This window comes from Siniperca chuatsi, linkage group LG24 (assembly GCF_020085105.1).
Source record: "Siniperca chuatsi isolate FFG_IHB_CAS linkage group LG24, ASM2008510v1, whole genome shotgun sequence".
Taxonomy (NCBI): Eukaryota; Metazoa; Chordata; class Actinopteri; order Centrarchiformes; family Sinipercidae; genus Siniperca; species Siniperca chuatsi.
Window position 1 is genome coordinate 6,486,433 of NC_058065.1, and position 60,948 is coordinate 6,547,380.

The 60,948-nt window shown below is 40.7% G+C and overlaps 3 protein-coding genes across 6 annotated transcripts; 2 read left to right on the forward strand and 1 right to left on the reverse strand.

Annotated features, from left to right (window-relative positions):
• Window positions 1-36,112: 36,112 nt before the first annotated feature.
• LOC122871865 (cyclic AMP-responsive element-binding protein 1) lies at window positions 36,113-43,402 on the forward strand. 4 transcript variants are annotated; one of them, XM_044187370.1, is made up of 8 exons: window positions 36,113-36,510; window positions 37,386-37,479; window positions 37,588-37,758; window positions 38,161-38,261; window positions 38,597-38,736; window positions 40,015-40,197; window positions 40,401-40,554; window positions 41,248-43,402. In XM_044187370.1, the coding sequence occupies exons 2-8, from the start codon at window positions 37,393-37,395 to the stop codon at window positions 41,390-41,392; spliced, it is 981 nt and encodes a 326-aa protein (XP_044043305.1). In that variant the 5' UTR covers window positions 36,113-36,510; window positions 37,386-37,392; the 3' UTR covers window positions 41,393-43,402. The 4 variants fall into 4 exon arrangements, with proteins under 4 accessions (XP_044043305.1, XP_044043304.1, XP_044043306.1 ...); XM_044187369.1 differs by having other exon boundaries at window positions 36,113-36,335; XM_044187371.1 differs by having other exon boundaries at window positions 36,116-36,510; window positions 37,612-37,758.
• Window positions 43,403-43,404: 2 nt separating this feature from the next.
• On the reverse strand, window positions 43,405-44,764 carry mettl21a (methyltransferase 21A, HSPA lysine). The gene is made up of 3 exons (XM_044187373.1): window positions 44,300-44,764; window positions 44,103-44,214; window positions 43,405-43,906 (listed from the first exon to the last, which is right to left on the reverse strand). The coding sequence occupies exons 1-3, from the start codon at window positions 44,474-44,476 to the stop codon at window positions 43,509-43,511; spliced, it is 687 nt and encodes a 228-aa protein (XP_044043308.1). The 5' UTR covers window positions 44,477-44,764; the 3' UTR covers window positions 43,405-43,508.
• A 1,050-nt stretch (window positions 44,765-45,814) lies between these two features.
• LOC122871864 (cyclin-Y-like protein 1) lies at window positions 45,815-50,674 on the forward strand. Its single transcript, XM_044187368.1, has 10 exons — window positions 45,815-46,796; window positions 47,089-47,154; window positions 47,240-47,274; window positions 47,536-47,639; window positions 48,055-48,090; window positions 48,884-48,935; window positions 49,025-49,144; window positions 49,256-49,422; window positions 49,547-49,709; window positions 49,904-50,674. The coding sequence occupies exons 1-10, from the start codon at window positions 46,637-46,639 to the stop codon at window positions 50,018-50,020; spliced, it is 1,020 nt and encodes a 339-aa protein (XP_044043303.1). The 5' UTR covers window positions 45,815-46,636; the 3' UTR covers window positions 50,021-50,674.
• The last annotated feature ends 10,274 nt before the right edge of the window (window positions 50,675-60,948 follow it).

Sequence of the window (60,948 nt, forward strand, 5' to 3'; positions counted from 1 at the left end):
TGGGTCCTTTGGCTGTAGATCTTGAAAGCAAACGGGAGCCAGACTCCTTATGGCTATTGATTCAGCAACACCCCCCTCTGCACGTCCCAACGAGGGCTACGAGGGACTCCAAATTATTCATGCCAAGATCCGTGCATTTGTTAATGACTGATTGGGGGACAGTGTGTGTCCTGCACTGTTTGAAAAGTACAAACCACATTTGTTACAACACTGCTAACAGCTGTAACATCCTATTGGTGTGATCACACTGAGGGTAAAATAACCAATAAGAGCAAACTACAACTATTACTGTGGAAAAGTAGAATTTACCTTCATTAATACAAATATTGATCTCTGCATTATTTACACAGGTATTACCATTTGGTTTTCAACTTATCCAGTGGTTTCCAACCTTTTTGACTCAAGACCCCTTAAAATGAAACAATGTCTACAAACCATGTTGCTTATGACTATGAGTTTCACCAGATCAGATCAGATTGTTGATTGGCCTGAAATGGTGAAACTGTTGTTATAAGTCTTTTAGTCTGGTAGATTAGGGCAAGTACACTGGTCTAATACATTTTTCACTGATGCAACACATCTGGTGGATGCTAGGAGAGCAACAGATTGAATTGTTGAATTTGTTTTTTGGACTGTCTAGCAATTTGGGAACTTTGCCATCCACGCTTTTACCCATAAAATAAAACCAGATCTTCCTACATCAAGACAAGAGAGGGCTGGCCTGAAGAGGCCTACCTGCCAGAATGGCTACTGTCAGCAACAGCCTCATAAGAGGGTGTCATGAGGGTCCAGTCCTGCAGCTGCAGGTGAGTCAACAGAACACACTTGAGGAGGCATATGTTAGCTATGGTGTAGCTACGGCAGCTACATGCTTAGGCTCGATGGCTACGTTGTAACCCCTTTACTCCCATCTAGAAATTTAGCTGATCCAGCTGATTCAACTATCCAGTATTTCACAAGAAAAAAGCAAGATAAGAAAAAAGTCAGGAAAAAAGATGATAATTTTCTGCACTCATCTTGCTACTTTTCACAATTATCTTGCAACACTTTGGAGGGGTCCCAACCCTCATGTTGAGAACCAACGAACTACTGTTGCAGCTGTAGCTACTGTTTTATTTCCTGCATCTACATTTGACTCTCAACAGTTCTTGGACCTTTAGTCCAAATTAGCTGGCATGGAAAGCCCCACCAGTAGCAGACTGGACAATAAGCCCAATGTTGAGGTTATTTGCATGGGAGAGGGAGGGGGCTAATGCTTTTGTTGGAATACCAAACGGAAGTGGTGTATGTAAATTTGGATTAAGCGGATAAGGCCCCTGTCAGCTTCAATAAGTATTGTTGCCATTTTGTGTGAGTGTGTGTATCTGTTTGTGTGCAGGTGTGTTTGCGTGTGTGTCAGCCAGTGGCTTTAGGCAGAAGAAATGCATATAAATTAGCTCTTTACCTGCAACTACCACTTCAATTAAAATCTGCACAAGCTCATAACTGTGTGTGTTTTCACGGGGATACTGAAGTGTGTGTTTGTGCAAGTGTGTACTCTATGAACATATGTCTGTCTATACATGCCTGAGGGAAAGACCAATCCGCACTTTCAAATCACACCTTGAACTGCTTGATGACTGCAGGCCGAAGGGCTCCTTGTCCGATGATGATAGTGCCACTCTATGACTCAACCTATATCTGACGTTATGTTTCCAGCATCACGTTCTACACTGCGCCAGGGGAGAAACACCGAGGCACCAAGGAAAGCACTGATAAGGCGTGGAGCTAGTCATGTAGAGGTTCAGTGCGGCAGAGAGATAGGGTAGCTACATGGCAAAAGGAAGCCAAGCGTGACCACTTTCTTACTCTTTTACTCATCCGCCTTTCCTTTCCATCCCTCCACCCCTCCGGTCATCCTCAATATGGTCTTGTTATCTCACGCAGCACTGATGGCTGCTGCGTGTGTGACTGTGTGCGTATCTTTGCTTGCATTTGTGCTCCTATTTGTGTATGAATGCGTGCACGCCGCCCTGCCATTTTGTCATCCCTGTGTTCAGTTCCACTAAACATAATTTCAGCCACTATTGAGGTCTGCAACAGTGAGCACAGAGCCGTCTTTTCAGCATGAACAAAAAGTAAGGATGAGACGAGGTAAAGCCCCTGCATCGATTTTATACCCACTCCTTGGCTGCAGCTGTCCTTGAATATAAATGACGGTGTCTCAACCCACTCCTCTCTGCAAGACTCCCAGAATTCTTTATGGCTATCATAGTGAGGATCTCCCTCATTTTCTAAGCTTACCCAAACCTGCTCCTCTCATATCTCCACAGCAACCGGAGGACAGACCTCGACATCTGCCTCATCACTGAAACTCATTTTGACGCCCAAGAGGGAGGCAAACTAAGAGAGAATTTGATCTCCGTGAGTCTCTGGGAGCGAGTTCTCTAATCTCTCCCCCACCAATCCAGTGGGGCAGGAACACTTACTGTACAACTCACTCATCTCCAGTGGCGGCTTTGATTCTCTCACTCCTCTCTGCTGATTTCGCATAATCACACGGTAATGAGGTTGGCTGCGGTGCGCTGGCGTGGCCCCAGTGCACGGCTAGCTAGTGCTCGCATGTTAAGGGGCTGCAAGGAGGTTTTACTTAAGAGGAGGGAGGAGGAGGAGTTGGAAGGAGTGGAGGGAGAAACGGTCTGGAGCTCCCTACTTTGTGAGCACATTTGTTGGAAACACAATTACACAGGCGCACAGAAGCATACCGGGCTCCACAATGATTTCTCCATTCTCCAGCTGGTGGAGCGGCTAATTTCCTTAGCAGCTAAGTACTTATAGATTGCTCAGTAACAGAAGCTTGCAACAATGGAGCCGAGCCCAACGGACGAGGCCAATGTATCGCATGATTGTTTCTGGCTCGTATCTGCCATATAGTGGAGCTTGTTGTCATATAGACATTCAGTACAAACACCTATTCTGAAGGTGTTTGTGCTGTTTTCACTGCTACCTGAGCAGAAATACAGGGGGTGGATGAGATGACAGGAACACCTCACAATATAATGTGATCCAATACAACTACAGGGCTATTACAAGTTTCTTTGGCATTGACAACAGTGGAAAAACTGGTTTCAGTTCAAAAAGCCAGTGGTGGAAAGAAACTAATTATGGTTGCTCATGTACGTAATTGAGGTGCTTTTCATGTACATATATGAAGCATTGTTATAGATTAAATTACAACAGTATAAAAAGTAGTTAAAATTAGCTCAGCTTTGACCAGCAACAACATTGAAACACTTCTTACAAGACAATGCTTCTCAAATAATTATTAATGATGATGTAAGGAGAAGTAAAAAAATATATTTTTTAAAACAATAATGTGTTTGTTGATTTCTCATTACTCAAGCCCATTCATTCCTACTAAAGATGTAAACCTTTAAAAACAGTGATTTGCTAAAACAGCTGGGCACTGTAGTTTTTAGCAAATGTTACTCAAACAGGAGTAAATTGTGCATTTGTAGGGGTCTATTTTCAGATGTGGATTAATAGATAATTAATGCTCTGATGAGTATTAACAGCAGCAGATAATGCAATTTGAATGAGACTGTGTCCCATACATGTAGAAAATCCATTTAGAGGGCTTTATTCCAAAAAGCATTTTAGGATGACTGGTTTTGAGGATGATTGATTAAAGCGACAGACTGCACATGATATTATATCCCTACAATGTTATTGTATTATAGTAAGTCTCGAGGTAGCTTATAAATAAGTATTACCTTTACGCCAGCATTTATTTAGTCAGTGTCCTACTTTCCAGATGGTGGCTCTCTTATTTCATCAACTTCACTTCAGATGCACCCAGATCAGTGGGATTAGCCATGTAGGAGTCTGCGCAGGCTTGTGGGGTTTTTTTGTGCATATCCCATAACATCACAAGTGCCAGGCATCACACTGAGAGTGGACATGAGGTGACGGACCGCTGCGAGCTACTGTCAAACTCTGCGGGTGGTGTGTTTTACCCATCATGCAGTGTTGTGGAAAGCGAGGCATCACCAGTCGTGTCATTAAGCCTTTACGTGTGGCTGTGCCTCAACAAGCCCACTTCGAGCTGCATATAATTTTGGCCTCTATAAAAGTCACCACTGTAGTGTACCACTTTATTGCAATTCAATATGTTTGACACTTGTTCTGTTGCCACAAAGATAAAACTGGTGAGTAGTTGATTCACTTAAAGTATCAGAATTGGAGTCAGGGTCATTTAAAGTCCCTCTCGACTCCCCCAAAATGTGATTTTGGGGGAGTCGGGAGTTATTGTTGAGTTGTATTTGTATATATTTGTTGTATTTCTTATTATTTATAGTTGTTATTGTGATAAAATACATTTGTTTCTGTGTGCACTTATATTTTAATTTAGCTTTCAACTGTAAAATGTCCCGCTCAGTTCAAATCTTTAAAATCCAAATTTAAGGGATCCTTAACAAAAATGTTTATGTTATGTCCAATGTATTGTTATTTGATTTTTTTAACTTTCAAACATCAATATCGGTATCTGCCTCAGATACCCAGTATCAGTTGGGATCTAATAAGAATGGCACTTTTAGGTAATTAGCAGAGATTAATCAATTTTCATCATGGATTTTGTTCAGCCTTCATTACTGTCACAATCCACCAAGTGTTTCCAAGCATCATTACCTTCTCACAAATAAGCTTTAACTGACAATTTCAATTGCTGATTATCCATCTGTTTTGTGCAGTTTCTTGGCTGTTTTGTGAAACATATTGTGATGATTTCTGAATGAAACTTGCTATTTGCAATAAAAAATTAAAACTTCTAACTTGACTGCTCTAAGAGGATTTATACAAGCCTCCCACCCAACTACACACACACACACACACACACACACACACACACACACACACACACAGTCCAACCTACCCCACTGTCCTGCTTTCTCAACACAGCAGATGCACATCATGTTCTCTCTCCCTCTTTCTTTCGCTTTCCCTTCTTTTCTCTCTACACACTCACACACACAGATGAGGGGGTGAAGAGCAGAGAGGTCTTGTGGGTGCTCATCACACACACTTGACAGAAGCAGTGCTCTTGGCAAGGAGGAGCTACATGATATATGAAGATGGCCACTTTGAGCCCGCCATCACACACACACACACACACACACACACACACACACACACACACACACACACACACACACACACACACACACACACACACATACACACACACTGCTCATCAGCCCCCTGCCCTCCAACCAGCTCTTGAGACACTGATGGTGACATATATGGAACACATGCAGACTGAAGCCTCTAAATATTCATGTCTCGTCTGTGTGCCTGTACATCGCTGTGTGCATCACAGACAGCGTGTGCATGTTTGTGTGTGTGTGTGTGTGTGTGTGCATCTATACATTTGCAGACAGATGTCAGTCTGGGCTCGTGGGTGTGTGCGTTGGCTGCATATCGGTACATGATTGTGTACTTACTGTGCAGCTGTGAATATCTATCGTCCCACATTTCAGCTGTAAGCTGTAAAACCATGCAGTCTATTCTTTACACCATCTCAACAGCAGACAAATCAAATCTGAATTTGCAAACTCTGAATCTTATTCCCATAGCAGCCATTTTGAACACACATCACATGTACTGAAAATCCTCACAGAAGATCATATTAGAAACGAAATAATCTCAACAGTATAAAAAGACAGACTGTAACTTCAGTTATAAAGTATTTGGTGCTTTTGCATGATTTTGTGATCATGATTTGACACCAAAGTCACACATAATATACATATTTTGTTATATGACCTTAATTTTAACCAGTCTCTTTTTTTCCAAGAGAGACCTGACCAATATGGAAAACTGAAGAAAAAAAAAGTCAACATTATTAAATATTTTTTGTCTACTACTGAGTCCTAATTGTTTTCTTTTACATGTTTAAAAAAAACCTTTGTATTCTTAAAACCTCATGTCTGACATTGGAATCTGGGTTGGGGTCCAGCAATTCTGTAACTTTCCAAAACAAACAATTCACCAATCACACCCACTATACACAGAAACTGGCCAGGTAGACAGCGATATGAAAGTAAGGCAGGGTTTGCATCTTTTGTCATTCTTCACACAACTACCTCTGTTACTTTTTGCATACACTTTTGCCTTTAGATGTGGTTAGATGACATGTCCATATCTAGTTCATTTTAAGCATACTAAACCGTTTAAGCATTCTGTATCTCTCAGAAAGAAACTGCCATACATTAAAGCAATTGCACTTTTCAGTCGGTCCTAAGTATATTCACTCAATGTTCAGTCCTCATGAGGAAAACACAGGGTGTTGTTGTGGTCCACACCACTATCACAGTGACCCCTCTCTGTTTTAAGAGTATCCTACAGGCGCGCAGTAATTTAATACATTGTTGTGACTCAAAGCGGCTATGGCAAAACAGCTGATGGCTTTGGATATGAATACCCCCATGAAAACTTGCACTCTTTTCAAAAAGACCTTTGGGTCCGTATGGGTCTTTATGAAACACCGTTTTAATGAAAGCCCTCGCCTCAAGGTCTATCTCAATGCTGTAATGTATGGTAGAGTGTCTGGGCCTATTTGCCGTTATAACACTTGAATCTAATCAGAGGATAGGCCACTTTTAGAGTGTTTGGAGAAACCACTTGTGCCCACAGGCAATCAACACCTCATCAGAGGCCCCCTCTCATGTGGAGAGAAGGGGGCATGAGACCCAGCAGTGAAGAGCACAATTTTACCTCCCTGTCTTTTTTCCACTTTCTTCTTTTTCTGTACCCTTTGTTGTGTTACTCTTCTCTTTATTGTGTTTCTCAATGATTTACTCTCATTTTTGTGAGATAGGTGCAAAAGAAACCCTTTAAGTGGTGTAAAATGCATGAAACAGGTGCACACACTAATTGAAAGTTTATTCATTTTTGCTGATTTTAACCACCATCATCATTTCCTAACTGTAGTTGTCATGAAGCCAAAATGAGTTATCTGCAGCCTGTACAGTGCATATCAGGAGCCAGTGAAATGCTGCAACTTGTCATCATTTGCAGAAAAATATTCCTTTTTGGTTTGCATTTAAGTGGGATCACAACACAAGAAATTGGGTTTTCCATTTGTTTCTGCTTTTATTAAGGAGTGGTTTGAAAAGAAAAAATGATAGCAACATGGCACACGGTAGCATCCAAAAGATTAGATATGTATGGCTGACATGTAAATTGTTGTCGTGTGTGCAGCCAGTAATTGGGAAGGTTCAAATTGGCCATATAGCATGTAACATGACAATAAGAGGCCTGAATGTAAGCGACATAGACTGTTCACTGTTGGAGGATGAACACTTAGTTTGAGCTCTACTGGGAGACATACTGTACAGCCTGGGCCCAGACTTAGATTCACTTCATGTCTGCAGAGGGAATTATACGCTTTCCCCATTGTCAGCCAGTTGCAGTGCATATCTCCACCCCTGCACATTGATGTGCTTCTGCGACATAACTGAGGGAATGTATGATGTCTGCTCCCTGTGAATATTCTTCTACCTGTTTCCCCACGATTCCCGTCAAGAGAGACAGACAAAAAGAAAGCGGGGGAGAGGGTGAAAGAGGTAAGATAAAGAAGAAAGGAGATGTAATACACACAGACACAGACACACTAAAGATGTTGTCAGACAGCCTTCTAGTCTTTGAACACACCCCCAGTTGTGTTTATGGGTGCGCCTCTGCGTGCACACTTGTGGACTAACACATCATTGTATTAGACAGGCACTCCATCACTGTCAAGTGGCAAATTTGGAGGGAGATGCAGCTTCCTGCAGTTGCAACAAATCTCAAAAAACCCTTTTGTGTCTGTCAGTCTAGGAGTCTTTCATTTTGACGGCAGAGAGAACCAACAACATCAGACTTAACAGCATTCTTTTCATCTTGCCAGGGATAAAGGAAGACAAACAAACCAGTTATGTTCTCCTCTGTCACATGGCCCAATTTGTTATAGGAGCCACGTAGAGATGCAATATTAGACTGGAGATACCTGCTATTTGGATCAAGTGGGATTATCTAGCTGGTTTTAGCATCTAAAGTGGCATTTAGTGGTCATTATATAATATCTAGTGTCATATTGCCACTGTTGTGTGTTTCAATCACACATGTTATACTGACTGTAGAAGATTAGGATTTTTAGCATTAAAATACATGCTGCATAAACAGCATTTTTCTATTATACTTACACTGTTTCGATAAGCACCACTGCTTTTTGAGCAAAACTTTGCACTTACATGCTCTCAGTAATGTTATTCATGGGCTCTCTGACTGACACATTAATCAAAAGCACAATCTACTGTTATCCGACATGATCAAGTGTGTGGCTCCTTGTGTCAAGTGCCCCGACCACTTAATGTGGATTTTATAGTTTAATAGTTGCACTGAAGACGGGGACAAGTAAAGGCAAAGTCAGTTACAATGATGGCATACAGCTCGTGCCGTCATTGGCACGGTGGTGGTGATTAGAGGATGAGCGTCAGGTGAGTGGGAGCACTGGAGTCGAGAGCCAGTGGAGGTAGATGGGAGGAGCAGCCACACCCACACACACACACACAGAGAGAGAGACAGACAGGCGGGGGAAGAGACAGGAGACACAGGGCAGGGGAATAATGGCTGGAAACACTTAGGGAATGCAGACAAACTGTCATGGCCGTAACAGTTTATTTGTAATGTAATGTGCTTAGTAAAATTTGCCTTGTCTTTCCTTACTACTACTATTGCTACAAATTTGATAATACTACATAGTTGGTACCACCGCTACTGCTACTACTTTCACTACTACTTTCGCTAAAGCTAGTACAACCACTGCAAAGCTTCAGTTTCTGCTGCTGTCTTTGCAGCCACTATTGCTGCCATTAGCTTAACCACAATAATAACAGAGGTTACTTCTACTCCACTATATTTCAGAGGAAAATACTCTACTTTTGACTCCACTACATTTATCTGACAGCAGTTACTAGCTTTTTTTTGCAAGTACAGATTTTATACGCTGTACAAAACACATTATAAGTTCATGAAAAATTATACATTGCTACCCATATAAACTACCAACAATAGATAAAGTAGATAAACTTGGCATTATCTGGACCAGCTTCAACATTAAAACACTGTTTACACTTTAAAGTTAAAAGGTGTCATTCTCTTTAATTAATACTTTTAGTTTAGACTTTTAAGTAGATTTTGCTTTGTGGTAATGCTACTTTTACTTTAGTATAAGATATGAATGTGTCTTCCTTCACTGACTAATAATACAACTCCTGCTAGTACCACCACTACTTTTTACTAATTTAAGCACCAACACTGCTGCTGCTGCTACCTTTACGACTCTGATAATGATTACTGTAGGGTAAAATGGGAATAAAATAGACAGGAGGTAACACATTATGTAAAAATATGCTTTACGCAGTGATTCAGAGGACGATGCCACATTGTTAAATTAGCCTTCAGTAATGCAGGAGATCCGTTAGCTAACCAAATGTGCTACAGACATGTTAGTGCAACAGAACAAAGACAACAAAATGCCAAGATTGCGATACAAATCTGTCGTGTTGTGTCTTTGTGGATGAATTGTTTGACACCCCCCCTCCTCATCCTCCTTATCCAACTTGAGAGACAATTCCTCTGTTCCTTAATGATGTCTGTGTGGGAGGGGCTTTTTTTTACAGCATCAAACACATAACACTCAAAGGCAAGTATAAGAAATGACTTAATCATTGCACCAGCGCACAATCTCTATGTCTCTCTCTCCCTCTCTCTCTTTCCCTTTTACTGACACACACACACATTCACACACTTCTCTCCTTCTGTGTAACTTTGCTAGAGGCAGCGGCATGGCACCTTCTCTCTTTCTTTAGAACATTCTCGCACTAATCAGTGGAACCCTGTCCTCGCCCACAAGGGGAGTGTGTGGGGCATGAATAAGGCACCGTCAGCCATGTTCTCTTTTTCTATCTATCACCCTCTCCCAAAAAAAAACCCAAACCCAACCCCTCCCATATGAGCCCTGGGTGAGTCTTTCTGGAGACAGCACCCTTCTTTTTGATGTTTGACAACTGAGAGAGAGGAGAGAGGGGGGTAGGGGTGGGGGGGTGCACCTTTCATCCAGCGGATGCTATCCTAAAGGGGGAAAGGAGTGATGTGTGTTTGAGCCTGCGTGTGCATATTTTGGGTTTGTGTCTGTGCGGGGGAAAAGGTCATCTAAAAAATTTGATTTTAATTTATGCATGTAAACTACAAAAGACACAACATTAAATTTTTGTAAGCGTCATTTCATCCAAATCACAAAAAAAAACAATTTTCCCTAATGGTATCTACTCATTTCTACCACCACAGCAGTATAATGGAGGTGAGTAATTTTGTAATTAGAGCATTCTTGATCTTTAAATTTGATCTGGAAACAGTACAGCTTTTAACTGCATTTAACTGTTTGCATGTCACGGTCTCCTGTGCTTGACTTTTGAACAGTATAGCAATGCTGTTATGCATTGCTATCTGGCAACCAGCTCTCAATACTGTGGTTCTCAGACGCTAGAACTTCTCACAGCATTCACATGCACCAAAAGTAAATGATCTCAACAGCATTGCCACATGACAATAACAAAACTTTGTCCAACATAATGAAGGCACGGTAATGTTCACTGTGATAAAGTTCCACTTCAAGCTGGTTTCAAGTATGACTGACATGAAGATTGAAGATGTAGTTACCTGGAAAGTAACAGGTAAGTAAGTAACACAGTAAGAAACAGCATCAATCAATTTACCCAACGTGGTAATTGAGCTAAAAACCTGTAGAATGGTCCTTTAAGACATCATGCTCATTGCACATTTTATGAATCCAGGCTTATATATGTGTTTTCATGTGCATATACTGTATATGTACCACCATGCATACCCACGTGTCATGCTTTGAGATGAGAATGTGAAGTAATGAACCTCAAATCCCTGTTCCTCTATGTTCTTCGCACAGTAGGGGTGAGGACACGCAGGCCGTGTCCCTTCACTCGCAGAAAGCAGGAAAAAAATAGAAGTCACATGTGTCCTTGTCCCCGCGTGGAGGCTCTTGTCATTGTTTAGCAATAGGCCTATGATCTCCCTTGCTCTCTCACTCAGTAACATAAAGCCCCCTCAGGCTCCTCTCTCGCCCACCTAAGGTTTCAAGGTTGCTGCTCTGCTGTCACATTCTGACTATTCGTTTCTCTTTTTTTCTTTCCTCTGCTGTGAATAGAATTATCACCTCCCCCTCACTGACTTCTCCATGAGCTTATCATTATGCCCAGATCAGGCTTTGGTAATGGAGTCTTGAAGTCAATTTATACATACAGTACCGCCTTCTACTGTATATTTCCCCGACAGCACCCACTTCTTAGCTGTAAGCAGCAATCACACTCATGTTGTCTTGCATTTGTCTTCCTATTATTATACTTCAATGTCTTTTCTTTGCTCACCTGTAACTCTAAACGCATTTTTGCTACAGATGTTCATATATCAATCTAGACCTAAATTTGTGTGGATTTATTCTTTGTCATGACATTTACATACATTTGCATAAATGTACATTTTATTTTGATTTTCCTTCAAAACATACTTAAAACTTAAATACATTTGATTTGTATCTCCTCCTACAACTTTTGTGCTACCAAGACGATTCATGTGTCTTTTTTGTCATTTGTCTATAACTCTCTTTATTCTCATTTCTTATTATTTTGTATTTTTTAAAACAATCCAATAAACAATCATTGTATCTATATCAAATTTTTTGTATTTAGTACAAACTCCATCTATATTTAAAAATGCTCAACTATGATGATATACTGCATGAGTTATTATGAGTTAGACATCAACTGTATTAATAGCTCAGCACCTGTATACACTACAAATGCCATTCAGATCAGTTATGAATGAGACCATTATAATGACATATATAAGTTTATAAGTTGTTATGAGTTATTTAATGCATTAAATTATATGGAGTCCAATCCACCCCCATTGTATATATATTGTATCTTAGTCATTGAATGCAGTACAGTATGCCAATCAAATTTTAAAATGCTGTGTTGTACACCAATCAAACAAACCTACTGAAAGCTCATTATGATGATAAACACAGTATGAATTATGATTTAACTCATGCATTAAAATCTAAGTGCATGTGATGTATTTTAGAGCTAATACTGCCATTACAGTAAATACATTAAAGGTGCCCTGTGGAGATTCCTTGTAAACAACGTTTCTGTTAATTTCCACTATGACTGACCCAAATGTCTTGTTTGTATCTTTGAGGTGCTTTTCCTTCATCATAAAACTTTTGCAAAGCTGGGTGCCTTTAACACATAAGAGTAATTTGTTTTCATTTAACTATAATGTCAATCATTTTCATATACTGGCTGTATGGTCATGCCAATCAACATTAGTGCTTTCAGCAATCACACACATTTCCTTCAGTTGCTTCCATTGTTCATAGGACTATTGTTGCATATCGGTGAACCTTGATTTCAATGGAAAACTCTGCCCTAAAATGCTTCACTGCAATCCGCCTTGCAGTTCGAGGTACATTTTGTCTGTGTGTGTGTGTTTCTGTTTCTCCTGTGAATAGATTATGTGGCATCATGTTGAGATGGCTTGAAAACCTTTTCATGTCTAAAATATAATTTGTCAAAATGTCACAATTTGGTCATTGTCTGAATCAAAGAGCAAGGGTTTTTTGTAAACTCATTTTACACCAATGTTCAACACTTTCTCACAAATTCTTTGCAGAGAAAGAAATTGGATACATCAAAGAATGAGGCTGTGACATTTAATCACAAAATAACTCCTGCATGCCTTGAAGTTCACAGATTCATGATTTATTGCTGTACAAGAGTATCTGAAGGCAAATCTGTCTTTTAAGACCCTCTTAAAATGTTCGTGTATTGCTCCTCACTTAATAAACCCACTGGAAATGGCCAGTGTCATTGCATGGAATGAATTCAAACACAGTTTTTCGGAGTTTCACAAGGTCAGCAGTGGAGTTGGGACACTTGTAGTCTTTGCACACACACATACGGGGCACACACACACTCCATGTCCATAAATCCAAGCATGTCGGCCTTGGTGCAGTAAAACCAGCAGTCTCTCTTTCTGTCTCTTTATCATTCCTTACAGAGTCGTCACACACCTCAATACATTCGTCCTCCATCCTCTCTCCACCTCTTTTTTTTGCCCAATCCTTACCTTCAGCTTCATTCAGCCCATCCAGACCTTGGAAAAGTCATAATTGAATAGTCAGAATCATTGGAAATAAACCATGAGGTGCACTTGAGTCCCCTTTTTTTGAATTGTCCTGCATGGCTCTGAGTGTCTTGCAAGGTAACCAAATCCAGTTTCTGAAACTTGTTCAAATATTTCAGGCCACGTTTTGTGTGTTATGAAAATTTTTTTCAGAAGGACTGCCATGCATTTTTTTAATTATACATTGAGTTTGGAGAGTGTTTCATAATGCCTGGAGGTCATGGAAATTCTAAACCAGGGCTGTGTCCTGATTTCATACTATATACTAATTCGCAGCAGGTTTTGCAGCCCAGTATCGCTAGAACTTATGCCCATATAGGACGATTTCGCACCTCATGATTTACATCCAATGCCAAAGTGCAGCAGCAATGCAGGAAGCACTGTGCCCGTTATGTAGAGAGTTGGAAGTTAAGGGTGTGGACGCTGATTTGGTGCATGGGTGTGTGGCACATCATATGTTCATTCAGGAGACAGGAGTTCTCGTCATAGACCTCTGCCTTTTTATTAACTGTGACTATGATTTTCCCCCTAACCTTAACCAAGTGTTAGTTGCCTAATCCTAACCATACCATAACCATGGCTTATTTAGCAAAGCCACAATCTTCCCATAACCTTAACCATACTGTAGATTTCATGCACAGATATGCAGAAATTGAGAATTTAAAAACGGTGGCATTGGGCATCAAAAATGCTGTTATTGAAGGGTTGAGTTTTGAGTATGTCAACACGAGAAAGGTTTAACTTAAGTGTGCTCAAAGAGATCAGTATGCAAACTAGAAATGCTTGATTTTTCAATGTGCTGGCCATGGATATTTTGTCCCATAATGCAATGCACAAAGTAAATGGAGGAGGCATGCGCAGCTGCAAACAAGTAAAATAAATGGAGGATAAGACAGCAGAAAGATCTTGGGAATTTATTACACCTTTGGTTGAACATGGTGCTCTCTGTTGTATAATAACTGTAAAACCAGCATATTATGCCAAATTGTATATAGCACATTCTGTATATCACAGTATTAGTGTGTACTATGGGATTAGGACACAGCTAGACAGCCAAAGCAGAAGCGTGGGTATTTACGTTATCATAACTTTGTTTCACTCATATCAGTAATATAACACCCTCCTTTAATGTTGTTTTTCAACTTTTTAGCTGTAATCTCTGTTCGTCCTCTCTGTCCTGCTGTTATTACAGACATGTCTGAACTCGCCTCGCCTATGGACTCACCTCATTAGTCGAGCTGGTAACCCGCGATGGTCTAGAGATGGTGTTCGTTAAAGGCTGCTAAAAACAGAAATATGGAATAAACAACAATGTTAGCTCTATTTTTTTAACTACCATCTTTATCTAGACACACGGCGTGAAACACACAGCATATTGTTGAGAAAGGCTCTGTTCCAAGCCTGGATTTTTAGTTATTTGCATTATTACAAATGTCAATGGGATTTTGAATGAGGTTTTCTTACTTCTGGAACAAAACCTGGAAGTTCCGGTTTCACTTCATCTCTCTCTTAAAACTACCAAATTAAATTTGTAAGAGCAATATTTCCAACTGCGTCCCTCACACTCCCTTCCTCTTTCCCATCTTTCTTCATCATATATCTCACCCCTTCCCTCTTGTCCACACTTGTCTGTGTACGGTTTTATGTTTACAAGAACATATACAGCCAGGATGATATACTGCCAGCAATTGCCTGTTGACTTGTATCACAGTATTCCTGCTGTTGGCCAAAGTGGTAGGGCTCCATTACCTGTTGGATAAATATGGATTTAAGGTGCCATTCGATCATAAGAACTGTGATTTTTGTTTCATTAATGTTGAACCTTTCAGTGACAAAACATTACCTGCTTCTTCAGTACCTGCTCTGTCAGTGAAAGTGAAAGAGATGTGATGCAACAGGAAAGAAAAAAAGAGTGTAGAAGAGCTTGAAGGAGGAGTTTATCTGTGTGTAGTACATGATATTTTCTTCACTTTAAGACTCTTGAGCTGCACTGCTGTCAACATGATGGATAATGTTTTAGGGCTAGGTCTCCTGGGAGTGATCTGTTGTCTGTACCATCAACTGTGGCGAGCAGAGACAGAAAGAGAAAGAGAGAATGAGAGAAACTGACAGAGGCCAGCAGACAGCAGAGCAGAACCAGTCCTCATTACAGCCAAATCCTGCTGGGGGTTGACCAAACTGGGGCGATTTGAAGTTTAAAGTTTAAAGAATTCCACTGTCTCTTCTAGCACTATCTCTTTGTACTTCAATAACAAGAAAAGACACAAGGACACACATACACCTTCAGACAACACACTCGGCGCCCTATCTCTGGCCTATGGGAACTCATTATCTTCCCAGACAAGCGGTTGCCAGGTCGGTCTCCTGCCACCGTGTCACTTTGTGACGTCGAGTTCAAGTAGATGGGTTGTAGAGACACTTGGGAGGGGGGACAAGGCAACAGTTGACACACAGGGCCCGGTTTTGGTCTTTGGGGCAGCACATGGTGTGTCTTTGGAGGTTTTGATGATTCATTTGTTAGGCAAGTTCTAAAATGTTAATTCTAATATTGGAAAAAACAACTTTACGGCCTGAAGTTTAAATTGTAATAGGTCTAATGAGTGAGATAATAATAATAAAAACCCTTGATGACAACAAGTTAATTCAGTGATCTGTGATCCTTTAAAATTACAAACCAACAGCATTTTCATTGAATTTTATCAAGAGATGTTCCAAAATCTGACTTGCCAGAGATGCTTAGGAAAGAAGCTCAATTTTGTTGGTGATTGTCTTTTTTTTAATTTATGCATATAACGAGATAGATGATGAGGTGTCACATTGAGATATTTGCAGTGCAGCTACAATGATGTGCTAATTAAAAAAAACAAAAAATTAGAATTGTTCAAAATTCTCCAATCCGAAGTGCAAAGGTTTTTACACCAAAAACATAAATGCTGTTGATGGTATGCATAGTGCTTTTATATGAGGGGCGTAGGACCAGGGGGAAAATGGGACAGTATACAGGGCCCTAATGTGAGGAGGGGCCACAAAGATACTAGAATGAATAGCCATAGATGCAGGGAAGGGCCTTTGGAGAATGGCTATGTACAGGGTCCAGAATTTTGTGCCACGCCCCTGCGTGATCCTTCAAAGAAAGCAAAAAACAGCAGTTTCAGTGAACTTTGTCCTGATCCTTTTGTAGGATTGCTTTTGATATTTTGTATTTTTCATTTTGCAGTAAATAAGTGTTATTTTTGGTATATTTATTTTCATCATTTATGTCCAAAAGAATCCACTTCAAACCCACATCAATTTTCCTTGAGAATTTATTATGTAAACGACAGGCTACAGCGGCGAGCGTTAATGCGGTGACCCTGGATGGAGGTTAGCAGGTCATCCACTCACCGCTGCACAGATGATCTACACACCGGCTCACAGAAATAGGTCGATGGCATAAACTAAATTCAATAGGAATATTGCTTTTCATTGATTTTTTATCCACCTTGGGATGATACACGTATTTCAGGGAACGGATGAGTCTACGAGTGTGTGTGTGTGTGTGTGTGTGTGTGTGTGTGTGTATACGTGTGCACATGCATAAACACATGATGGATAAAACCACTGACGATTAGTCGTTACAGTATGTGTTGACTAATGCTTTCATCATGGGCGCGAATGGAAATGTAACTCTTCTCGGACATATAGGAGACATAATACGGTATAAGACTATAACTTAGAGCGAGTGTGTTATTATTAGTGTGCCGGGGCTCGCTCGCCCGGCCGCTGCTGAGAGCGACAGAGGAGAGTTATTTGTTAAATGCCACCACGACTGTACCGGGGTCCTAATTGGATTTCCTCCCTCGCTCAAAACGTCCCCTCTACTTTTTATGGGAATGACCTCTGAATCGGTCACATGCACACACACACTCTTACACAGGCACACATACTGAAACACTCTTATTTAGGTACAGACACACACATATTTGGCAAATGTGCAAATATACTTTCTCACTTACTTGTAAATTCTCATGCACAGAAATGACCACAAACACACATTCAGATAAAGTCGTCAAGAGGAGTGTGCAAATTATGCCTTTTCTTCAAAATGGGCTGTAAACTTCATTATGTATAATCAAGGTCACTTCACAAATTCAAATTCAAATCCAAATCCAAGTTGGTTTACACAGAGCTTATTGCTGAATTTGAGCCAAAGAAAGCAAGGAATGAGACTTTCGCACAATTAATTCTATATATGGTGTGTGAATTTCATTTGGTTGATTTTCAAGATTCTAGCCTTTCTTATGGTGCTGCCATCCTAAAACATGACAGCTGACGGTCATTAAAGTTCGTCAAGTTATTTTGTTGGCTTTAATAGCACCAAGGGATCAACTAAGACAATGAACACGACTCTGTCTCAAGCATATTGCAGTTTAAAGTTGTCATCCTTTAGATTTCAGTCCTGGTTGATTTAGCAACACCTGTTGTTACCGTGGTAACAGAAAGCCAACACAGCAGCTGCTTTGTCAGAAAAACAACAAAAGAACAACTGTTGTATCTGTTTACGGTGCAAACCAAACAAACTCACGTTGTCGGTATGCGTTGGTAGGTTATATGAATCTGGGAATGGCGGACTCTGCCACTAACATATAAAAAAAAATGAAAAATTAATCTCTTGTCTGTAAACTTTATTATGCATAATCAAAGTCATATAAAAAAAAATTGTGAAAATGTCGTGTTTGCTGGGTCATTCTATAATAAATGAAAATGTGACCGGTTGCATGTGCATAAGTCTGGAACTGAGAAAGGGAGCATTTTATTCCATACTAAGATATTCTAACATGACAGCCAACTGTTTTGAAAGTTTATAGAGTTACTTTCTTTGGCTTTAATAGCAGCAATTGTACATAATGCTATAGGCAACCAAATTACTACTTAACAACCCCCCTTCACCTCACTGGCCTGCTGGTGGCCCAGTCATTACAGCCTCAGCTGTGTAACCAGACTTTGTGCAAACAGTCAGAACTTTGTTTTAATTAATAGTGGAGTTTCCAAAGTTTCCAAAGATACCAAATATGTCAGGATGAATTTTGGGGAAATGTGTATAAAATAATGCACAATACAATTAGAATATTTCCATTTGATTGAATGGTGCAGTCATTAAAAAACATTATATAGTTTCAATGAAGAGCTGGAACAAGGTGATACAAAACCTACATGACAGTGTGGAATAAGATGATTTTAACAACCTTAAAGCTGTCCGTCATGCTTTTTTGGGCACAAAATGCTTCTTGAGGTGAAAATAGTGCTGTTTTTGGTGTGTGTAATGCTGTTGTAGGGGCCTTAAACTGTGCACACAATATGTGCTTGCAAGCTGGAAAGAAAACACATTGTTCCTTTTGTTCTAATGTTTTATCACTATATAGCACTTGAAACTGCGCGTGAATGAAATCTGTGCCGTGCATCTTGAACCTGAACTAGGGCAAAAATACACAGAATGCAATCTTTCTCACTCCTTCACACACAAATAGGAAAGATTTTTATTCTTTCCTCACATACAAACCCACAATAAAAAAAAACAAAAATGCAGAAATACAATCATTATTCTCATCTAAAGCATGCGTTCTGCTGACTTTAACTGTTTATTTATGCTCATGTTTTACTCATCATTCTGGAAACAAACCTGTCCGCCTGTTTACAGATGGCAGAGCTCAGAATAATCCTCATCCACACCCACACACACTGGCTTCGTACATACCTTTTTTTCCCTCTCTCATACATTTTCTACTCCTACTTTAATAACTGCTCCTATATACAGGCCTCAAAACTCCCACACATGGGAATGTATGTTTGCCATATGTCTTTTGTTATATAAAGTAGGCTATTTCATATAGGTGGTATTCATGTTACAGATGCTGAATGCACCAAATCCTCAAGACATATAAGAAACCACAGGTGTGAATGATTGGTTCGTTTTCCTAATTAGAGCTAATTAATACTAACGAGCCTATCAACGAAGAATCATGTGTGTCGGCAGTTTAATTACCGTATGACTAAATAAAGTGAAACGTTAACATGAAGTCAGCATATTGCTTACTGTTTGTATTTGGCCAACGTAGATCCAGCAAATGTGTTCATTTACATACATGATAAGAAAATTGCCCTGCATGGCTATTAGCATGTAAATGGCCTCATTCACCATCTAGCCCATTGATGCAACAATCAAACCTCTCAGAGGGTGTAAGAAATAAGCTGTTTCCATGCAGTGAATGCAGGTATCAAATGATTTAAATGCAGTTTTGTACTGCAAATTTCAATTACAAATCAAGGAGGAGAAATTAAAGAATGATATCATCTCCACAGGAAAGCAATGGTAGCCATTTTCACCTCAAATTATTATTCCCTCTATCTCTTTTCTTTTCTCTCTGTAAGCAAAAGGCAGAATGTCACATTTGATATTCACAACAAGCTTCTCGCCAATCCCCCAGAGTTCCTTGGTGCCAGATGACGAGCAGGCTGTCAGGGGTCACCCGGCAACCCGGTCGCTCTCTAAACACCCGCTGGTCCTCTACGGAAGTGACCTAATAACTGTGCCAGGTCCTCGCTGCGCCCTGCCATCTCTGTCCCCGCCGTCCGCTCAGCAGCCACAGATCGTGATCTCGGCCCCGCTGCTTTCGAGGATTACAGTCCCCCCATCCTCGCCTACTTCTCCCACCTCAAGGAATCCTCACTTCTCAGATCCGCTCAACAGTTTTACGAGTTGGGGTTTTATGAGCTTCATCTACTTATTTTTTCCTCTTCTTTTTTTTTCTAACAGACGTTTCTGCAGACAGCTTTCTCAGCTCATTTCCATTGGATGCCCTACAGGGAATCACCGAGCGTAAAGTTGTGTCTATCCCTAGCCACCGCTCAACTTCTGCGCCCATAAAGCAAAATAAAAATGTGCTTTAGTGATTTGTCAACTTCTGTCCTCGGGGAGATATAATGTGGAGATGGGCTATCCTTGAAATCTATTGTTTGAAGACGCTGCGTGAGCCATCTTTCGAAAGTGTTCGGTGAACACTTGGTGTTTGTGTGACTGCGTGTGTGCGCTGCTCCACATGTACTTTGTGTTTGTTTGTCCCTGTGATATGATCTATTAAGTTGTTACCATTCATGTGTGCAGTGCAGACAACTCATCCATATGCTTTCAGCAGCCTTCACATATTATGACTATCAGCAGCCACACCACTTTGCCCTCATTCTAAATCAAACCCCGCTCAGCACACCACTTCATATCTTTTGTCATTCACACATGACTCCACCTCTATCCGTTATTGTTCTTCTCTTCCTCCTTAACTCTCTCTCTCAACATGCATCCGGATGAAAGACAGATTCTTGTCACCTCTTGTTATCTTCCATCCATTCCTGCTTTCCTGCCCCACCCTCACATTCACACCCAGCCTATTACCGTCAGACAGACCAACACGTGCTGCTCCCTGTCCCTCACCGCTCTGACGGGTGGCAACAATAGAGGCAGGAGAGCCAAAATGGCAGCCGCCCACCCCTGTCTGGCCCGTCCCCGGGGGCCAGTCGCATATCAGCCCGGCCAATCTTAATGCACGTCTTCCGCAACAAATTGGCCAGTTTACTTAAGAGTCTGCTGTGGCCCATGAATATTTGATGCGGTCAGGGCTGTGGAGTGGAGGGATACAATGACAGGGTCTTATCTTATTTAGCCAGACAGAGGGGGTTGGTTCCTGGCCCGACCCAGAATACTCCATCGCTCTCCTGAGATCTGGAAGAGCCCAATCCAGCAGAAGTAGACACTATCAAAACATTTTTTTTTTCATTTGTCCACACCTTTGAAGTATAAAAAGCCAAGGTCTTGAAATGGTACCAATCACTGCTGTTGGATGAAAACCAAATTGAGAGCAGAATGCTCTTTTTTCCTGATTGACATTTGGGAAATAATACAATGGGCTTTTAACAGGTTTAATGGACCCAAGAGTGATATAACACACCCCAGCAAGCTCACCCGACTCACGAAATGAAAATGTAAATTTCAATCCAAATAACAAAAAGAAAACATGATCACAATACCGAGGGACTGTGATGCCGAGAGCAGCGCGGCGCTCATGTTACATTTTCTGTCTTCTTAAAGATGTAGAGATTATCAGTGTTGCAAACCGAGAAGGCATTGTTCAAGAAGAAATGTGAGTAGAAATGTGAAATATGTTATTTCTCTCTGTGATAAAAATCCACACAATGAAGCAGGGAAAGGAAACAAAATAAGGATGGTTTTCCCAATTACCCCACCCCCTCCTTTCTCTCTGTGCCTTCTCTCTGTCCCTCTGGGCTTGAGGTAGCTGTGTGATTTAAAAAAGGCCTCTCATATTGCCTTGGCTGTGATGGCTAGTAATACTGTAGCCTCCAAATCAATGGAGCCTGTCCTAGATTTCGCTGCGGTCTCAACTCTCTCTCTATAAAGGGATCTGGAGGGCACTCTATATTTTTATTACCTGCAGAGAGAAATGGAGAGGCCGGGACCTGGATCTCATTTCACACGCATACACGCTTGCACACACAGAAGCACACATGCTCAAAAGCAGGCTTGCATGCATGCAAACATAAGAACTGTCACACATGAACAAATATACACACGTACACAGACAGCCATTGGACCAACACACACACCAACTGTCCACCTACTGTACCTGAGACCCCTGGTGGCTGAAAAAAGGGGACCCCAGCAGAGACCGTCTCTCTTCATTAGGAGCTGAACACACACGGGGGTGGGGGGGTGGGGGGGGGGGTGTGATGCAAATGCCACAGTGGGTTACGCTGACTACTCTGCTGACTGTGCACATTGGGAGGCTGCAGCAGAAACGGTTGCATCCAGTTTCTAGAGTGAAGGGAGGATAAGATAGAAGGCTAAAAAGCAGAAATGAGATGTGTTCTATGTTGTGTGGAACCATTCCAAATCTTCGCAACATCCAGTAAGCCATTTTCTCTTATTCAGCAGCAACTGTGTCTTGACTTTAAAGGGACACGCCATCAAATTCTATCTTGTGTTAGGTTACTTTCAGCTGAGATAGAAAGGAGTATTCAGTGTGAATGTCAAGTAGAATTTAGAGAGGGTGCAATTGCATGCAAAGTCATTAGAAAGACGCAAGCTAGCCAAAACCACAAGAATAAAGAGAGGTCTGAAGTGTATTTAGCTATGTTGTGGAGAAATAAGCATTTGGAACATTCTAATCATATGAATTAACAGGATGTTAATTTTTAGAGTAATCTTTCAAGCCCACAGATGTTGAGTGTGTGATTTTAAGTGAACATAATGTATTAAAGGTTAGGTTCACATATTTTCTGAAAACAATACTGACATTCCAATATGTACATTTGTTATTACATGATGTAAGAGATGGGGGACAAAATCCACAGTCCTTTTCTTGTGCAAAAATTCCAAAGTTCAGCTAAATGTAATGCGCTTCAGCAGTCTGAGTTAGTCAAATTAAAAGGGTATTTTCCAAAGTTACAGTGAGATTAGTACCAAATTCCTTGAATGAATGTATTTTTGCACAAAAAGAGGACTGGGGACTTAGTCCCCCATCTCTTCCACTGGAGACATATTACAAAGGACATATTGGAGAGGAGGAGTGATTACAACTACTAATAACTCTTTCCATGTACATATGGGCGTGTGAGTAATGTTTTGAGATTGACTTGAGAAGACCATTCTTACTACAATCCTGCACAATTGCAGGCAGAACTAGTAAATTCCATTTCACACACAGTAGCTGTGCATGCAAAACCTGCGCCAACTCGCCAGATAACGCTCCTCACCCCTTTGACATCGGTGGGGTAAAGGCGAACAACGCTCATCTCTCCTATGTGCCTCTGCGCCCCATCCACTCACCCGACTGCCAGCCAGCCAGCCATCCAGCCAACCTTCGTCAGCAGCTAATTAAATCTACTGCTATTCATTTGGCCCTAATGTGCTTTTAATTGGATTACAGGGCCGGTCATGGGGAGGGTTCAGGAAGGGGTGAGGAGGACGAAAGAGAGCAGGGCGTGAGGTGAGGGGACGAGGGAGGAGAGGCTGTTTGACATGAGCGTGAGCGAGGTAACCTTATTATTCTGTCCGAGCAGGGGGGGCAGAGCAAGGAGAGAGATATGGAGGGGAGGGAGAAGAGAGGAAGGAGAGGGAAGGAGAGGGAAGGATGAAGCTTTTATAATGATGCGATGAGTGTTTGTTTTTTGCAGTCAGCAGGATTCAGGTTTTAAGAGAAACTCGGCACATCTGTAACCTGCGGGGGGGACAGAGAAGGGCGGAGATGGGGGGTTGGGGTAGAGAAGAGACAAGTCTTTGATGTGGTGATAAGAAAGTTATAGTATGTAACAGCACCCAGAAAGACTGCACCCAGTGATAGCCAGAGAGGGAAGAAAAGATCTGAAAAGCGTGAGGAATGACGAGGATACGAATGGTGGAGAGAGGAACTGAGGTTTTGACGCGGCGGTGAGAAATGTATGAGTTGTTTATTGTCAGAAGTAGAAGTCCTAAGGGTTTGGGAGATGCAGCAAAGCAGGAGCTGAAGTATACAGCTTTTAATAGTCTTGCTTTTGAACTCTAAAGCAGGAGAATGGAAAGAGAAAGATGCTGTTTCACAACGACTTGCTTAACTTTTGGAATAAAAGGCCCCACTGCTCGCTGGGTATTCGAGTCACTACGTCCAACAAGATTAAAAGGGGGAATTTTCAAAGAACGAGGTCAATGTTTAATTTTTAGTTGAATTGATAAATAAATTACAGTCGGATCGATGGAGCTTTAATCTGCAGCTGGTCTTGACAGGCAGCCAAGTCTCGCTCCCCCTCCCGCCCACCGTTTGCAGCCAGCGTTGGCTGCCTGATTATGAATGAAACTTGTGTCCAGCAGGCTGACCCTTCATCTCTGGTTCCCGGCCCACTCTGAGCATGACCTCGTACACATTAAAGATGTAGCACAAGTACACAAGTACTGACACAGACAACATGCATGTACACATAAACTCACATGGAAGCACTATTCTCACACAGATGAAAATACAAAAATCAGCTGAATTGATTTTTGCAGAATTCACATTTTTTTAAAGCAGCTATAATCCATGTTTTTATAGTAACAATGGATCCAGTGATCATATGTGATGTGGAAAGGGTTGTTTGAAGTGATACACAGAGAGAATCATCAATTGACTCTACAGTTCCCCTCATAGGTACGGAGCATTTCAGCGTCTTTCAGCTTTGTTTTGGTTTAACAGCCAGCAACTTTAATGTTCCAGTTCACTCTTACCGTTATCATTAATATTATATGATTACATGATGATGATTATTATATTACTCCATATCTGCTGGATGTATAAATAGGCAGCTGTTTACTAACAAGTTTGCCATATCAACTTTATAAAGTGACAATATGTCAATGTTTACAGCTTGTTGCACTGTCCCCAAGTATGTGGTTCAAATGTTATATGTAAATTGTATCTTTTTTTTATGTTGTATATATTTTATGTTGAAACCACGCAGTTGGAACAGTGGACATGGAATAAATGTGCTTATTACTTCCTCTTTTGTGTTGTAAAGACACTTCATTTGGGTGTGACCCAGTGGACCACCATACAAATGTAATGTAGAGGCTGGTAATTGGTCTAATTTGTTTACAGTAATTAAACTAATGTTTCAGTTATTCAATGCAGTATGATTTATTAATATTTAAAAGATAATACCAGTGTCATTTATTTTTTCCTGTCTACAGTATACAAGGTACAAGCCACCAATGGTTTTCCTTGTCTGGAACTACTGTGTGTTCCTCTGCAGGTTTGTCTTACCCCCCAGAGCTCACAGCCTCCCATTGTTTTCGAAAATCCATTAATGGGCACCGTTTTCATGTTTTCTATTACGGTGCACTGTTACATACTTCTTCTGGCTGCAATGAAGTGTCAAAACAAAAACTTATGGCAGAGTGGCAGGCAAATTTAGGTGGAGACGTGCATTGATTTCTTCACTTTCAGTTTCAGTGGAATGGAGCTCTTTCGATACAAATAAAATGATTTTGACTTTATGGAGCTGCAAAGCCATGTTTGGTAAAAACTAAAAGGGTCATCATCCATCAAATGATGAATTACGTTTGCCAGTGCAGCAACAACTGCTTTAATGCATTTTTGAAAACAATGGGAGACTGTGACCTCTGGGGTGGAAGGCAAACCTGCAGGAGAACAAACATTGGTAGTAGTACACTTTTCTTTGTGTAAAGGGGAACTCTGACAATTTTCTGTATTTGTGTTGTGTCTGAGTTTGTCCTTGTCTTTGCACCAATCAGGATTTAGCAACATTTAAATCAGAATCTGATGGCAGTTAGTGGGTTGTTTGCTTATACTGTCAATCAAACAGTGATATAGCTTGTGTAAAACTCTTAGTAAATACTAATTTAGGGTGTTCTCCATAACTTTAACTGTGATTTTTGCCAATTTAGCCATGAATATTTAATGTTATAGTGAAATGTTTAAGATTTTAAACCATATTTTCAAGGGCTTTAACAGAAAGTCTGCAAACTGAGGGCATAGATTTTGACAGATAGGAACATTAGGATCCAATGAAAAGGCTATGGGAAATTCAGGATCCAGGGGTTTTGGAGAGTGACTCACACTGGTAACTATGAAAGTTAGGATATCTCCATGTCTTCTGCATTCATCTAGATCATTTTTCTTAAAAAATGTGTCTCTTTTGTGGAAGTGCAATCATTAAATTATCATTTAAATGCTAGTTTAAATTAAAGTAAATCAGTCAAGAAATCAAATGTATTATATTTGTTGCATAAAGCAGTATTAACTCAGTTAAAAGAACAGATTGACATTTTGGGAAATACACTTATTTGCTTTCTTGCCAAGAATTAGAAGAGAAGATCAATACCACTCTTATATCTGTCCGTTAAATATGAAGCTGCAGCCAGGAGATGGTTAGCTTAGTTTAGCAAAGAAGCATGGGCCTTCCAATACCTCAAAATCTAACATGTCGTATTTTGTTTTTAGTTAACCAACCCTTTAAAGCAAAAACATACAGAATCATACCCTAAATAAGACACAGCCTCAGCTTCAACATAGCAATGTTAAGCTCGTGGCTTTACAGTCGGCACCTTGGTGGCCCTGTAAGCCTGCTGACGCAAACAAGGTGACACTTTGGTCTCTTTGGTTTAAGACCCGGCCTCTAAAGCACATCCCAACCAGATGATGTCAAAATCAATATGGCAATGTCATCAGGCCTGCTCCAGGAGTAATGATGGTCCCTCAACCTGCTCTGAAGTCATGCACATGCACACACTTAAACACACCCACATCACTCCCCCACTTCTTCATCATATCATCAAGCCCATCAGCAGCCTTAATGGGGAAGCGATCAATACATCGCAGGGGTCGAGGTGAGCAAGGCGAGTATACCAGCGACTCGTGACACTCATACTAATGGTGCTATAAGCCAACACCGCTCCACCCATCACTGTCAAACTAACTGTCCCGAATGAGCCACCCATTGTCCTTATCATCGCCGTCTCCTAAGCCACTCACTGTCGCTACAGGTGACCAATGTGTCAGATGGTAACAGGGCAAAGGTCAATCCCTCTTGATACTGCTACTTCTGTAGTTAAGTGTGGGAAACAATGTTACTCCTGACATCCAAATGAGATCTCGTAGATTAGAGTCTTCTTGGTTTCAGTGGCTGCGTTGGATAGAACATGCCCAGTTCACTTGTTGGCTCGAGTGCGGGTTTATGTTTAGTCTGTCCCCTCGCCCTAACCCCTCATTACAGCCAGTTTATCATGCCAGGAAGAGAGTGGCAAAAACAAATTAGTCGATGGGAGGGGAAAATAGCTGGGGATATCGATTTCGCCTTTTCATGCCAGAGTGGAGCACAGAAAATATTGGGCTATAAAAGGGAAACAAGGATATAAAGCCATTACAGTGCGCACTTAATTGATCCCACTTCCCATAACAAATTAATTGAGCGGAAAATGGCAGATGGCTTTGATGAATGTCATAAAAAAGGCTTGTCAGCAAGCCTGGTGTGTGCGACCCCCTTGCTCACTCGCTGTATCGCATGAAGGAGCTGCTTAGGAAGGAGGCTTGTGGGAGTGCAGTGCGTGTTTCTTCGAGTATTTACATCCCAGTGATCCTGATGTTAATCATGTTGACTTATTGACATCATTGCTAATTGTCTACTACTTCTTGGTGGGGTTTTTTTTCTTTCCTCATTGTCTTGTTTCTCTCCCTCTGCGTTCCTTAACTGCAGTTGGTGTACAGGTGCATGTTTGTTTGCCCATGTGGGAGTGTGTGTTTCAGTGTATGTTTATACTGACAGGCTGCTGCCCCAGTAGCAGAACAAATGCTAATTTAATCAATTGGCTATAAATCCTACTGGCCGCTGACTCATGCGTCTTCTGCCCTGGGGATTCCAACAAAAACCCTGCCAGTGCAGTTTGTTGAGCACACACACACACACACACACACACACACACACACACACACACACAAACACACATACATACTTACAAGCATCCCTCTTCCATCACTGCAATGTCAGAATTATTTTTGAAACAACCAGCAAGTGCAAACACACATGCAGATGTTGACATACTGAGATAATTGCTATTTTCTTCCTTCAGCTAAAATTCTTCAGCTGTGCAGGCAGCTTAGAAGCTGCGAGTGATCCATGGTAGTACTCATAAACCCACACATGCACACACACTCACGCAGGCATCCATCTCACAGTTAACTTCCCTGCTACCCATCTTAACTAGAGAATTATTTATTGAGAGGATATTCCTCCTCACTTTTGCCCCCTCTCCCATACACACACACACACGATGCTGACACACCTGCAGTTTCATGACATCCAAATCTGCTAAAGCTGCTGAGACAGCGTCTTCGGGGGGGTTGCGAGACTGGTTGGGGGGCACAGTGGGGTGATAGAGTGACAGAGAGACAGAAAAAAAGGGATGCAGAAAGCGGCAGAGTGACACAGAGAAAAAAATGCCAGAAAGAGCAACAGAGCGATAAAGAAAAGTCAGAAAAAAGATAGAAAAAAGGGTGACAAGTGAGAGAGCGGGAAGGAGAGAGGAGCAACTGTCTGCTAGCAGCATGGCTGGTTGGTACCCACAGGCTCTATTCAGAATTCTGCGGGGCCTCTGTGGCCCCCGTGTTCCCCATCAATCTCAGCCCGCTCTGGCAGCCGCCAGCGGCTGCATCTTAATCTGCTGGGGCTGGACGTGAGGACGGACAGGTCGCCTGGGCCGCGCAGTAAATAACCCTTCTCCTGACTGTCCCCTTCTATTCCCCTATGCATACACAGGCATGGAAACACACACACACACACACACACAAAACACACATTCTGGCTGCTCTTTCTCTACACAAACATTTCTGCATCTTCTGACTTTGGAAAGACAGCTAAGTGAGTTCTGTGTCAGGCAAGCATTAAAAATGCATGCTACATGATTAGAAAGTCAAATTTTCCATAGTCAAGAGGGCAAAAAGTTTAAAGTAAAACATTTTCTTCTCCATTTTATGTTATAACACACTGCAGAAAATGTACATTTTAAGGTGAAAAAAACATTTTAGGATTCTATTAGGTAAGAGGGAAATTGTCTGACATGACAATGAGAAATGAAAATCCACAATGAGAAAACATGATTTGAACACCCAATACTAAACAGAAAAAGTTGTTCCGATAGATATTTATGTCAAGCAAACTCCAACTCTACAAGCTGTGCAGAATGAAAATGAGCAGTATTGTAACAATGTGTACTTGCTCCTTTGTCCCTAAAGATACATTTTGAGAAAACAGAAATTCAGTTTGGAATAGTAATTTCACAAAATATTATTAACACTGGGTCTACTTACAAGCTTTTTCTGGAGCTTTCAAACTAATCACACAGTCTTCATCAGCGGATGGAGTATGCTTAATTGGAAAAAAATGTTTGAAAGCAGTTGAAAGCTCCAGAAACGCTAGTGAATGGACTGCTAGTAAATTCAGATTTTTACTGAAGGTCAGCTGTTAATCAAATGGATAATTCCTGTAAAATTAGCAATTTGTAGAATAACTCTAATATTATAGCTTCACCAGAGAATTTGTCAAATTCTCTGACACTTCAAATTTACATGATATTTGTGACATTCCCTACCCCATGGGTCCCTACTCTCTTTTTTTTTTGGGGGGGGGGGGGTTGTAAAGGCACCTCTCACATCTTTTTTTATTATGTGTATTTGTCTGTGCCTCTGTCTCACATTTACACACATACACACATAAACCCACACAAAGCCGGCATCATCCTGACAAGCAACAGCGGTGACAGCTGCAAAGATCTGACACAAAAGATGCACTATCTGAGGAACACGGAGGAGGCAAGGTGAGAGAGACTCTGCGGATTAGAGGGCGGCTATCTCTCTCGCCCAGGGCCCTCTGAAATCCAGGAGGTAGCCGGCACGACTCGCTGGGCTCAGAAGCTATAAGGCCACTCTGCCCACAACCCTACGCCAATCTTCAGCAAGGATCAGTTGAATTTATATCCCGCACAGTCCTGTTCCACCAACCCCCCACTCCTCTTCTCCATTGGTAAAACCTTGACGGGTCAAAGGTCACTGTATCCTCCCCACCCGCCAAGCATGCTTGCTCCTATGGCTCCAGGGCAGAGCGCATTGTGTTCCCACTGGGGCATCAGTAGCCATGGCAACCTTTGAACTCGACAGCAAAAGGAGGTGAGGGATGAGAGCAGGGTTTGTAAGGTAACGGTGTTCTGCCTGTGTGAGTGACAGCTTCCCAGGATATCTCTCTCTCTAAACACACACACACACACACACACACACACACACACACACACACACATCTTCAATCAGAAATATGTTCAAGCTACATGTAAAAACACACACAAACATATACCACATATACAATCACATGCCAAGTCAAGCCTAGATGGAGAAGACACACACACACTTGCCTTCTCTGTTTGACAGATGACCTTACGCTCTGTGTCACTGAGCTGCAGTGTCTGCCTCTGTTGGGAGTAATAGTGTCCAGAATGACATGTTATGACGGGAAGGAGCACTGTGGCAAGCCCACACACTCGGGCACACACTCACTCCAAACACTCGCGCACACACTCACTCCAGCACCTAGCCCATCATGTGTGTGTTTTCTATCTTTACCACCGTCTTGCCCTCCTACTGGCTTGCTAAAAGAAAAAAGGCAACGGGGGGACTGAATGTCGTTTAAGAAAGAAAACAAGCTGGAAAAAAGTCACAGATCAAAGCTAAAGTATGAAAAATTTCTGTACTGCATTTCTGTACTTAAAGTGTGAGGATGCTTTTTTTTGTTGTTTATATCTTGCATCTAATGTTTTGACATTTAACTGATGCTGATACATGTGAATGAGACCTAAAAGATGCTTTTTACTTTGCTAGATCATACAGTATTTTGAAAATATTGTCTTCATTGGGAAAGAACATAGTAGGGCTCTGACTACATGTTTTACCTCCAGCATGAATACCTGAACGAGCAGTCATCTCTCTCCACAGAACCCCAATTAAAGGAAAGTTTCTAGTGTCGGCCTGCACTTCTGGTTCCTTCGCAGGACGAGATAGCTACAGTTGGAACTCAAATGGCTTTGACAAACACAGCGGACTGTGGGAAGAGCTTGTCTACCTGTGTGTGAAGCCAAACACAGCAAACACCAGAGACCAGCTTCAAACCTCTGGCAGTCAAAGAAGAGAAGTACAGATGCTGCACTGGCACAAAAAAATGTAGTGAGAGCAACAAGATGTTGCTTAAAATGAACAACTGAAATTGGCGACCTTCACTGTCATGTGCACAAGGGTTTTCTGAAAGAGATGTTGTTTGTAAGTGTTTTGTTGGAAAGAAAGCACAGTGGCAACACAGAGGAATAGGAAGAATATAGTGATTGAAGACCATTAAGTATGATGATTATTTCTGGACGTAACTTGCAGGATCACAGCTTCAGTCATAGTAAAGAAGAGGTTCACATTTTTTTTTACGTCTATCTAAATTAAATACTCACATGCCACATGAGTTGTTGGTCGCTCCTGTACATACTTGCCATGAAGCAATCCCTTCCTTACTCGACTACACTGTGGAAAAAATCTACAGTCCTTGTTTTATGCAATAATGCATTGCAATGGTTAGCTGAAGCTAATATGATGCTTCTGTTTTACCAGGCATTCAGACTGAAAACAACTGTGTTTAAACAACACAAAGGGGCATGTTGTTTCAGGTACCAGGTGTTTCAGGTGAAATGACATAATATGATCCTAGATCTAGAACACATCCATGAGTCTAAAGGCTCATTAGGCTACTGTAGGATATTACAACTCTGGAAAGTTATCACAGTGACAATGACTTTATCTTTGAACATGTTGCATTGCGTTGTTGTGACAAAAGGTGAACCTGTGTTTTTTTGCCTAAGCCGTCTGCGTGGGTCCCACTGAAATTAATATGGGTGCTGCATTTTTTACGCAGTGCTGTAATTTTTTTTTAACTAGGCCAAGTCAAATTTAGGAATGCACCAATCCAGCTTTTTTCTCCCGATTCTAATACCTGAAATTTGCAGATAACAAATACGAATCCCTTATCAGTCTCTATATTTCCAAATTTAAAATCTGTCTGGAACTGAAAGGAATTGTTTTTATGTAAGGCCAGGTGTAGGTGTGACACTAAAAACTAATGTGGGGTTTGAATGAATGTAAGTGAAACAATGAATTTTTATAATGACACTGACAAAGAGACTGTATTTAATGAGGATCGGTTACATCATTGCCAATACCTGATCCGCTTAACAACTTCAGTATCGGTGCTAATACCAATCCTGGTGTATCGGATCTGTGCATCCCTTGTAAAATGAAGTGGGCATCTCTGTCCTGGCAGTTGCATTTAGGTTTATTGGTGGTGTTGTGTCCAGGTAACACATCTACATTTGACTACCTGAACATATCCCTCCTCCCCGGCTCCACAAGGAAATACTGTCCGTGGAAACACAAAAAGGGAAACTCTTACTAAAAATACCATAACTTTGAAACTTGATTTGTCTAACTTGGACCGCTGAAGCTTAATATTAGCTTTGGCTGCATTTTTGGAATTCATTTATGCACAGAACTAGGACTTATAACTCCAATAGCTCAATGTACTTATGGGCATGTGAGTGTTGTATTAAGACAGACTTGAAAAAATCTGAGAAAGAAAAGAAAGGAAGGATGGAAGAAGCAGTGGGTGAAAAATCCTTGCAGGAGGAAAAGATAGAGATGGAGGGAGGAGCTGACACCTTGACGGATTGATTGAGATCGTCCAATACACGGTGTTGCCTACAGCCTAGATTAGCAAGAGGTCTGGGTCAGCACAATCTGTGTGTTAGATAACTGTCCTGCCTTGCAGCTGCAGCTTGATACTGCATTTTAGCTACACAATATTTTACTGGATATCTCTGAAACTCACATCTCCAGATTTGAGAACCTCGCTTGTGTATGTGTGTGTGTGAGTGCATGATAGAGAGAGACAGACTGTGGGGCCCAGTATCCATGGCAACCCCAGCCAGGTGCACTGGTTCGTATGCGATTCAGGTAATTCAACCATTATGAAAAGCATGCATATAAGGTCAGTGGTATTCAAATGTGCTGCATGTTTCCCCTCTGTATTCATATTCAGCCTCTCTCTGGACTCCACATGGCCTCCTGCAAGCCCATATGAGCTGACATCTCCCACAATCTCCTGCTTGAGTGGCAGGTATGATATTTCCACTCGCTTTGAATGAGGACTGCATTTAAAATTCGACGGCAATGTTGACAGAATATATCAGGCATGTTATTCATACACTCATTACTGCAGAAGACATGCCTGATGCCGAGGGGGTGCTTGTTAAGTACACCGCCTCGGATCATGACTTGGATGGGGTCATGATTTTTCATATGACTGTGTGATTAAAAAAACACACGCAGAAAGAGGAAATTAGGACAAACAGAGTGAAACAGAAAGAGGAAGAGATGAAAACAAAGAGACACAAAAAGTGGGGGAAATAGGAAGTGTCATACGGCTTGCTGTTGATGGGGTTTTGGAGGCTTGTGTTAAGCCAGGGGCTTTGACAGCTGGGTTTAAGGAGAAAGGAAAGGGCTATGGATTGGAGTCAGGTCTCTACTTCATATTCTGAAGATTAAACTCCTATCCTCCTCCTCCTACACCATTTTGGACGTCTGTGGCATCATTTTACTCTGCTGTTTGTGGGTGTTTCAGCAGTGATTTACAGCCAGGGTCGTTTCTGTGATGGGGATGATGCAGAGCGCTGTGGTAAAAACCTTGCAATCAGATATTCTGTGCCAGAACTCACCAGCATTAGCAGTCAGAATCAGAGATTTGCATTAATCACCAGGCACACTGACCGCATTGATATGCACTCAGAAAATGCGATGGTGATGTGATAAAGAAGTGAATAATGCTAGGATAGTCTTGATTGTATTTGTGTGTTCATGTGTTTTCAACAGCAAATGTGAAAGGCTCTGGATTTCGGTGACTGAAAGAAGTTAAAATGTATTTATACAAAAGTTAGAGCTGAGAAGATTAGTCAATCCACAGAAAATTAATTGAAAACAATTTGACTAAGTGTATGGTGGACTGCTGGTTGAAACAAGCCATTTGAAGACGTCACCTTGGGCTAGTGAGCATTTTTCACTATTTTATGACGTTTTATAGTTTGATTCATTAAGAAAATAATCTATAGTTGAAGCCCTAACAAAATTGTCATTCATTTTGAATATTCTACTATAGTTTTCTACTATTTTTCTCCATGCCTGTTGGAATACTCAGTAATTACATTTAAAATTTAGCAGGTGTCACTTTAGAGAATGCTGTAAAAAGCTTATCACACTATTGTGTGATAAAATCTTGGCAATACTCATATTATTGTGTGCAAGCTTGATATAAATTTGCCTTGGGAATGAGAATGGGTGTCTACATGTTTTTCTTTTATAGTATACTTTGTTTCTATACAATGAGAAATTGACTAAATATACACAACATGCACACAAATTGTAGATTCATTTTGACAGAAACTAATGTACACAGCTTGCATAGCTAAGTGCATATTCACTGATAACGAATGAAACCTCTCGTCTCATGTAGGGATGCAGGCTAATTATGGTTTGCTAAGGCTATCCTAGCTTGTGGTCATTATTAAGGGAAATCAGTATCCAATCAAGTCACTGACAAGGACTCAGGAACAGATATGAAGGCTGCTGTGTGACAAATATTTATTATATTTGCTATGAGAGTTTTTAATGATGAATAGGTGACTCCATGGTTCATTATTGGTGCCTGACTTTGAATAGAAAAATGCTAAATTTAAGACTTTTGTTGGCAGATACTATTCAGACAGTTTTTATAGAGGACACAAGATTGGTTGGGTCAGCAGTGAATATGTTTGCACCACTGGTGTTGTCAATCACTCAATAGGTGAAGATGGGTATGTTTGACATCTGTGTGCCTGTGTGTGTATTAAGAGGCCTCCGAAATGACCTCGCACACAGAGATGATGGTCATAAATTGGTCTGAAGTCTCATTTTCCCCGCAGGATTTTGACCAGCTGCCACAGCTTAGAACCCATTTCACTCCTACAGCACCAGTCCTCACACACCAAGTGACAGAGTTAATTAGCACATTTTATAGCCAGAATCGACGACCAAGGAGAAGCAAATGTAATGTGAATCACGAGGGCTGTAAATAGTACATAAGAAGTAATACAGGGCTGGAGCCCCACTGGTTTCTCATTAAAATCACAATGTGGTTTGGTGGTACAAAGTCAGTATCACAATTAAGACTAATCTAATTCACAGATAACTGGTCATATCAGGCTGGGATAAAAGAACATGTGCCTAAACAAAACATAATGGGGCAGTATCAGTGCTGACTGTCATGGTGGGAAGAAATAAAGAAGGATTTTGCTGCCATCATGTGTACCACTACAGCAATGCAGCCCATGAATTTCAAAACCATCTGAACAAAGTGCATATTTACTGAAAATGTTTTAAATGTTTCAAAACATCTGATTTATAATAAATTAAACTATTGTGATACCAAATAAAGTTGAAGTTTAATTGGTGTAGAAAGAATAAATATGATTTACTGTTAAAATGTACTTCTAGAATTAAATGAATAGATGATGAATTAGCATTTATTTTATTTTTTCCAAGAAAAATAAGTGCATATTCAGCTGTAAGATGGACATAAAATTTCACCACAGTGATGATGGGAAACATTGCCAGAAAATAAAAAGAACTAAAATTCTAGGTTTAATATTGTATATAATTCTATATTAAATGTTAGTTTATATGTAAAACTTGTAAAAATCAATATGAGTTCAGAGTATCAGTTTGTCAGACATCTCATAATTGGCAGTGTTATCTTAAAAAAATGAAAAGTTACATTTGAATATAAATGTGAAGATAAAGGCAAGAGCACAAGTGTGTTAGAATTTAATTTAATGGTTTTTGACATGACAGTATTATTATTGTTAAAGATCAATTGTGATGATTTTACAAGATATTAATATAGCACAATAAATAATCTTAAATTTAAAAAAGGGCAAATATATCCACACAATGAAGGAAGCCATACAACAGACTTTTGCTGCAATCCGTTATGGTCAATTTGTCATTGAGCACCCTGTTATTAAAGTCCATTATTTTAATTTTTACAGATTTTTTATTACACAACCCGGCGCATGCTCAGATAAGTTTGAAGACATCAAGCGCTTTCCTCGGCTATCTCCGTGGTGTTCCATAGTTTCCTCGGCAGCCTTCGTGACTTTCCGGTCCTCTCCGTCTTCACTCGAGTCCTGTCGATAGAGCTGATTTTCTCTGTCGTCGTCTCCCTCGTCCTCCTCTCCGTGTTGTTGTTCTCGGTGACGCGACGGAGGTGTAGCCTGACGCGGTCTCTTACGTGTCGGTCTGAATAAAAGTGGAGCTCCGTAGACCCGGGAGTGACGAAGCGAGTCTGTGTTGGTAAGAGGATACGCATCCGATGTTTGCTAAACAGATAGATGACTGCCCAGAGAAGTTATTTGTGCTTAATATCCGCACAAAGCCAACAAAGAGATCATGGCGGCCGTGTTGCAGAGGCTCACAAAATGAGTCAGTCTCTGCAAGACTGCTGGCTCGCAACACAACTGAGACATAGGTATTAATATGGGAGTGGGCTTAAATCTTTTTTTCTTTTAATAAACAGTCTAGAAATAAGTTACAGAAGCAATTAGCCATGTAAAGCTAATTCATGTCAACAGTGTGTTTAACTAAAATTGAGCCAACAAACTCGTTAGTGAAAGTGGGGTGACCTAGTTGCAAACAAAACTGGCATACAATGCATGCAGACATTTCCCTCCATTCAGGCTCACAGCTAGCAACATAACGTTATTAATCAATGCAATGTTAGTTTGGACTACATTTGAATCTTACAGCAAAGCGCAAAACTGCGACACTGGCTGTTAAAAACTAAAAAAAAAAAGATTTGAAATGGAGCCTTGATAAATGTTAAATAAATGGCTGCTAACTGTGCTAACATTCAATGCATTCATATTAGCTTGTTAGCATGCTAACAGAAGCAATGAAGTTCATGCTGCTCAAGCTAGCTACATGCTAACTGTAAGTTGGTAACACTAACGAGAACTCCTTGGCTAGCCAAGTTAGCTTTAGCCTTCGGCGTTTATGGGAAGTGTGAGTCTAGTTAAAATGTAGAAGCATATTTTAAATCGGTACATTAACATTATGCTGTCAAGTCTTGAATATCACATCTGCTACATGCTTTTAAATGATTTTAGTTATCACATTTTTCTTGTTTCTGCATGGAAACTCGTTAACGATGTTTTATAAATGAATTATATGTGTTAGCATGTTAAGCTAAGCCACACCCTCCTTTAGAATATCAACAAGCACTGTGAATAAGGCACATCCTCCAGTGTGTCTACTGTACACCATAAACCACTTTCCCGCTGTTTGTGCTGCACAGTTCTGTTTTAAGCACACATATACAAACAAGTAGTTTCTTACTTTTTGCAGATTTTAAATGACCATGGAGGCTGGTGCAGACACACAGCAAAGTGGTGAAACAGCTGTCTCGGAGTCTGAGGCCCAGCAGATCACCCTGGCCCAGGTAAATCTTATCATCGCTTTAAATTTACACGTTACAAAGTAAGTTGCATAATTACTCTCTGAAAAGAGAGTTGCTACTGCTGAGAACTATTCATAACTTTGCATACAGATAGTGTGTGATTATGGGTTGCAGGCATCCATAGCAGCAGGCCAGGTGACTTCCAGCAGTCCCACAGTCACCCTAGTGCAGTTACCCAATGGTCAGACAGTTCAAGTGCACGGGGTGATCCAAACTGCCCAGCCCTCTGTCATCCAGTCCCCACAAGTCCAGACTGTACAGGTGAGAGAATTTTTATTGTTTTATTACAGCACTTAATAACCACTTTTTGCTTTATCACACAAATAATAATCACTGAATCCTGACATGTTGGTTTTAGAATTTAAAAATTACATAAATTAACTTTGTACCTGAAATCATCTAAATTAATAATTGCCATTATGAGCACAATATCTTGCAAAACCATTGATAGTAGTGATAGTAGCTGAGCTGTAAGTTTGTAGTTTAATTTTCTTGCTTGGTAGATTATTCCCCTCACATATGGCTGCACCTTAATCGCTGCATCTTTGCAATGACACAAATCCTTGTAAATTATGTTTAAAATGGTTTATATAACTGATCTTTGTTTAGCAAGCTGTTGAAATTAAAAGTTTAAATTAAAGTATTATAATTTTTCACTTGCAGATTTCAACTGTTGCTGAGAGTGAGGACTCTCAGGAGTCTGTAGACAGCGTGACGGATTCTCAGAAGAGGAGAGAGATCCTGTCCAGACGACCTTCTTATAGGTCTGTGTGACATCTTGTGACAAATATATTAATCAATTTTCTTGATTTATTACTTGTGTGCTCATAGATGTAGAGCTCTTTCCTCCCATACAAACATTTGCCCGGCCATTTGTTTTTATCTGAATCGCATGTCAGAGTTTCGAAGAGAATGACCATTTTATCAACTATTGTTACTTTTTAGCACAAAGCTTAACTTGCAACTGCTTCCAAGGTAGAAGTAGATGTACATGCGAGGGAGGCTGAATAATTTTGGTGCATTTGTATACGTGTGACAGGTTGTTTTTATAAATGGAAAAGGTTTGCTGAGATTTCTCTGTGATGGTTCCTCTCTACAGGAAGATTCTGAATGACTTATCGTCAGATGTTCCAGCGGTGCCTCGAATTGAGGAAGAGAAGTCAGAGGATGACTCAGCCCCTGCCATCACCACAGTCACCATGCCCACTCCCATCTATCAGACCAGCAGTGGCCAGTACAGTAAGTACTTTTGAATACTGTGATAGAGGAAGATTTCCTGCTATCAGACAGTGGCCTTTTGTTATTTGATGTATCAGAATCAGAAATACTTTATTGATCCCCGAAGGGAAACGCTTTGTTACAGCAGCTTGCCTTTATGTCAGTGCACACAGGAGAAAGTACTAGCAAACAATATAATACAATACACTCTAAAAAAACAGGTCAGAAAATAAATTAAGTACCAGGTGGGTATAAGTATAAGATAAAATAAGTGTGAGGTACCAAGTGGGTTTACCGGTTGATGATGATAATACAGTATAATAATACAATGTAATAATAAAAGTAATAAGCAGTGGTGCAAGTACTTTAGAGTTAAGTGTAGCTTATTGAGATTATTAAGATATTGCACTGCAGTAATGCAGGTAATACACAGAATATTGCACAGTTATTCAAGTATGGCAGAGATGTAATGATCAGTGTCCAGTTTAATGACTTAGGGTCATACAGACTAACCCATAGAGGGAGGAGTTAAAGAGTTTGATGGCCACAGGCAGGAATGACTTCCTGTGGCGCTCTGTGGTGCATTTTGGGGGGATGAGTCTTTCGCTGAAGGTACTCCTTTGCTTGACCAGCACGTCATGGAGTGGGTGGGAGACACTGTCCAAGATGGCGTGTAGTTTGGCCAGCATCCTCCTCTCTGACACCACTGCCAGAGAGTCCAGCTCCACCCTCACAATGTCACTGGCCTTACGGATCAGTTTGTTGAGTCTGTTGGCGTCCGCTACCCTCAACCTGCTGCCCCAGCATGCAACAGCACACAGGATAGCACTGGCCACCACAGACTCGTAAAACATCTTCAGCATTGTCCGGCAGATGTTGAAGGACCTCAGCCTCCTCAGAAAATAGAGGCGGCTCTGGCTCTTCCTGTAAACAGCTTGCGTGTTCTTGGTCCAGTCCAGTTTATTATCCAAGTGTACTCCCAGGTACTTGTAATCCTACAGAGAGGGATGCCACTGCTATACACTTCACAGAGGGGTTTGCCACATGAAGAAAGTATAACAAATACAAAATCAGTTGGTCATTGCTGCAGTTAGCAGTGTTTAAGCGGTATACTATAGAAAAAGATTATAGAGTCGGTGACATCACACATGTTTAGGAAAGGACATTTTGAAACTAGGATTTGTTTACGTGCCGCTGTCGCATTGGACTGTAATTTCCATGTCTAGTGCACTGGATTTGGAGAACATCACTTAAGTTCATTTGAGACTAATTCTAACACATGACAATGTCCCTCTGCAGTTGCCATTACCCAGGGTGGGGCCATCCAGCTGGCCAATAACGGGACAGATGGAGTGCAGGGTCTGCAGACACTGACCATGGCCAACGCTACTGCAGCCCAGCCTGGTGCCACCATCCTGCAGTACGCCCAGACCAGCGATGGGCAGCAGATCCTAGTGCCCAGCAACCAAGTGGTTGTACAAGGTGGGGAAATAATTCAACATAATGTTCTACTTAAGCATACTTAAGGTGAATGAATGCAATTTACAATACAGTTTGAACATGAAACTATACCAATTAGAACAGCTACATATCAGTCAAAGTGTGTCATGTGAATTTGTTTCAATTTTTGTATCTCTTTAGTAAAATAAATAAAATATAGTAAAATTTGTCTCTTTGTCTGTCAGCCGCCTCTGGTGATGTCCAGGCCTATCAGATCCGCACAGCCCCCACCAGCGCCATCACTCCTGGGGTGGTCATGGCGACTTCGCCTGCACTGGGCACAGGAGGAGGCACCGAGGAAGTCACGCGCAAAAGAGAGGTCCGACTTATGAAAAACAGGTACGTTTATCATGAGGTTAGCTAATGGTGTATATTTTTCTAGTTTATGCTGTAGTGTTGCCAGAGCATTGCTGCTCCCTTTGATCCCACTAAGATTGACATCTAGAAATGAGACACAGTGCAAACAGTTGCAAGCACTGAGATGTATGGCTGAATCAGTGTCCCAACATCCTTGACCGACATAAGTATCTTTAGGAAAGGTTTCAGCAGTTTAGCTCAATGTTAGCTCTGTGAATTAAATAATGCCAACTGCTGTTCTGTGACAGTGTGATATTGTTTATGTCAAAACAATTCTCAACCACATAATTACAGCTTTGCAGTGTTTTGCATTGGTAATGATGCTGGGTTGAATTTTATTATTTTATAATACTCACTGCACCAACAGCATATACCCCTGGTTGATGATCCAGTCATTTTATCAAAGGATGCTACAAATGAAGCAAATCTGTGGCACTTAATGCAGTGGGCCACAAGGTCTGCACCATCGTGTCTTATATTTATGCCAGTGTATAAGTAGGGAGGGAAACACAAGACAAGTGTTCATTTTAGGTTTTCCTCACTGAGCAAATGTCCCGTGCATCAAAAAGCAGCTTGGTTAAAGGGGCTAGGCTATGCAAGTAAATGTAGCCATGTACTGCACACATGTTTAGACCTTAACCACAGACATACACTCACGGTCTTTATGTCACACAGGGAGGCCGCTCGCGAGTGTCGCAGGAAGAAGAAGGAGTATGTCAAGTGTCTTGAGAACCGTGTGGCTGTGCTGGAGAACCAGAACAAAACCCTCATCGAGGAACTCAAAGCCCTCAAAGACTTGTACTGCCACAAATCTGAGTAGAAACGTCACCAAATGCCTGCCTGGGGCTCGACAGGTGCCCGCCTGTCCCCATGTACAGAGACTCCGCACAGAGCCATGCATCTGGATGCCACTCCCCCTTTTCTACTCTATAGCTTTCTTTTTAAAAACTGCTGAAAAATGTGTAAAGTGACTCACCAGGAATAGAAAAAATACACCCTCCCACTTCAGCGATTTGAAATCGTAATTCTGTTCCCATCAGTTTCCCATGAAAGGGTGAGACAATGTTAAGAACGGATGTGGAGGAGACTACAACTAAACAGGGTCCTTGTGGCGAAGTGATAAAACAGACAGTGAGGCTGTTCTTGTTTTGACGCCACCAAAGGGAAGCATTCCAGTCACTGGTGCCTGGACGAACTGGGCAACATCACCAGCAGCGGGGAACTGCTCAATTACCATCACCACTAACGACAAAACTTTTTACAGTTTAATCTCCCCGAGGCACTTGGATCATTTTGGAGAGGTTACCTTTGTGTGCAACGTTTGTAATTGTAACTGCGCTCTTTACATCGGTTACTTACTAATGCTTTGAACTGTAGATGGGCTGTGTCATGGACATTTTATCTTTTTAGCTATGTTTTGGTTTATTATGTATTGGACTATCTGCTTGCATAATACCATTGACTTTTTTTACTTTAATTTACTTTGCCTTGATACAACATGAACAAAAAAGCTAACCATTACGTTGGGTTGTAAAATGGTTTTCATGTTAAATGCAGCTTTAAAAACACATGATGAAGAGAGGCTGTTGTTAAAATCTCTCAAGTGGAACATTTATTGTTACAGAACTCTTCAAGTTGGGTCTCTGATGCATGTTCCCAATCATATTACTAAGGCTCATTGTTTTTGTTTGTATTTCTACCAGTCTTAACAAAAACATATAAACATATTAGAAACATATAAATCACCATAGTTTACAGTAAATAGGGTCTTCCGTGGCATAAAATGCCTCCATTGATATAAATTAAGGAAAATGGGAATAAAATGCGAATGAGCTGCTGCTCGTGTGTATGTAATGTAAACACAAAATGGTTAAACTACAGTGTTAGTGCTAAAAGTGGCATTTAAAAAAAATAAAATGTTACAGATTTTTCAATCCAAATGTTTTTTATTCATTTTATTAATTGCTGGATTATTTTTGAATACAAACCAAAATAATGAGCCTTACTTGTTTTGCAATGAAAGAAATACTTTGTCTGCATATTTGTAAACAAATTTTGGAGACACATGGCCATCACTGGAATCAAGAATTGCCTCGTATGTTGGTGTATTATACTGTTTTTGATCGTGTAATGTCCCCACCTTTTTGTTATTGAAAAAGTTTGAATTAATTCTGTGTAAGTGAAGAGAAAAAAAAACACAATTCCTGCAGGTGGAGGTTGATAAGTTTCTAATAAGAATCTGAGCTACCAGGACCCCTCTATGTAGTGCCGTCCACGGCTGTTAAGGCATCAGCAGAGGCTGTCTCCAAATTCTGTTTACAGGATTACAAAGTGGCATGTGCACTTTCCTTGCATACACAATCCTACCACATTTCACACGATTTAACAGGAACATCTCATGCAGAGCTAACAGGCAAACCCTGCTGCTGCAAGTGAGTGTCCATGAGTGTTTTGTTGCTTTGTGATTTAGAAGGCATCATCATGCATTTGATTAGACGTTATTAGTTGTGTGGAGCGTCAAATCGAAGTACGAATCGATTGCACCTATCAGACATCCTGCAAAAGGATTGTAAAGTGCAACCAAATCAAAAGGACAATGACGTCACAGTGAACAAAATGGATATTTTCATGATAATAGAATGCCATATTGTATTACTTTAGGTATTAAGTATTGTCATGACATAGTATGCTTTTTTTTTATGTTGCTTTACATCAATTTTGTATTCACAATTTCTAAATGTCAGCACCAACTTGTATAATACAGTGCATTATGTTAGAGCTATTCAAATATTACATTTTTGGCAGCTGTTAATAAATGTGTTTCTGGTAATCTTTGATTTTTAACATTTTATTTGATTCTTATGCAAAAACAGTAAATGCTTACAAAGAAGAAGGCAGTCAGTGAAAGAAAACTGAGTAGTCAGTTCACTGAGTCGTCACAAATCCCTCCTAGGTGGCAGTTTCCGAGATTGATATACATGAATGTCCCTTTGTTTGTCATAGTAGACCTCTTCAACTCTGAACCGCTGCTTCAGCATGCTCAAAAAGTTTGTATCTCTCTTGTAGCGGATCTTACAGGCCAGTAACACCACAGTGGTGTCTGAACACAGGTGCTCTAGAGTCTGCAGCAGCGGCACAAAGGTGTCCTCCAGGTAAACAATGTCTGCTCCCAGCACCAGATCAAATCCCCCGGCTGGGTAACGTTCAAGGCCCTCCCCCCAGCTTAGCTCAGACACAACCGCGGATCCCTGGGAGTCTGGGGGCAGGTTTGCCTTCACGTTGGCAGAGAGGAAGTCCAGGGCAGGCTCTCTGTCAGTGATGGTCACTTTGGCACCTAGACAGGTTAGGAATATGACTAACTGATTTTTAAAGGCCAGTACTGATATTTGTGTGTATATTTCTTACCTTTAAAAGCATTTTTTTGTTGTTGCCAACACTATCTTATGGAATTTTACTCTTGTCAGGGTGGGACCCTACACCTCTCTTTTTCCACTCACAAGTCTTATTAATTATATAGTAATGTTACTCACCCAGCAGGGCTGCTACAATGCCCACCAGTCCCGTGCCAGCTCCCAGTTCAATTGCCCCCTTCCCCTTTAACTCCACCTTCTCCAGCTCCAGGTACATGCACATGACAATTGCCTGGAAAACAGATGTAATATGCATTTAATCAAATAAGTTGTAATAAATTACGAACAGTAGTAACGTTGCCACTAACGTCACTTACCGCATCCCACACAACTGCTGCTACCCCAAGCCTTTTCCAGTCCTGGGCAAGACGGAGGTCGTGGTTGGCGAACCGAAACTGTGCCGATGAATTGTGGAGTTTGGAAAGCGCAGGTAACGAATTCTCTACATACGGAACGAGAGCCATGCTGTAAAATATATCGAAACCAGTAGTCATAGTTTACCTAGTGTCCCCATACGCATGCGCAATGCGGTTCTTCTTTGAGGTTTTAAGGCACCTGGCTGATTTGCTGATTCATTACTGCCATCTTGTGGAGTTAAGGTATCACCTTCAGTGTCCATTTCTTCTTTTAATTATTTCCATCGTATATGTTTTCTCCAAAATATTACAACAATTTTCTGCCTCATCACTTCGGAACTAGCTACTTTGTTTGTGTACACATTGTAGCGCGAGGGACAGAGTCCATTCAGTTATCTCTGGATTGTAAAACGTTCCCAGCGTCCCAACGTTCAATGACCAATTTCAGCCAATTATATAAAAGCTTGGATAAAAGTGACCAATGAGAAAGCCTGGTTTTATAATGGGCGTGTCTGCAATGTTTTTTTTCAACGGCTGTGTTTTCTCCATAATGGAGGGGGCGGTGCCTGCAGATGAAGCCCACCAGGTCTGTAAAGTTCAAAACATATAGCAGCAATATACTTTTCGTTTATCTGCGTTCCTGCACTCAAAATAAAATCAGAATCAGAATCAGAAATACTAAATAAAAGCAGAGAATTTAACTTTTTCTGGAACTAGGCAACAAAATAAACAGAGAAAATACATATTTGTCTATTGTTTAATATGTGCATTACAAAAGCTTAGAACTTGACTTCCCTCAATTTTCCTTTAAACTCCTTTCTCTGGACTTTTCTCCCCTCAGAATTGTAATATTTTCCATAATTGTTTTCAATGTTAAATATAATCTTTAGGTTTTAAAAGTGGCTATTGTATTATGCAGCGATCTCGTTTGAGATCTTTCAATAGATCATTTCAAAGTGTTTTTTTTCTTTTTTGTTGTTTAATTTTTTGTCACCTTTTCACAGTACCACTTTAATCTCAGAACACACATAATTTTGTTTATGTGTCCCTGTAATTATCTTCCTTAGTGCTGTATGCCTGTATAGTATCTGAAAACATGAGAACATTAAGCTGTGTCAACCTAATGTAAAGCAATTTCCCACTTCCATTTTTTTTACACTTATACTGTAAAGTATACAGTGTGCCATTTCTATTATGCAAACAGCATTTCACTAGGAGACGCTGCCTAAAGCATTGGCTTCAAAGGGTTGTGCCATCTGCAAATGCTCAGTTACAATGATTTCTGCATTACATGCAGTTATGATGCATGTTGTGCTAGATACATGAAATGATCAGTGCTCATTCAGAGTACTCAAAATGTTTTGTATCTGTTACATACATGTGTTAACTTGACTCCATTAACATTTCATTACACATTTTACTGTATGACACTATAAACTACATCAAGTGCACAATGAGGACATTTAGTTTGAAAGGCACAGCCGGAAGTTACCTCTGAACTTAATTGCTTCGGTGGATTTGACATCCAAGACGTGTCTTCTGCAAATGCGACGAGATGAAAGCTAACGTTGGCTATCTTTTTAAAATTACACTCGCTACGTTTCTGCTTCCTTAGTTAACTCTAGAGTCTTTTCCAGTTAGTGAATTTGTACGTTAGTCTGGTAGAAACGCCTTTAATTGTGACAGAGACTTCAACTGCAGTGAAAATGGATTGATCCATGCTGCTGAAGAAGCCAGGAATGGATTGAGCTGCGGAAGCTAGCGTTAGCCGGCTAGCCATGGAGGGAGATAGAGGAGCTCGTGACTTTGTCTTGTTAGCCTTTAATCCGTAAAATGAGTTGATATTAGTTATTCACCGTCCAAAACTATTAAGTCCACGCACGCAGTTCTTCTTAAAGTGCGCCAGTGCTATGTTGCGCATACGCCCTGAATATGTCAGCTGTCCTGCACATACCGCAGATACCCAGTTGGCTGTCATTACATAGATCCCACTCTACTCTAAAGCAAGATTTTTCACTTTTCAGCCAAACACACAGGCTAAACGGGTCCCTAATATACTAAACTCAAATTGGATTATTTTAAAGATTGAACTGTAGTTTTTATCTGAAAGTCAAAGTCAGAGAGTTTCAGTTTTATTTTGGTGTTGCATATTAGTAACTGCCACTTAAAAGATTTAGATTAAATTTTGTAAGTTGCAGACATCCTGCGGCCCAGTGTTGTCAGTTAGACTAGTAGGTGATCCCTCCTCAGTTGTATGGGAAACAGTGCTGGCTGTAGCAGGACTGTTGTAGGTCAACGATGGGAGGTTCGGTGTCTTGCTGCATCTCCCCTGGAGAGAGTCCCAAGATCCACAGGAGAGAGGTGGAGCTGGAGGAGTGTCCCATCACCACCACTGAGGACGTGAGTGAAGACACTGGGACTTACCTGCAGCACATCAGCGACAGGGAGCTCCCCGACGGTGGGTGATGATTAGTTTGACTGGGGACTTTTGTATAAAGGACCCTTATACCATGAATGTTTACAGTTTTCAATGTCTTACCCTGGTGTTGTTCACATCATTTACTGGAATTGGTACCATTTTAAAGAGAATTTGTAATGACTCTTACTCTCATCTCTTATCTACAGTTTAGCACTAAATCAGCAGCAACATAGAACCTTTATGGAGACTCTTGGGACAAACATATTGTGCGTAGATCCATTTTAGTGTGGTGCTATAAATACCGCTTTCCCCCTTCACTTTCATGTTACAGAACTGGCCAACCCATCAGACCACCCCAGAGCCAGCACCCTCTTCCTCAACAAGTCGCAGACAGACGGTCGGTATTTCTCTGTTAAAGACGTCATCATTTGCCTTTTTTACTCGCCTAATCTCACTGACTTTTTTTCCCCCCTCCATTTCAGTGCGTGAGAAAAGGAAAAGCAACTACATGAACCATGTAAGTGACAGGTCTGCATGTGCTTGATGGCAGTTTTTGCAGTTTTTTAGCATTACAGAGTGATCAATTCAGTCAGTGAGATTGAGAAAGATGCACTCACAAACTGCGAATTGGACCCAGAAATGCCAATAGCCATTATTAAGTGAGGAATGTGCTTTAAATGTGCTGCAATAATCTAAACTGGTATCTCTCCAGTCATGTGCATGTTTCTTAAACGTTTGTGCTACCCCTCCGATTTAAACATTATCATCTCTTCTCTAGCAAATGTCCCCAGGGCTCCTGACAAAAAAGTACAGCTCCTGCTCAACAATATTCATCGACGATAGCACAGTCAGCCAGCCCAACCTCAAGAGCACGATCAAATGGTAAGTGACTTTATCTCCATCTTCTACATATCTTCACAGGAATAGTTTTACATTTTAAATTTTAGTGGGAGGGTTTCTTTTAGCAGGCAGTGGGCATGTGACGAGGGAAGCCATTATTCCTTCACTGCTCAAAATATCTTGTTACACTCAAAACATATTTTCATTTAAACTAATCTGCTGCAAGCTAATAAGCTAACCTGTGGTAAGCACTGTCTTATAGTGCAAGTGTTAACAAGCTAAATGCACAATTTTCCTGAACTGCAGACAAAACCTCAAGATGTCCTTACCGATCAGTCGGTAAAACTACAGAAATAGGAAGACATGATGTGCAAAGACAGGAGCTCTCGTTTGCAAAAAGAACAAAATCACATCCAGTGGTTCACTGGTTGTCTGTGTTGATTTCTCTCTGTTCCAGCGTCGCATTGGCCATATACTATCACATAAAAAACAGGTAGGAAAAGTTTGAAATATTGTCATAGATTTCACCTCTTGTAGGTGTTATACTGTTTTCCTTATACCCCGTACTTACATATTTAGTTAGGAAACAAACTAAGCGGTTTATATTGGCATCACAACAACATTTTGTTGGTGCTCAGTAGTCATTTAGTTAGTTAGATAGTTAGGAAACACACAAATGAAGGAACACCTTGGGATTCTATCAACTTTTAATAGCATCAGAGCAACTTTTTGTTCATGGTCATTAGTTAGTAGATTAGTTAGTTATTTAGGAAATCGAAAACTCTTTAGCCAGTAGTCAGTCAGTCGGTAATTTAGCCTCGAACTTTAATGCTGTCATGTAGCAACTTTTTGCTGATGGCCAGTCATTATGTCAGTTAGTTAGTTGGTTAATTAGTTAGGAAACCGAGTAATGATTCTGGGGTTATTTCAACCTCTTGGCATCACAGCAGTTAGAGCTTACAGAAGCCTTTTAATGAACACAAATAATTTCACTTTTTGTCAGTGGAGAAAAGTCAGCTAGCTCATCAGGATATAAATCCAGTAGAAACTTAGGTAGTGAATCACTTTGCAAATCAGTGGTAGTTTAGATCAGCTGTGTCGCCTGTAGTGTTCATCATAGAGTTGAAATTCTATGTAGGTTCAGGCTGAAGAGAGAAAATGGTTGAGTCATTAGTATTGGTCTCTTAAAAAACCCCACAGATAAGTGATGGTAATTTTGTACAGTGGGACAAAGATCACATAATATGCACATTTAACATTGGCTCGTTAATGTTCTGCTCCTGCAGAGATTCAAACCGCTCGCTGGATATATTCGACGAGAAGAAGCACCCTCTAACGGTGAGTTGAGGTGTTTGATTGCGTGAAGCGCTGATATTTACTGTTCGCTCTGTGTTGATTACTAACGATGATGACTCTCTCTCCAACAGCGAGAAAAGGTTCCAGATGACTACTCTGTGGTAGACCCCGAACACAAACTCATCTACCGCTTCATACGAACGCTCTTCAGCTCCGCGCAGCTCACTGCTGAGTGCGCCATCGTCACTCTGGTAAGTTTGCAACACCAGATTTGCATTCCAAGAGTCTGATAAATGATTAGAATAAATAATATACTATTATGTGTGTATATTGCCTGTGTGAACGGATGGTTGCTTTGTTAGGTCTACCTGGAAAGGCTGTTGACATACGCTGAGATGGACATCTGTCCGTGTAACTGGAAGCGAATTGTTCTCGGTGCCATCCTGCTGGCCTCCAAGGTCTGGGACGACCAGGCCGTGTGGAACGTCGACTACTGCCAGATCCTCAAAGATATCACAGTGGAGGACATGTGAGTGTTACTTTCCATCCATGAAAGTTGATTGAACAAAACCAATTGGGTAACCTGTTGCAGCCCAATGTTGTAACTTGTTGAATTCTCTGACCGACTGTCTGCTTTGTTCCATCTTCTGCAGGAATGAGATGGAGCGTCACTTCCTGGAGCTACTCCAGTTCAACATCAACGTCCCAGCCAGCGTCTACGCCAAGTATTACTTTGACCTGCGCTCACTGGCTGACGACAACAACCTCAATTTCCCTCTGGAGCCGCTGAGCAACAAACGGGCCCAGAAACTGGAGGTTAGTATGTCTAAGGCTGCATTCACACTGTAGGTGTAAGTGTCCAAATTTATTTGTTTTATAGTCACTGAACTGATGTTTTCTGTCAGTAAGTACAGTAAATGTCAGCTGGAAAATCTGTGTTATGCCTTGGCATCTCTCCTTATTTTGTTATTTAGGTAGTAACAGTTTTGTATATATGATTTTGTCTGTAGGCCATCTCCAGGCTGTGCGAGGACCAGTACAAGGACCTGAGTAAAGCTGCTGTGAAGAGGTCTGTCAGTGTAGACAACCTGGTTGGCGTCAAGACCTCGCAGGCTGTGCTGTCTTAAGTCTGCGACAGCCATCTTTGATCTGGCGAGGAGGTGGAGCAATGGAGCTTAGTGTGAAGCTACAGGATGTGATGCTACATTCAATAAGTCAGACAGCATTTGCCAAGAGACATTTCCAAAGTAGATTACAGTTAAAATCAGTAACTGAAAAGTTCCATTTGGGGAGGAACAAAAGACCAGAAGTTTACCATACAATATTGCTAAAACATAATGAATCCAGTCTGTATGTGTTCATTACAAAGAACTTAAGCTGTCTGCCTTTTTAAAGCATGGTCATTTGGTGAAATATTTTGCAGATTGTCACATTTTTTTCAAATGGTGGATGTGTAACTTCGGAAGAAATCAGCATGAAAATGCTTCCTGAAGTCACACAAATTGAAGACCTCATTTTTTTTTATTTTTACATCACCCGATCTTTTGGGGAGTCATTTCTCTGGCTTTGGCCCTCTTCTCTCCACCAGCCGTGTCCCCTTTCCTTTATTCACATGACAGACTGTCTTGAACTACCCTGTGGTGTAGTTCTGCACATGGACAAAGAGTAGACTTTGTTTTGCTTACTATGTAGGCCCCTATAGCTGTGAAATGTACGAGACTTTATTTAATTCAAATAAATTTCAGTCACTGTTTAAAGTTGAGGCTGCTTAGGTGGGAAAATGTGTCGTGGTGGTTTTTGTTTTGCGGGAGCTGTGAGGTCTTTTTGATAAATGAAGGTGTTTAAAAAAGGAGTGAAAAAACAACCATGATGGCCGCAACAATGAATTGTGGTTTTACTATGATATAAGACTGCATCTGTGAAATCCATTTTTTTTTTGTTTGAAGAGTCACCTTGTTTGTTTCAAACAAATAATTCATATACAGTGCAATGTGATACAGAGATTTCTCTATAAAAGTGGTCAACATCCCATATTTAGCTGAATTTCACATTACTGTGTATCACTGGTGACTTTTTATATCAAGTAAGAGTTGTGTTTTTAGTAAATTAATGACTTATTGAGTCACCAGAACATGCCAATATTATCTCTTCCAGCAAAATGATTATATGTGCAACTCTCAAATACCATCAGTCCATCAGTATAAACAGTCAGTGTTTATAAGTTTAGTTCATTAGTGAGGTTGTACTCATCAGGCTAGGAAGAGCACCAGAGATGAGAGGAGTTCGATCCCATTAAGAGGAGATTCAGAAGTGCGTTAGTGGTTATTTAATGCACTGTGTTGAATATTTTACGATTTATTCAGCCCGTATTTTGATGCGAAACCACAGTGTCGGCATCATAAACACTTTAAAAATTAGGGATGCACCAATCTGACATTTTCTCTACCGGTACTGATGCCAGTACCTCACTTCAGGGTTTCTGAAAATTCCGATCCCCGATCCACCAGTGCTCGTATTTTTTTTTTTTTCCCCCAAATTTGAAATTTGTACAGCTTATTGTGTGGAACTCATGGGGATCATTTTGTATAAGGCACTAACATATGGCACTAAAGTCTGCAACACGCTGTGACTAGAGGACGATATCACCTGGATAGAAAAACGGGTTTGTACCACTGCATGTTGTACACATTATAAAGATGTTGTAAACAAGACACTTCCAACTGTAATCGTAGTACTAATGTGTGCCCATACTGCAGTACAGAGTCGGAGGAAAAGTGAGAAGTACAGTTGGAAGAAATTGCCTCTAAGTTTAGCTCCTTTCAAATGCACAGGTTGACCATTGCTGGGCAGCACTGCTAAAGAGAAATAACACTTGTTCTTGGCTTAATCATTGTGTAGAAAGGAAAAAATCTGAAATAATATAAAGCAAAAGTTTTATATCTGTTTGATTCAGGTATGGAGAGACCAAGACCACTGAATGTGGAGCAGCTCAGCCCTGGCTGACTCTTCACAATCAGAAAATGAACATATTGTCAGCCTCCACAACCTTGTCAGAGTGACTGGCAGCTGTGCATTTATTTATTACCCTTAATTATTACCCTTTGTATAGTTCCATCCTTAAGTGCTTCCATTATCCACTGGTTTCCTTGCACCTGATACTATCAAAAGGTTACCCAACAAGGCAGAAATGTAAGTCAATAAAATAAAGCACTTTTTTAAAAAAGGCAAAGAAAATCCTGATTTTAGTCACAACACAACACCGACAGTTTGATATTGAGTTGAAGACATTTTTAGCAACTTAAAATTCTGAAAAAGGCAATTTATGCAATACTTTATTTATATGAAAACATTCAGGTTGTTCTGGTGAAATGGACCTGAATGGCTTTGATATGTTACAGTTTAAATGGCACATAACAGGCATATTCAGTGCAATAAGACCATTAAAATACAGCATTTTCCAATCTTTAGTCATGATTTTGACATTAATGCACTTTACACACTGACTGAGTTAATATCCAACTAACTAAAATAAACATTTTCTACCAAAATATGCACTGTGATAGTACTCACACTAATTTGGTAATGGCACAGTGGTCTTATTTAAGGTATTTGGAAGGAAAACAAAATTGTACCTTTAATGAAACCTGCAATAACTGTTTTTTTGTTTGTTTATTTCTTGGCCACATGGGGGCAGTGGAAACAAGTTGTGAACACAACATTAACGTCTTCACCTTTTAAGTTGATGTGGGAAACTTTGGCAGCGAACAGCTGCTAATTTACACATCCAGCAGTTACCGAGCAACATTAGGAATTCATTTGGAGTTGTGTTTCTGTTTTTTGGCCACCTGATGAATCCAATATTCAGTCTCTTTTAGTTCTATTTTTGAAATAATAATTTAAAAAAATGTTTTTGTATTTATTGTGATGTGTTTATTCTGATGCAGTTGCCAGGTAACCAAAATGTCAACATGAATGATTTGTTTGACTTGACACATAGGTTGCTTTTTTTTTTTTCAGTGATTGCACATTTCTTCTCTTTTAACCAGTGGATGAAATATTGCAGTTATACAAAATATAAAAGAAAGAACATGTAATCTTGACTGCATAAAAGTCAGCAATAGTACCATCAGCTTTTGCATTGTTGACTCTCATTGTTGAATGAATCTCAGGTATATGAAGAATATAAAAGAAGAATATTAAGATTAAAAAAATGTTTATGAATTAAATCTTGTATTAGTCTGACACATTAAATGCTGTTACTTGCAGCCAAAGGTGTTCTGCCACAACATGTGCATCTGAAACTCAGATGTATGGATGCTGGTGCATAGCACAGTTCTGTCTATTGCGTTGTTTTTTTCCTTACATCCCAGATGACATTGGCTCTAATTGCCATAGAACGCTACATATTCATTTGTCATGGCATCCACTACCTCAGGATGATCAATACGAGCAATATTCAACATTAGCATGGGACTCATTTGGCTGCTCAGTGGGGCAGTGATCTTTCATGGTGGGTTAGTGCTGAGCCAGATTCAGTGTGCCTTCCAACAGAAGACCAGCGGGCTCCTGTGCGATGCATTTCCCATCATCACATTTTCCCAGGAAGAGAGCATGCTGGTGTTTGGGCCCCCATCTGTCAACTTTTTGCATATTGGCCATCTGCTACTGCTATGGGTGCTTGTATCAGCGCTCAGGGTGAGCATGGCTCTTAAGTGTAATAACCACAGAGCCAACCGCACTGGATTCTACTTTTTAATGTTTTTGCTGCAGCTGGCAGTGAACATATTTTTTGTCACCCTTACAGTGATGGGAAAGAAAAAACCATCCTCCTGCAGGACGATCGGTTCCATAGTGACGCCACTATTAATCATTATACCTTCATTCATCATTGCGGCTTTCGTTATCATCCGGAACCCGCAGATTAAGCGACTACTCTTTTTTGCATACCATCAGAAATGCCAGTCTATAATCAGTGCAGAGGTGGAGGTGTTTCATCACAGCAGGAGATGATGGGATAGGAGATCATACATGTCAGGTTGAGCACAAAAGGCATGTGGAGAGGGAGAACAAGGCGACTACACCCACTCCTCTACCTGGCTATGTTTCTAGTCCTTCTATTTCTGAGGACTATTAATAGTCTATCGTGACAATTTTTCTGTAAATACATTTACTGTTGTGGTAATAGACATTTTATGGTTAATATGAGGTGTATAATACTTTATGTGACTTCCAGGGTTTTATTTTGAAGTGGCTACCAAGTGTCATAAGATTTGTATACCTGTAATTTTTTTTTTAACATAACTGATCACACAAACAAAAACTGTTGCTAAGATGATCCAGTAAGATGGTAACTGTGCTAACTGTATTTTGTAAAACATGTTACATTGATTTACTGTACATGGGTTAATTGACGTTGATACATTTTCAAATATCTAAATGTAGTCATCAAGGTTGTGTTGTGATTTCAATGATACATTTCCCTCAGATACTTATACACGAAAACATATTTGTTGGATATACTCGTTTGAACATGTTTCACTTTTTCAGTCACTACTTTGGAAAATAAAAAGAAGACTGGTGTAAGATTGACATGTAAAATCCTTTCTTTTAGTTTTAAAGCTGAACAAAGCTGAGAGGTTGCCAGTTGCAGATTTGTGGTACCCATTTGTGACCACAGAGAGGCAGTGCTGCAGTGTGTAAGACAGCTGGCCTGACTGCAGGTGTGAGATTAGTCCATGTGTTAATGCGACATCCTCCAGACTCTCCCGAGCTCTGGTGCAGCTTGCTTGTATCATTGCCAGACTGGAGGATGGAGATAGATAGACAATCAGGCCTGTTTCATCGAAGCTTTTCAGATGAAGGCTCAAATCCTGAGGATGGTGAATTACTGAGCATTATTTCGGACATAATGCTGAAATGAGGTTCCAGTAAAAAACCTATGTTAGGTATTACCTTTTTAAAAAAGAAATATTCTACTTGAAGCTAACATTTCTGATGGGAGAAAAAGACATGATGTAAAAGTCCCTTTTAATAAGATAATTCTATTAAAAATCTATTGTTGAAGGTTTTCCTAAACCTTCTTGAGTGCGTACCTCCCTCAATGTAATCAATACTTGAATCGTGTAAAGCTCATATCAGTGCAGGTACATGAAAACTGTCATAATCTGAAATGAATAGTGTGTGTGCATGTATGCCTTTGACTGTATGTGTGTATCCTGTAGGGATCACAGTGCCAGTGCAGCTTCATTAATCTCTCAGCATCATGGGACTTGTCTGAACTCTAAAAGAGGGCTAGAGAGAACAAGCTGCCCCCCCGGGGAGTCACTCCGTTTACCCTCCACACACTCAGGTCACTCCTCATATCACACACTCTTCAACTATACAATGTCAAACCCTCCAATAGGCCTGCAAACACAGAACCGCTGCTGCTGATCTGCACAGAATGTGTGTGATGTGCATATTTGCGTGTGCATATTTGTGTTTGCCCATGCATGAAGAGTGATAGAAGGTGAGAGGTGTATATTAGACAGTGAGACTTTTTTAGCAGTATGTGGGTCATTCTGAATGTGTTGCATGATTTCGTCAAGTAGCAAAAGGCAACACTGTGCCACGACTGTATCATAAATATTTATTTCCCCTCAATAATGCATAGGAAAGCACATATACTGGTTACATTACAAAACATACTGCTATAAATATCTCAAGACTCTTACGTAGGGATAAGATTCACACTATACAGTTAGACCAACATGATGATATCAGGACAATATTTGCCTTGTAATAAAAACTGGATGTCTTTCAATGTCACCCTCCTCAAAAACAGTGAAAGGAAAGATGTGATTTTCCATCAGATTCAGAGGAATACATCAGTAGCTGCAGTAGTCCTGGAATTAGTCATGAAATCACCTGTTTTCCTTCCCCTTTAAAGCATTGCACTCTGCACCACAGAACTGTCCCAAGTGGATTCACCACAAAAGCTTCTCCCAACAGAAAAGCGGTTTCCCTGTGTGGAAGATGAACGAGAAAATAAGTGGCACTTATAATTAAATTAGCCTGGGAGGATGTAACACGTTTGGCTTCCATGCTGCTCTGATCCACCAGCTAGTCCCTGAAAAGGCACCTCCACGATCCTCACTTGGTGTGTCATGGTGTATACTGACAGCTTTTACACACAGCCGCATGTGGTTAGAGTGTAAAATGTTGTTAGGTATTTTGCCTGCTTGAGAAAATTGTATCAAATGAAAATTTGCCAACACACTGTACTGTGTCACCCAGAGAGAAGAGTTGGGCAGGATGGCCCTGAAATTGACTTGCATGTGTTTTGTGACATTCGCTTTTGATCTGGTCATAGGCGGTCTCCTGCATGAAAGTCAGACACACTACACACCCATCCACCACATCGACCTCTACTTTCTGCCAAGCTACATATAGGGCACACTACTTCCTGCACTGTCACTGAACATTGGCATTGGACATAAATCATAAGGTGCAAAATCGTCCAATATGGACGTAATTCTTGAGAATGCATTTCAGATAGATGTCTAAGTAACTGAGACCAGACAAAGCAGGGTCGAAATCATATTTAGTCTAACTGGTTTCAGGTAGGGTCCTGTTCTATTGCCCCGGGTCTCGGTCTGTGTGTCAGTGTGTCTGAACTCACTATCAACTCTGAACATGTGGTGTGTCATAAGGTGTCACAGGTGTTTGTGTTTTTTGAGGTAAGATTGAGAGTGTGAACTGTGAAGTTGCCACCATTTTCTATAGTGACTGCTCATCAATAGGAAGCACATCATGCTGCTGCCAGTGTTGGTGTCCTCTCTCTATTTGGGTCTGTTTGAATCGACTCCATCTGAATATCCTCAGGTCCCTTTCGGATTGGGGTTCTTTTTTCAGGTAGGTTTTCCACGGGTCTTTTTTAGATTGGGTCCAAGACCTCTATGTTTCAGATGCTTTTCTACCTTTGTTTGTGCACAGAAATGGTCACACTTACAGCTAATGTACAGAAGTGTCCATGCCTGGGTCTCTGATCCAACCTCCTACCGTCTCATGGCATGGCTTCCATCTCAACTTTGCCGCCCCACTGATGCTACTGCTGAGCTGGCACTAAAATGGTGGTTGACTGCTGCTGGTTTGTCTCTCCTCTAATGAGCTTGGTGTAAGATTTAAACCTTGTTTTGCGCCCCTGGCTCCTGGCATTGGGAAAAAATACCAGGACAGCCAGTCTGTCAGTGTTAAACGAGACATTAGGCAGATGCCAGGAGCCAACTTGGTCCAAAGTGGGCCAAATGCACTTTGACCTTTAATGGGAGTGGGAGGGAAGGTGAGGAAGCAAAATGGTTTCCCTTTTCCCTTCCTAAACCTGACTGCAGGCTTCAACATTAAACTAGTAGGTAAACACAGGGTGAATTATAGTGCGTGTAGTCGTGATGGTACATGGACCTCTACGATTGAAAATGTTATACATGGCTGAGCTGCTGTGCTGGCTGGTAAGAGTCAACAGTCCTTTTTAATATAGCTCTCATCAAAAACACAAAACTGCTTATCCATATCCATGTTTTCATCTGTACAGCAAATGAGAAAATGTTGGCTGTGGTGATTTTTTTTACCTGCAAGCTGAAGGCATTCTGATGCGATTTGTCCTGAGTTTTGCTTTTTATGGCTCAGAGCGTTGTTCTCCAGCCCGTGACATGTGTGATACCAGTATACTGTACACTGATAGCATTATATTTTTGAAGTCACAAGAAGGTAAAAGGCTTTTCACTGCCATTCAGTCAAAAGAATTTGTCTAATGCAAACACTTGTTAAACTACCCGTTAAAAGTATATTCTCCATTTAATTTTCTTTATCTTTGCTTTACTTTACTTTCTCGGCAGTAATCTGACTGTTGCCAAGGTCACTCACAGATTTTACCTTCTTATGACCACAAATTCTGTTGCATTAAGCCAGTTCACACTAAAGGTTAATTTGCACTGACAGTCATGATGGAGTGTAGAAAAATGTGGTTCTTTGAGTATGAGGTCAAGCAATGGCCCTGTTCATCTATGATCTTAGGAGTGATAATTGACATCAAAATGCCTTCAGGAATTTTTGCTTCTTTCTTGGCCCAGTAACAGATAAAGTCCAACTGGACAGGAGGTGTGAACAGGGAGTTACAAAGGGAGGAGGTTTCGGGATGTTTGGAATGAGGCTGAGGCCCTGTGATCCCCTGCCGACCAGCGGAGCCTGTGTTTTAATGTTCCTCTGCACGCTGTGATCAGCACATGCATCAGAGTGATGATGACACGCTGAGTAGCACAAAACTGTGTTTAATGGGCTAGAGGCTTTGCAGTGCTGGCACAATGGGGAGGTGATGGGGGTGAGGTATGTTTGTGTGCTTGAGGGAGACGGAAAACTGCAAGAAATTTTTTTTGTGTGTGTTAATCAGTATCAGTTTACTAGATCAGTTCATTCCTCAGACTACTATTCAGCCTGTGTGTGTGGAGGAACTTTCTAAAGTCTGAAATAAACCCCTTGTGTTGTCATCAGGGTTACTGCAGCAAATTTTTAACTGAAAGCAAGGAGTTTAAAAAACGTGAGTGTCTAACAAAAGACTCTATCGAGTTGCATTATGGGAAGTGTAGGCTCCTGCGTCAGAAATGGTGAGAAATATTTGCTGCTTAATTTGTTCCAAAAATCGTGGCTACCATCAGTCAATCAACTTGACTGTATGTTGTTACTATGTACTGTATTTTCATGCAGATTTGGAAGCAGATTTTGGAAGCAGAAATTTCGAGGGTTTTGCAGCCATAGTGGAGTTATGCATTCTAATAGTGTTTTGGAAAGAGGCAGATTCACTCCTGAGTGTGAGTAAAGATCTTGAATTAAGCTCATTTGCATTGGAGACAGATGAAATTGTCTCTGCCTACTGGAATTTTTTCACTTCAAAAAAATACATTTTAACATGACTAAGAGCCTACAGCTATGTTTGAAGCTCTGTGATGCTTTACTTAGGCATAGCAATGTTTTAAGCTAAATGCTAATGTCAGTATGCTAACATGCATACAGTGACAATGCTAACATGTTGATGTTTATCAAGTATAATGTTTACCATGTTCACCATCTTAATTTAGCGTGTTAGCATGCTAACATTTGCTAATTAGCACTAAGTACAGCTGAGGCTAATTGGAATTTCATTAATTTTGCAATACACACACCACTATTGAACAGCCTAACTGTCTGCTGATGGTGCTAAATGAAAATCCATTAGGATTCATCCTCTGGGCACCAGGGATATCTGTGCCAAATTTCATGACAATCCAACCAATAGGTGTCGGGACATTTCACTAAAAACGAATAAGTCAAGGTCATGGTAGTGCTAGAGGAAAAGTCAGGAGATCACTAAGGTCAGTAGGCTTCATCCTTGTGGTACTATGAATGTCTGTACCAACTTCTATGGCAATCCATCCAATATTTGTTGAGGTATTTCATTCTGGACCAAAGTGGTGGAACGACCGACTGACAGACAGACTGACATTCTCATCCCTAAAGCCATGCAGCTGGAGTGGCTTGTTTTACAACATTAATGCACACTACATTTATTACACTCGATATAGCTAAAAACACATCTTCATCTGTGGTGCCTGGGCAGGGGCCTCCAATGTCCTAAGGAAAAAACCTTAAACTGACTACAGAACAGCATCAAAGCCACAGTGGATCTATTGTTGACCTTCATGATCAAGTAACAGTACAATAGCCTGATTCCTCAGCCAAGAGACTGTAATAAAGCTAATGGAGCAAAAGAGAGTAACGAGAATGGGGGGAGGAGACCAGGAGACAGCGATGCAAAGATTCCCTGTCCAATCTTCTTTGTGAGGAGTATAGGCTGCGTGTATATGGCAGCTCATCATCCACGTCTGCTTTTACATGAGCGCTCCCATTTCTCTACTGCTCTGTTCCTCTCCCACTCTCTCTTCTTTCATGTCTGTATAATCCTCTTTTGTATGACTCGTTCATACTCTCTGCTTTTTAATCGGGATAATTAGGCTTAGACTTCTCCGTTGCCATCCCTTTTCTACAGAAGATAGTGGAATACCTAAATAATGCTTCTACTATTGAAGGATGATCATCTAAAAATTATTTAAAGGTTATGTATTTATGACAGTGGTGAAGGTTGAAGATAAGGCAGTGAGGTGGGGGTTTATGGTCCATGATGCTTTAGATTGTTCAGGGAGGAAAAAATATTTATTTTTGATAGCAGGAAATGAGTTGAGGATACAAGGCTGGATCACAGGGTCCTGCTCAGCTTTGCATAACTTCTGCCTTGCCTCTTTTCATTGTATCTCCTGTTCCTGACACACAGATGATCTTGAATCATTAGTAATGTTGGTCAATTGTTTTAGAAATGTTCAGAATATCTGCCATTTCAAATGTGCAGGCACTTTTTTGCAAGAATATCCATCTTATGGAAGACAATGGGGGATGTGTCCAAGAAGACAGGAAAAAACAGACGCTATTAGCATCCAGATAAGAGCTGAAGTTCACACTGCAGTATAATGTGTGTAATTTGTATTTAATTTCTTTTCATCAGACATTGATCAGATGAGCATGTTAGGAGAATGAAAGATTAAAATGGGTTCATTTTGATTCCAGCAAGTGAAATTTACTCACCATGTTCACAAAAATCTCTACTTTGCTGTATTTAATTAAGTTTAAAACGTTCATTATTTTGTATAATGACTTAATAGCAATATATATTTATTTAATATAGCTTTAGCACTGCAAATCACATGTTTATGTCAAAAATCATTCCAAAATATAAATGTGTATGCACCCAATCACTTTCTCTCCTGCCCCTTTCCTTCCCTTGTTTTCTAAAACTCACTCAGTGAAAGGGCTTACGATAGACATTTTTTGCATTGCGGCATTGCCGAACACTTATGCTGTGCAGTAGCCACAGTAACAGTTAACAGGATTAGGCATGGCTTACATAAACATCTCCCATGGCAACAGTGCACCGGGCATGGACAGGCATGGGGAGGAGCCGTCACCGGAAAACATCATCATCAGTTTGGTCAGC

Coding starts and splice junctions, on each gene's coding strand:
- LOC122871865 (XM_044187370.1), top strand. CDS start 37,393: ATGACCATGGAGGCTGGTGCAGACACACAGCAAAGTGGTGAAACAGCT. Junction 37,480..37,587: donor AGCAGATCACCCTGGCCCAG/GTAAATCTTATC, acceptor CTTTGCATACAG/ATAGTGTGTGATTATGGGTT. Junction 38,737..40,014: donor GACCAGCAGTGGCCAGTACA/GTAAGTACTTTT, acceptor GTCCCTCTGCAG/TTGCCATTACCCAGGGTGGG.
- mettl21a (XM_044187373.1), bottom strand. CDS start 44,476: ATGACTACTGGTTTCGATATATTTTACAGCATGGCTCTCGTTCCGTAT. Junction 44,215..44,299: donor CAGCAGTTGTGTGGGATGCG/GTAAGTGACGTT, acceptor TCTGTTTTCCAG/GCAATTGTCATGTGCATGTA. Junction 43,907..44,102: donor CATTGTAGCAGCCCTGCTGG/GTGAGTAACATT, acceptor TAACCTGTCTAG/GTGCCAAAGTGACCATCACT.
- LOC122871864 (XM_044187368.1), top strand. CDS start 46,637: ATGGGAGGTTCGGTGTCTTGCTGCATCTCCCCTGGAGAGAGTCCCAAG. Junction 48,936..49,024: donor AGAAGAAGCACCCTCTAACG/GTGAGTTGAGGT, acceptor TCTCTCCAACAG/CGAGAAAAGGTTCCAGATGA. Junction 49,710..49,903: donor AACGGGCCCAGAAACTGGAG/GTTAGTATGTCT, acceptor TTTTGTCTGTAG/GCCATCTCCAGGCTGTGCGA.